Raw genomic sequence first — 72089 nt, 5'->3', positions numbered from 1 at the left:
GACAGCATCTAAAAGTTGGAAAAGGAAATGGATTCTCTATAGAGCCTCCAGAAAGCAATACAGCCCCGACAACACCTTGACTTAAGCCCAGTAAGACCGTGGTCAGAGGTTTGCCCTACAGAACTATAGGGTCGTAAGTCTTTGATTTAAGCCACAAAGTTGTGGTAATTTGTTATGGCAGCAATAGAAAATTAATTTTAAGGATTTTATTATTTGGAATATAGGCAGACCAGGAAATCCCAATTATAATATAATTTGATTAAAACCTATGGAGATTTGGGCTAGGTATTTTAGGAAAGAATTGAGTATTAACAAGACTAACAGAAGAAACGTTCTAAAATTTACACACTAAGTACATCACATTTTTCTAATGATCACGTTGATAGAGCAACTTAGAATCCATGGTTTTAACAAACCAACAGGCTTATATACATATATATATAAATATTATATATATATATATAAAATATATAATATATGGAATAGCCCCATGGACATGGGCAGCCCTGGGTCAAAGGGCGGCACTGTACTAGCAGCCCACCTCACCTGCCTACCCTGAGCTGACTTGTCTGCTAAATGCTAAATAAACCTGTCAACCTGTCTGGTTTAACTTAGAAGGGCCAGGATTCAACAAGCCTGAGGACTGTGACTGGGGGAAGAGAGAGCACAGACGGAGCTCCTCCTCCTTCTGCCACTGCCCACCAACTGAAAACCACCAACTGAAGCTTGCTTAGATTCTCAGCCTACACCTTGTTCCCAACAAAACTCATGCAATACTTTGGCCCCCACTACAATCTCTGGAATAAAATATTCTACGGATCTGCTTTTTGAGCTGCAACTTATTTTACTAAATTCCAAGAAACTTATGTAAGAGAAAACCATCAGATAATACAAGATTTTCAATGTGATCATCATTGCTACATTTAACTAGAAATTATACAGTAAATGTATTGTGAACTGCTTTGTGACTATGGTGATTTATTTAGTCTTTCTGATCCTTGGATTGATTATCTCAAATATATGAGTATCACCAATTTTATAAAGTTGCTCTAAAAATTAAATGAAAGAAAAGTAATCCTCCTTCTCCATATATTGAACACTTACAAAATTATACACATTGTGTCCAGGTTTTTACGTACTTACCTGATAGAAGTCTCCTAACAACCCTCTCTTTTAAATTACAAGCACTTTGCCATGATTTTTACACATGTATGTTATAGAAGCCCCGTAACAATCACGTATTTTATAGATCAGCACACTGAGGCTCAGAGCAGTTAAAAACACATTCACCATCAAATCATAATGAGGGATGGAACTGGGATTCAAATCCGGTTCTCTCTGATGCAAAAATGGTGCAATTTAAAGAGGACCAAGTTACACCCAGAACATGGAGGGATCAAAACATGTGGATTCCCTTTTCTGCCCCCTCATGTGGGAATTTCAATAGCTTTCACTGCCTCAGAGCAATCCTAAACTCCCTCCCAGGTTGCCTTGCAATGAACCCCTTATTCATGGGGATGATTAGGAATCTACATTTTTGGACCACAAGCAACTATAAAGAGTTGTGTTGATCAAGAAATAAAATTTTCTAGGACGTAGGTTACTGTGAATTGTCTAGCTTCTCTGCAAAAAATAAAGGGGCTATTCCATGTAAAAAAAAATCACAGGATCCACTGAATCCGTGCAGAAAGACTTCGAACTATACTGCAGGAGCATCTTACTGACAGCTGCGCCTGAAGACCAGCCGAAACACACAAAGCAAGAGCACCTCCAATGACAAGGTGTGGTGGCTCTTGCCTTTCATCCCAGCAGTGTGGGAGGCCAAGGTAGGTGAATCACTTGAGGCCAGGGGTTTGAGACCAGCTTGGGCAACACAGTGAGACCTTGTCCCTACAAAAAAATCATTTTTTATTATTAGAATCAAGAAAAGTACCTCTAACCCCTTGCCGTTGCTTTAGGGTAGAGAGCTCTGGTCTATAACTCAAGATGTGAAATTGTGAGTCCCAGTGTAGCTACTTAAGTTTAAATACAAGAGCTGTCAGACATTTCCTCTACAGCAACGAAATCTGTAGCATCCATTTTGTACTTTGAAAACTTAGTTTTTGGCCAGCCTCTAGGAAGAAGAGGGTCCAGAACTGGGCATATGGGTAGGGAGGGGAAAAGAAACCGGCTGGATGCAACAGGGAAAGACGAAGGGATGGAGAAGCCAGGCAGAGCCAGTCCTCATGACTGGGGCCTGGGCCTAGGAAAGGAACTAGGTGAAGAAGGGAGGAGCCCCAGGCTGTGGATGTCTCTGGGGGAACCCTGGTTCAGCAACGGCCAGAGGAACTCCTGAGGCCAAGCCGTATCTGTCGCCTCCCTACCTTTGGGCGTCTTCTGGTCGCCAATGTGCTGCAGGTCCTGGCTCCGGAATCAAATTGGGCTCAAATTGTGCGAGCTCCAACGCAGTGGAGCCTGGCGCTACTCCCACCTACACCTCGTGGATTTCAGAGCTGCAGGATGGCTCTGCCCACTGCACCCTAAGCTGGCCCCGCTTGGGGCTGGCATTGGAGGACAGCATGTTCTGGTCGTCTCTGCTCCTCTCTGCTGGTGCCTGTGCCTTTGCTGGCCACACACTCATAGATGTCAGCCACAGGACGTCCCTGCAGAACCCCTGCGCTGGCCCTGCCGGGGGCTGGCTTTGGTGCACATGCTACCGGTCATAGTGGTCTCCATTGGGCACCTTTCCTCTTCTCGAGGCAGCCTGGGCCTTTGCTTGCCCCCACGTCCGCAGAGCTGAGCACCTGCCACCTCTCCCCAGGAAAGGCAACCAAATGTCACCAACTTAAGGCACCCACTGAAGGCTTCCAAGAGAAGGCGGGTTGCCCTGCCAATCAGATCGTGTCCTGCATAGAAAGAACCAATCAGGCCTTGAGTTCTCTCCACGCGCTGGCCTTCCATTTGTGACGTGGGAGTCCAGGCACTGGCTCACAAAGCCGCGCCCCCCGGCGACCCCGCCTCACCTTTCATTTATTGGTAGCTAGTAGCAACTTTCAGGTTTCCTCACTGTGAATTATGAATATGAATTATGATGAAATTACTGTATCCTAATGTAGCTCATGCACTATCTGACAGCCAAAGTCCCCTCTTCCCCCATGGCCTCTGAGTTTTTTGGAAACTAGAAAGAAGATACATTTCTGCAGGTGCTTTCACAAGAAAACATTGCCACGACGTAAGGTTACTCTGTGATGTCAAGTCATATTTCATATGTCATACAGATTCATATTTATATTCACAATTCAAAATGCACATATTCAATCAAATTAACAGGACTAAAAAGGAAATTTTCTAAAATTTATACACTAAGTACATTATATTTTTCTAATGATCACTTTGATAGAGCAAACTTAGAATCTATGGTTTCAACAAATGAAGAGGCTTATGCAAGAGAAAACCACCACCTAACACAAGATTTTCAATGTGATCATCATTGCTACTTTTCATTAGCAATTATCCAGTCAATAGATTGTGAACTGCTTTGTGACTATAGTGATTTGTTTAAACTTACTGATCCTTTGATTATCTCAATAATATGAATAATACCAATTTTATAAACTTGTTCTAAAAATTAAATGAGAGAAAAATAATCCTCCTTCTCTATATATTGAAAACCTACAAAATTAGTAACACTGTGTCCAGATTTTTACACACTTACCTTATTGAAGCCTCATCACAACCCCGTCTTTTAAATTACAGGGATTATTCCCAGATTTTTACACACTTACCTTATGCAAGTCTCATAACAATCCCACCTTTTATAGATGAGCAAACTGAGGCTCAGACAAATTAAAAACACATTCACCATCAAATCATAATGACTGATGGAACTGGGATACAAATCCAGTTCTCTCTGACAACAAAGGTGGTGCAATGTAATGAAGACCAAGTTATATCCAACGCATGGAGGGATCAAAACATGTGGATTCCCTTTCTCTATCCTCTCACATGTGAATCTCAATGGCTCTCACTGCCTCAGAACAATCCTAAACTCCCTCCCAGGTTGCCTTGCAGAGGTTCCCTTCTTTTTGGGGGTGATTAGGAATATGCAGTTTTGGACCACAGGCATCTATAAAGAGATGTGTTGATCAAGAAATAAAATTGTCTAGGCCATAAGTTACTGTGAATTGTCTAGCTTCTCTGCAAAAAATAAATGGGCTATTCTCTTTATTTTTTATTATTCCACTATTCACAATAGCCTAGAATCAACCTAAGTGTCCAAGAAGACTTGGTTTAACCCTGAGGATTACTAACGTTTTCACTGTTGTCATTGTGGTAGATTATATAACCATTCTCCCATTATCTGGTCTTCCTACTGCAGTGGCCCTTTCCTAGAAGATTATACGCTTCTGTTCTATTGAAGGAAGGGTCAGATTTAGACATGTGACCTTCTTGGCCAGTGAAATGCGGGTAGAAGTGGCATGTGTAACTTGTAAGCAGAAAATTTCCTTTCTCAAGGATCTGGGAGCCATCCTTTCAAATGTAATCCTCCAGAAAGATAATACCTTATTTCCCAGTCTCCATGAGAGAGTAAGAGCCTAATCTTGCTCCAAGTTGTAAAAACTACCTTATATCATAAAGATAAAAGGAAGTTTATTTTTCCTTTGAGAAAAGACAGATAGCAAAGACAGGTGGCCTATGATCGCCCCCTGACCCTCACTTTCAAAAACTCCACTGCCCTTTGTATCAGGGGAGCTGAGTTCAGACTAGGTCGGACCTCTCTCCCCTATTGCAATAGCTTGAATAATATCTTCCTTACTTATTTAACTTTTTCCAGTGCAATTTTTTCTTTGACTCTTTCCTCCCTCTCTAAAACTTACATTGAAATTTTAGCAGAATTCAAGGTAGCCAATCTCGACCCTTGAATATAAAAAAGAACGCTTTAGGATTAAAAAACCCATGTTCTCTTCCATAAGTTATTTCTTTGGACTATAGCCTTATTAAAAGTTTCTAGTTCTTATTTTTGCATTGAAAAGGAGAATGATGATTTTTAAATAAGTTCCTACTCACTTTTAATTTCTACTACCACAGTTTTATTGCTTTTCATGGCAATAGATTCCTCTCGTTCAACAAAAAGGCCAGAGCAAGGAAGTACAAAAACAACTCAATATATCTCAAAAAGTTATTTAACATGGACAGTGTCATTTAATATCTTTAACATCCCTATCAAATGGATGCTATTATTATCCCCCTTTTACAGGATATTAAAACTAACATACTGTAAATAACCAGCTGAAAGTCATATAGAATGGAAAATACAATAAGCATACAAAGAAGCAATGGTATTAGAAGTGGAGGAGGGTGAAGGATTAAAAGGCTAAACTTAGTTTGATTAAGAAAAAAGAAAACTAGGAGGTGGTAAACTCCTGTTGGAAAGGGGAAGGATTTGGGCAGAGCAAGGTAGTGGAGTAGATATCTCCAGTAATCATACCCCTACGGACACATCTATATGAACAACTATCCACATATGAAATTAAATTTACAAGAGCTAATGAACCCTGAATACATGAGTGAGTCTATGAAGCCCCTTTGGACTGCAAAGAGGAGTAAAACCATGCTTGGACAGTAAGGGAACCAGTACTCTGTGACTGTGATACTCCTCCCCCAGGCCATTATGGTATCATATGCAGAAAGTCCTCCTGAATTCACAGTTCTTACACTGAATAAAGTGAGCAGAAGTTGAATAATATTTTCCTCCATTCTGAGTGCCTTCACAGTAGACTTACTCCTGCATCAGCTCACAAGCAGCATCATGAGTGTCAACAGAGCTGAACCACCAGAGGCATGCTAGGGACATATAGAAGGGATTGGGTTAGCAATACTTACTATATGAAACTTAGCAGTGGCTAGCCATTCCTACCAGAGGAAACATTATACCAGACAGGTTGTTTATGGGCACCACGCTGTGGGAAACATGATACACAGACTGTACATATTTGATGGCCTGACTTGTTCTCCCCCCACAGAGAGCAGCCTTTCTGTGGATCACCCATGGGCCCATCCAGTTACATTGCATCAGTGGTGAAGCCCCATTGCAAGACTTATGTCTAACCTTTGCTTTGGGCACCTCCTAATGCTAAAATGGAATATAATGGAAATCCACACGGAATTTCTAAACAAGCCCACTGAGAAACAGTCAAAAACAAACCCAGACTGAGAAGACTGAAATATTTAATTCATCAATGTGTAGACAGAGATGTACACCTACAAAAAATAAGAATAGCCTAGAAAAAACTGCCTCCCCAATTGGAGAAAACAAGGTGTCAGCAACTGAACCTAAAGACATGCAAATGAATGATGTGGCAGACAAAAAAATTCAAATAGCTGCTTTTTTAAGAAAAAATCTGTGAGCTTCAACAAGGTACAGAGAAACAATATGGAAATTGATGAGAAATTCAACAAAGAATTTAAAATAATGGAAAAAAATCAAATGGAAATCCTGGAGGTGAAAAGTTCAGTAAACACACTGAAAAATGCAGTAGAGGGCATCAAGAGAATAACTGATCAAGTAGAAGAGAAAAAAACAGTGAGCTCAAAGACAGGCTCTTTGAAAATACACTGTCAGAGTAGAAAAGAGAAAAAAATGAGAAGAAACAAAGAAAACTTATGAGATCCTTGGGGCACCATCAAAAAAAAAACAAATCTACAGTGTTAAAGTGGAACTAAGAATGAAAAAGAGTTAGAAGCTTATTCAGAGAAATAACAGACAACTTTTTAAACTTAGAGAAGGATTAAGATGTTTAGGATTGCCAAAGCTCACTAATCTGATTTAATGTGAATAAGACAACCACAAGACGTATTATAATTAAACTTTCAAAGGTCAAAAACAAAGAGTAGGTCCTGAAAGCACTAAGAAAAGGGAAGCATATAACACATAGGAGAATTCCAATGTGCCTGGCAGCAGACTTCTCAGCAGAAACAATACGGGCCAGGAGAGAGTAGGATAATAGAATCAAGTGCTGAAGAACAAAACTGTCAACCATGAATACAGTATCCAGCACAGCTCTCATTTAGAAATGAAGGAGAGGTTACAACATTCTAAGACAAACAAAAGATGAAGGAATTCATTGTAACCATACCTGCCTTAAAAGAAATGTTAAAGAACAGTCTTCAAACTGAAAGAAAAGGGCACTAATATGTAATACAAAAAATTGGAAGGTATAAATCTGTAGGTAAAAATAAATATTCAGACAAATTCAGGATGCTCTAACACAGTAATAATTGAATGTAAACCACTTACATGTTTTTAGTAAGAAGGTTAAAATACAAAACAAAAATAATAACAACTACAATAATTTGTTAAGGGATAAGTGATATAAAAGATGTAAATTAAGACATCAAAAATGTAAAATGTGGGGGAGTGATTGAGTTAAATAGCAGAGTGATTGCTTTTCCCCATTTCTTATTATCAAAATTAAGTTTTTATCCATTCAAAATTACCTGTTGAAACTATAAAACATTCTTCGCATGCCTCATAGTAACCAAAAGGCAAACATTTTTATTAGATACACTAAAAATAAAAGAACAAGAAACAAAAGCACACAGAGAAAATCACTTAACTACAAAAGAAGAAAATAAAGGGACAAAACGGTACAAAAATTATAAAATACAACAAGAAAACAGTATATGGCAGTACAAGTCTTATCTATCAATAAGTACCTTGAATGTAAATAGATTAAATTATCCAGTAAGAAGACAGAGAATGGGTAAATGGATTAAAAACAAGGCCTAACTATATTCTTTCTACAAGAGACTCCCATCACCTGTAAATACAGACATAAATTGAAAGTGATCAGATGGAAAAACATATTTTATGACAATGGAAATCAAAACAATGCAGAAGTAAGTATATTTATATCAAATAAAATAGACTTCAAATAAAAAAGCTGTAAACACAGACAAACAAGGTCATTATGTAATAATAAAGGGGTCAGTACAACAAGAGAATACAATAATTGTAAATATATAATGCATTCAACATTGGGGAACCTAAGCATATAAAGCAAACATTAATAGATCTAAAAGGAGAGACAAAAAACTGTACAATAATAGTAAGAATCCTCGACATCCCATTTTCAGCAATGAACAGATCATTGAGAGAGAATCTCAACAAAGAAACATTTAAACTGCACTCTAGATCAGAAGAATTTAACAGTTATTTACATAACATCTCATCCAACAATTGCATAGTTCACTGTATTTTCACCTGCATATGGAATATTGTCCATGATAGATATGTTAGACCACAAAACAAGTCTTAGCTAATCAAAAAATCAAATCATATCACGTGTTTTTTTGACCATATGGAATAAAGCTAGAAATAAACAACAGGAGGAACTTCAGAAATTGTGCAAATACATACAAATTAAACAACATATCCCTAAACAACCAATGGGTCAATGAAAAAAAATTAATTTTAAAACTGTCTTAAGACAAATAAAAATGAAATCAGAACATATGAAAACTAATGAAATACAGCAAAACGGTTCTTAGAGGGAAGCTTATAGCAATACATTTCTACATCAATAAACAAGAAAGATAATGAATAAACCATCTAACAATGTATTTAAAGGAACTATAAATTCAAGAACAAACTAAGACCCAAATTAGCAAAAGAATATAAAGATCAGAGCACAAATACACAAAATGAAGACAAAAAATACAAACGACTAATTAAATGAAGGAATCTTTTTTGAAAAGGTAAAATTGACAAATGTTTTGTCAGACTAAGAAAAAAAGAGAAAATTCACATAAAATCAGAGATGAAAAAGGATATACTATGATAGACTCTAGATAAATATAAGGAATCATGAGTAAGTACTACAAACAATTATACGCCAATAAATTGAAAAACTTAGAAGAAACACGTATGCTCTGGACACATATAACCCATCAAAATTGAAGAAAGAAGAAATAGAAAATATGAACACACCAATGACAAATAATGAGATTGAAGGAATGATTTAGGCACTCAGTCAAGGAAAATCCAAAAGACTTCACATAGTAGCTCACACTTGTAATCTCACAGTTTAGGAGCCCAAGGCAGGAGAATCACTAGAGACCAGGAGTTCAAGATTAGCCTGGGCAACACAACGAGACTCCATCTCTAAAAATAAAAATAAAAATTCCACAGTTATAGTGGTGTGTACTTGTACTCAGGAGGCTGAGGCAGGAGGATCACTTAAGACCAGGAGTTTGAGACTGCAGTCAGCTATGACTGCACCACTGTATGCCAGCCTCAGTGATAGAGTGAGACCCTGTCTCTAAAATAATAGAGGAAGAAAGAAAAGTTCACGACTTGGTGGTTTTCGCTGACAAATTCTACAAAACATTTAAAAAACTTATACAAATTATTTACAAACTATTTCAAAAAAATGAAAAGGAGGGAACTCTTCCAAACTCATTCTATGAAGACAGCATTTCCTGATTCCAAAATGAAACAAGAACAGCAAATAAAAGAAAACTCAAGGCAAATATCATTGATAAACATAGATGCATACATTCAAAACCAGCAGTTCTAGCAATGATAATTAAAAAGCACATTAAAAAGATTATTCACCATAATCAAGTGGTATTTACCCGGGGAGGTAAGGATAGTCTAATACATGTAAATCAATAAAATGTGATACATCACATTAAACAATGAAGGATAAAAAACATATACTCATTTCAATAGATGCAGAAGAAGCATTTGACAAAATTAGACATCCTTTTATGATCAAACCTTTTAACAAATTAGTTATAAAAGAACCTAATAAAATAAAGACCATATGTGATAACCCACAGGCGACATTATACTGAATGGTGAAAACTGGAAAACTTTGCCTCTAGGATCTGGAACAAGACAAGGATGTTCACTTTAATCACTTTTTTCAACATAGTACTGGAAGTCCTAATCAGAAAAATTAGGTAAGAGAAAGAAATAAAAGGCATACAAATTGCAAAAAAAAAGGCAAATTATCCCTCTTTGCAGATGACATGATGATACATGGGAAAAACCCTAAATACACCACTGAAAATCAGAAATGTAAATGAATACAATAAGGTTTCTGGATACAAAAGCAACATAAAAAATCAGTAACATCTCTATACACGAATAGCAGACTATCTGAAAAAGGATTCAAGAAAGTAATCCCGTTTAAAATAGTGATGAAAAAAACAAAATACCTACAAGTAAATTAAGCCATGGAAAGATGAAAATTATTAAAGATTGATAAAAGCAATTAAAAATTAAAATAAATAGAAAGATATCCCTTGTTCAGGGACTAGAAGAAGTAATATTGTTGAAATGACCATACTACCAAAATCAATCTATAAATCCAATATAATCTCTATCAAATTTCCAATTTTATTCTTCACAGATATTAAAAAAGATCTTAAAATCCATGTGAAACTACAAAACACCCCAAATAGCCAAATAAGTCTTAAGCAAAAAGAGCAATGCTAGAGGTATTACACTATCTAATTTCAAAATATATTACAAAGCTATCCTAACTAAAACAGCACGATATTGGCATAAAAACAGGCATGTAGACCAGTGGAACAAAAATAGAGAACCCAGGCATAAATCCACACATTTACATGCAACTTATTTTTGACAAAGGTGCAAACATTCAATGGGGAAAAGACAATCTTTTCAACAAATGGTGCTGGGAAAAGTGCATATCCACATACAAAAGAATGAAAGTAGACCCCTGTCTCTCATCATATACAAAAGTCAACTCAAAATAAATTAAATATTTAAATGTAAGATCCCAAACTATGAAACTAGTAGAAGAAAGCATAGGTGAAATATTATATGTCATTGGTCTGGGCAAGGACTTTTTAGAAAAGACATCAAAAGACATGCACAACAAAAGCAAAAATAAACAAATGGGATTACACCAAATAAAAGCTTCTGCACTGCATAGGAAACAATCACAAGAGTGAAGAGACAACCTACAAAATGGAGGAAAATATCTGCAAACTATTCACTTGATAAGGGGTAAATATCCCCAATTTATAGAAATCTCAAACAACTCAATTGCAAAAATATACATAATTGGATTAGAAAATAGTCAAGAGAGTGGAATAGACATTTCTTCAAATAAGACAAAAAAATCACCAACAGTTATATGAAAAAATGTTCACCATCACTAATAATCAGAGAAATGCAAGTCAAACCCACAGTGAGATATCATCTCACCCTGTTTAGAATGCTTTTTATGAAAAAGTCAAAAAATAACAAATGCTGGCAAGGATGTGAAGAAAGGGGAATGTTCAAACACTGTTGGTGGAAATGTAAATTGGAGCAATTGTTATGGAAAACAATATAACTTCCAAAAACATTAAAAATAGACTTACCACATAATCCAGCAATCCCACTACTGGGTATATATTCAAAGAATATTAAATCAGTATGTCAAAGACATTTCTGGACTCTCATGTTTATTACAGCAGTATTCACAATAGCCTAGAATAAACCAAAGTGTCCATCAATGAATGAATGAAGAAAATGTGGCATATATGTCGTATTTGGCCATTCTTGCATTGCTATAAAGAAATACCTGAGATTGGATAAATTATAAGAAAGGAGACTTAATTCATTCCATGGGCTGTACAGGGAGCATAGTGCCAACATCTGCTTGACTAGTCAGGAAGCTTGAGAACTCATTCACTATCATGAGGATAGCACCAAGCCATGAGGGATCCACCTCCATGACCCAAACACCCCCTACCAGGCCCCATCTCTAACAGCGGGGATTACAATATAACATGAGATATGGGTCAGGACAAATATCTAAACTATATCATATGCACATTTGGCCATAAAAAAGGGTAAAATCGTGTCACTTGTGACAACATGAATGAGCATAGAGGACATTGTGGTAAGTGAAATAAGCTAACAACGGAAAGACAAATACCACATGATCTCATTCATATGTGAAATCTAAAAACACTGATCTAATAGAGTAGAAGAGTGGTTACCAGATTGGGAAAGATAGGGAGGAGAGGTTTTTAACGATGTGTCATGTATCAAAATACCACACTGTACCCCATCAACATGTGAAGTTATCATGTATCCTCTTAATAAAAGAAAAGAAAAAAGAAAATGGAAGAGTCAAAATACTGGGGCACTGGAAGAGACAGAAAAGAAGGTGAGTTGGCAGTAAGGAAGAGAGAGTCTGAAAGAGCAGGTCATAGAGTGGAGCATTAAAGTTTATAACATTAGAAATCAATTTTTAAGTTATTGAAGAGTTAAGTTTATAGCCATGAAAGTGAGTAGCTCAATTAAAGTGAAAGTAAAAGTCAATGAAAGATTAAATTAGAAAATATATTGCTTGGCATTTAGTAGTTACTTCAGAAATATTAATAAATCTTAAGAAAATTAAGAACACCAAAGCACTCATAGTGGGCCATTATCATAGTACGAATTTATGTGGTAATATTTTACTCTTTCCAGTAAAGGGAGTAATTCAACAGCCTTTATTATAGGTTAGAAAATGATTTCTCCAGTTGTGACCCACTGACCACATTCATTGTATTTGAATTGCTTAAGCAATTGGTTTCAGGAGAACATGGAAAGATTTTAAGATGGACCAACAAAATTACCACTGAGTGTCTTTAATGGAAATCTCAGCCTTGTCTAGAATAACTGGGTTATCTGTTTCTATGGGGCCTCTGTGCCTTTTGTTTTCCTTGTTATTTGCAATTCTGTTAGTTGTAGATTACTGATAGTAATGCAAATATTCTTGTCTATAGATAGGCAAATGATTCATTTTGATGGAAGTATAATTAATTTTCCTTTTTCCACCTTCCATCAAGAAGTCAGTTTTGAACCTATCAAGCGAATTTATTTCAGTGTTCCTTGGTGCCTAGATATGTGCGGCTCCTTTAAATCTCCATAAAACTCAGTATAACATCTTACTGGCTCCCTCATTAAATAAAGGAGTTAAACAAAAATCTTAGACAAGTGTTCATTTTATATTTGTAAGTCATAATTTACCCTACTTTAAACAATTTTCCTTTATCATTCCTAAAAATACAGATTCCTATGCCCCATGCTAGACCTGTTGAATCAAAATCTCAGGCCTAAGGCACAAGAATTTACATTGTTAGTAAGCTTTTCAAGTGATTTTTAGGCATACTAAATTGTATTAACCATTACCATTCTAATTCTTTAAACATGAATTATTGTATTTATAATTCCATCTTCATCAAAGTAAACTTTTGGTTAGCAAAAACGGTAGAAACCCCCTTATTCAATCAGATTGGGACCAGTAATAAACAGATTAATCACAAATTTAAGTTAGATGGAGGAATCATAAGAAGTATTAGATGTAAGTCCTTAAAACGTAACTTTAATTTAAAAGACATCTGTCAATAAATTTGCCAGAATTTTGATGACAAGGTCAAAGCCTTGCACGGATTCAGAGAGGAGTTTCTTGTGGAAACTATGCCAATGATATGTTGTCATTGATTTCTTGTTCACTTTCTGTGAAGACAACTGGGGTAAAGCAATCTGAAATTCTAGATTACATAATTTTTCCCATTTGTTTCTAGTTGTCTTGCCAACAGTTAAGCTGACAGAAACTGTTTGAGTTTCTCATTTTTACAACACATTTAGTTTATTTCTCAGAGAAACAACAATACTACTCTTGTTGTACTAATTTTCTCAGTTTACATAATATATTTATTTATTTATTTATTTATTTATTTATTTATTTACTTTGAGACGGAGTCTCGCTCTGTCACCCAGGCTGGAATGCAGTGGTGCGATCTCTGCTCACTGCAAGCTCCTCCTCCCAGGTTCATGTCATTCTCCTGCCTCAGCCTCCCCAGTAGCTGGGAGTACAGGCGCCCGCCACCACACACAGCTAATTTTTTTGTATTTTCAGTAGACACAGGGTTTCACCATGTTAGCCAGGATGGTCTCGATCTCCTGACCTAGTGATCTGCCCGTCTCAGCCTCTCAACATAATATTTAATTAAATTGCATAACTACAAGAGCAAGAAAAAATGGTGTAAACATATTTAGGAATGAACACAGCTTCTTCTTAGAAACTATACAATTTCTGTGATGGAAGGAGAAATGTACAGGCATTAAAAGTAGCTCAAAGACTTTCAATTTGCAGTGGGCAACAGTCAATAAGTTGTACAGGGGTGCCAGAAAGTGCTGATTGCAAATCAGTTAAGTGGAGGTCAGTTAAGGCAGCATCCACTGTATCTTAATTTGTAAAGTGAATGTTCTAAAACTGGGCTCACTTTTTCTCTAAAGGACCAGATAATAAATATTTTAGGCTTTGCAAACCATATGGTGTCTATAGCAACCATTCAACTCTACCATTGTAGCAGGAAAGCACCATAGATCCATGGATATGCTCCAATAAAATTTTATTAAAACAGGCAGCTGGTCTCAGGACCATGTATATATCTTGCTGTTTTCTTACAATTTTCTAAGTTAGTAGTTCCCTGCCTTTTTAACAATCAAGGATTACTTTTAATCCTCTCCTCTGATTTTACGTTTCAAAAGCCTTAAGAGAAACCCACAAAATATGCTTTACTTTGTAATTTTGTGGGGGTTCTTATTTTACTAATAAGTAATCAATGATATATAAAGGCTACCCATTAGGTCAGTATGAAATAATCAACATTATTAACCCTAATGACTCAGTTCTGGAGAGAAATAAAAAGTATTCAACCATATATATATATATAACTTAAAATCTGTATAGCTTTTTCTGGTGTAAATATATAACTTTTCGAGATTTTTCAAGTATTAGATACAACTTTTGGGAATCCTCACACCTGGCTCCCTATGATGACATTCAAGAATTCCTTAGGATTCTGGGAATCTTAGAATGAAAGTCACTGCTCTGTAGGAATGAATGAATGAATGAATAAGAAAGGGAAGGAAGAGGAAAGAGCGTGTCTACTAAATGTAAATTAATCATCAAGGAACGTTTATTTTATTAATAAATTTGTCAACTTTAGGTTGCCAAATCTAACAAGATACCAACATGGCATTCATGGTGATCACACCTCTAGTCAAATTTTATTTTAGTTCATTGACTATACTATTAATATCCTGAAATACTCAAAACTTCTGTCTTAATTCTGTGAATAATTCACTTATTAATCACCCTATACACTACTGAATGAATGGAATAGTGCTTGGAATAAAGATAATTACAGGGCTAAAAGGGTTTTCTCTAGAGGCAGGTTATAGTATTTTTTTGTCTGACTGGAATAAAACAAAATTAATCAATATTTTCTGCGACCAGTGGCTTTTGACTTAGTCTGTTAATATCTATCAATCACTATAACCTCAGTCCTATTTCCTCCGTTCTTCTTTTTCCTATGATAAAAACTTGTCCATTTTTTTCCTGTTAGATCTATATGTTTCTCCTGTTTTCTTTTCATCCAAACAACTGGACATCAACTTAGTACAGATAGTGCAATTGATCCGAACCCTACAGAACTCACTGTTTCCCTTTACATAACTTATATAACTGTCAAGCTGAAATCACTCTCAAATTTTTTTATTTCATTATTTTAATTTAATTTAATCAGATTCATTAATTAATTTATTTTGAAAATAATTTTAACTTGTATTTTACATTCAGGGGTTCATGTGCCAGTTTGTTACATGGGTATATCTCATAATGCTGAGTTTTGGGGTATGAATGATCCCATCATCCAGATGCTGATTTGGTATGGTTTGACTCTGTGTCCCCACCCAAATCTCATGTTGAATTGTAATTCCCAATGTAGGGGGAATGACCTGGTGGGAGGTGATTAGCTCATGAGGGCAGATTTCCCCTTGCTGTTCTTAGATGGTAAGATCTGATGGTTTAAACATATGGCACACTCACCCTGGCTCACTTGCTCTCCTGCCGCCATGGTAGAACGTGCCTTGCTTCCCCCTTCACCTTCTGCCATGACTATAAGTTTCCTGAAGCCTCCCAGCCATGCTTCCTGTACAGCCTGTGGAACTGTGAGTCAGTTAAACCTCTTTTCTTTATAAATTACCCAGTCTCGCGTAGTTCTATGTAGCAGTGTGAGAACAGATTAATACATGAGCATAGTACCCAATAGTTAGTTTGTCAAACCTTGCCTTCCTCCTTCTCCCCTCTAGTAGTCCCGGTGTTTATTCTTTCCATCTTTATGTCCATGAGTACCCAGTGTTTAGCTCCCACTTATACATGAGATCATGTGGTATTTCATTTTGTATTCCTGCATTAATTCATTTAGGATAATGGCCTTCAGCTACATCCATGTTGCTTCAAAGGAGATGATTTTATTATTTTTATGATGGCATAGTATTCCATGGTGTGTGAAATGGTTTGGAAGGTGGCCTCTATAAATCTCATAGTGAAATGTGATCCTCAGTGTTGGAGGTGGGGCCTGGTAGGAGGTGCTTGGGTCATGGGGGAGGATCTCTCATGGCCTGACGCCGTCGTTGTGATAGTGAATTCTTTCAAGATCTGGTTGTGTAAGGGTGTGTGGTATTTACCCCCAATCCCATTCTCCCTTGCTCCTGCTCTGGCCATGTGATGTGCCTACTCCCTCTTCGCCTTCCATCATGAGTAAAACCTCCCTGGAGACTCCACAGGCACCATGCAGATGCCATCACCATGCTTCCTGTACAGCCTGCAGAGCTATGAGCCAATTAAATCTCTTTTCCTTATAAATTACCCAGCCTCAGGTATTTCCTCATAGCAATGCAAGAACGGCCTAATAATACAGTGTAAATGTACCACATTTCATTGATGCAATCCACTGTTGATGGGCACCTAGGCTGACTCCATGTCTTTGCTATTGTGAATAGTGCTGCTATGAACATGCAAGTGCATGTGTCTTTTTGGTAGAATAACTGATTTTCTTTGGGTCATATAACAGTAATGCAATTGTTGGCTTGAATGGTAATTCTATTTTAAATTCTTTGAGAAATTTCCAAACTGCTTTCAACAGTGGCTGAACTAATTTACATTCACACCAATTATGTGTAAATGTTCCCTTTTCCCCACAGCCTCCAAAGATCTGTTGTTTTTCTATTTTTTAATAGTAGCTATTCTGACTGGCGTAGGATGGTATCTCGTTTTCGTTTTGATTTGCATTTCTCTGATGATTAGTGATGTTAAGCCTAATCTTTGCCACCAGAAAACTGGGAAAATACAGTGTTGCTTGTCAAAACAAATTGTTTTACTTTGTTTTAAAAATAATCAATTGAGTAGTATATTTCTTCCAGCAAAATTAAGAAGTAAACATTTAGCAATGTACAATACCTTGCTGTTAAGTCTTCGCACATGTATACCAATCGAACATAAAGGCCACCTTAAACTTTCGTTTGAAATGAAAGAGAATTTTTAAGAGGTTAAGGGCTAGTAATTTGTTAAAGTCCTGAAGTTAAATTAGCTCAAGTAAATGCAAAGACTTTCTTTTAATTAAAGACTTTTAAATGAACACTTTAAAGCATAGTTGGTTTCTACCTCAAATCTTGTCCAAAGCCACTGTTTTCAACTCAGTATATCAAAGAAACTTTCAGACATGATTATGAAGCTCCCTCAACTAACAATATGCTATTTGCAACCTTAGATGGCTATTATTCTGGCTTTTCTACCTTTTGGCAACAATAAGAACACCCTTCCCATTTCTCGCCCACCCTGACTTACCCCTCTTTGCATTTAATATATAATTTTTCTCAGAGTGTTCTTACACATCTTTAACTGTAAATATGACAAAAGTACACAGTATAGTACATGTGCCACATGTATAAATATTGTATCTAGTCATACAATTTTCCTTTTAAAAAAGAAATATTTTATTTTCAAAAAGCAAAGACTCTAGGAATCTTTTCTAGCTGCCAGTCATAAAAACATAAATTCCTGGTTAGATTCCAAAATTTGCGTGATCATAAGAACCACTTGTGATACTTGTCAAACACATGTATTCTGAGTCCCATCCGTGATCTCCTGAATCAGAATCAGCAGGTGAGAGGCCTGGGAATACACATTTTAAACATATGTCCACAGTGACTATGATTAGTCAAGCTGGAAAAAAATTTCACTAGGATCTTTATGACTGAATAACCTCACAAACATAGGAAAGTTACTGGAGAAAAATATGAGCAGAATTTCAGAATTCTGCCTTTGCTGAAAGTGTTTGTTCCCTCCTCCTCTACTCATCAAGACCTGACTGCTTATGTAACTCCCCCAAACCACCAACACCTGGGAGGAGTTGAAAATAATTTTAATGAAGAAGAAAAGCTGATGTTTAATTTCAAAACTGACGGTGACAATAGAAGGGAGAGGCATGAATTTATCTTGATTCTAACACAAAACATTGTATTTGAGTCTAAAAAGGAAATTGGTTTCATTTTTATTTTTTGTAAGTTTTGGCCAAACTCTTTGCATATATAGAGGCTGGGCAAGAAAAAAAGAAATCCAGAAATATGGCATATGCCATCCCTTATTTATTTCCCCATGCGACCAGCCAACAGCTTCTTCACCTAGTCCCTGTTTCAAGCTGACTTTCTGTCTACTTCTCTATTGGAAATGGAGCTTCCCTAAAGACTGCCTCGATGTCAGTTTCCCAGAGGCCTTTTTTCCATCTTGTGCTCCTAAATTTCTATGATATTAAATGATATTACCATTTCTGGAAATTCTCCTTAGCTTTGATTTTATAATTTTACTCTAACTCTGTTTCATTTCTTCTTTTATAGCCCTTCTTTTCTCTATCCCTTTACTGCAGACATGTTGTACGGCTTTGTTCTTGACCTTCTGATCTCTCCACATTCATTCCCTCAGAGCATGTATCCATTTTCTTGGTGTCGGCCTTGTTGACTATCTGATTATTACCATCATATAACGATGTTGGTGATGAGCATAGCTAACACATCCTAGTCATTTTCCATGTAGGTTATAATAAGCATCCTATATAATCTGTACCATTTAATTCTTCAAACCTAAATGATACTATTACTAACCACATTGTATGAGATGAGGAAACAGATTTTCATCAAAACCATGGAAAGCAAACGTGAGGAGCCCCTGTGTGTCTCCTTTGTTAATGCCTCTGGGCATCACGGCATGTGGATTGCCGTGGAATGGGGATTAGGAAGCGCAGCACTGTGAAAACACCAGAAAATACGTTATGATAGCGGGTAAGGCTGTTCATCTCTGCACATTGAGATGGTTTTGTTTCTGAGTCAGGTTTGAGATGAGCCAATCCTGACTCCAAGGTGCCACCAGGGATCACGAATTTAATAAGATCTTCGTGGATGCTTGGAACCCAACTGGTCTCTGTTTTCTACTTTAGGGAAAGAGCCACAGTTTGAGTGGGGTGGTTTTGGTGTCACATAGGCTATCAATAATACCCACGGTTTTGGTGTCACATACGCGATGAATAATAACCACCTCTGCAGAGGAATCACTGTGGACTACTCCTCGTTTCATCCCATGCTCTTGCGATGGATCCCTCTCACCTGTTTACTGATTTCATTCAAATTCTTCAGCGACCACAGGACCCCGACTTGCCTTCTCTATCCTGGTCCCCATTACTCTGCTTTACAGGCCTGGCCTGCTCGCGGCTCCTCACACCAGCGCTGCATGGCTCTCTCCATGCCTACGCCCTGTTTCCTCCATCAGACAGAACTAACTTCCTCCATCTCTAGCGGGCAAAAGCCTGCCCAGCGTTCAAGACCCTCCTCAGATGCCGACTCCATGATTAGGCTTCTTCCTGACCCCTGAGCCTGTAACACGCGCCACCATAACTCTCCACCTCAGCGCACATTCCCACAGCACTCGCGACTTCCGCCGCCCTCAACATGGCGCTTCATTCTATTTTAGGGTATTTCCTGCTTGTTTCCTGCACACACAGTCGCGCGAGGCACAGCCCCGAGTGACCCGCGCACCAGTGGCCCGCGCTTCCAGCCGCGCCGCCGCAGGCCGGCGAGGGCAGCCTAAGCCGCTTCCCGCCCCCACGGGGACCGTCGCCAGCCCGCAGCTCTAGCGGGAGGCGGTTCCACAGCGCACCCGGCAGCCCCACCACAGCCAGCACTGGCGCCTCAGGCGGGCTTTCCTCCCCTCGGGGAGGCGCGAATCCTCAGGGGCTCCTCGAGAGGGAGCCAGGGAGCAGCTGCGTGCAGACATCTTTCGGCCCTCTGCGGCCGCCGTAGCTCCCCGGCAGAAACGCGGAAGTGTAAATCTCAGCCATTCAGCGTTTGGATCAAGACGAAGGTGGGTTCTGGACAGACCTAAGCTGTCAGGGAGTGTTTACTTCACCTCCCCTTCTGTTCCTCCCCGCCCTGGTGCTGCTGCGGGTCACATACTCGTCCTGAGTCGGCTTCAGCCTCTCCGTGCAGGAGTCTCCCGGAGCCATGGCCGAGTACTCTTATGTGAAGTCTACCAAGCTTGTGCTCAAGGGAACCAAGGTGAAGAAGTGGGTCCTGCAGCTCCAGCAGGAGCCTCCTCAGTTCTTTTCGGACGCACTCCACCCCCGCGAATCCGGTAGAAGTCGTGGCCTGGAGAGCCGGTTTTGTGGCCTCCCAGGCTTCGCCCTGGCCCCTCTCCAGGCTGGACAGAGGCCGGACCGCAGTTCCTGGCGCCTGTGCAGAGAGGAGCAGCCACCCGCGCGGACGACCCTGGAAACAGGATAGACGGGCGGGTGACCCGTGGCCCCGTACCCACGAGTTTGGGTCCCCTGAGGCATCTCTCCAGGCCTCTGCCTGGTGGTCTGCGTTAGTCTGATCTCGTAGTTCATGATAATAACTTCCTTTGTTAGGGATGATTATTTTCTCCATTGTCTCTTCCTGGAAAAATTATTGATTAATTTTTTCTAAGCTAATATGTAGAGTGAAACCAGGATGAATCACACAGTGGTTGAAGTGTATATGGGCTTTGATAGGGATGTGGGCTCGAACCTGCACTCTGTCATTTACTGATTTTGTAATTTGTGGCAAATTGATTAATATGTCTGAACCTCCATTTACTCATTAAGAGATCAAATATCTGAACCTCCGTTTACACATTTATACTTTCAGACCATTTTTTATACCTTTAGAAGACGGTGAGGATTAAATGAGAGAACATATATGCAGTAAATAAATTGAGCCAAATGTGAGGAGGAGGTCGTAGTGGTAATTTATTAGCTCTTTAGGAAAAAATACCTGTGCACTCATATCCCCGCTTCTTTTTTAACTGGAAGATTTGCTAGAGGTTGACTGTACATACAGATGTTGAGCATTTCCTCCTGGTCTCCGTGATAAACAGAGGTTTTTGTATTTTTAGGCGAGATGGAAAGAAAGTATCAAGGAGTGAGTTGAAGCCGCTGGCCTTGAGAACCCTATCTAGGAGCCTGGCCTCATGAAGATGCCAGAATAAATGACAGGTTTATCCTGAATAAATGTGAGATTTTTACTCTGTGAATTTCCTGTGAGGAGAGGAGAGTTATCTTCTGAAAACTTTATGATGAAAATGCAGACAAGAGTGTCTTAAGATTATCGTAATAATCATAGTTAATGCTTATATAGCACTTTCAATGTGCCAAGAAATTGTAGGCGCTTTGCACGTTAACTTTTTTCAAATCGCTCTTGGTTTTTTCTTTTTTTATTGAGATGTAATTCATAATTATAAAATTCACCCTTTTGTACAGTCAGTGGTTTTTAGTATACATTCAAGAGGTTCACCATTGTCTAGGTGCTCAGCATTTTCATCATCTCAGAAGGAAACGTCCCCCTACCCATTAAAGCAGTCACATCCCATCCTCCCCGTCTGCTAGTCCTTGGCAACCACTAATCCGCTGTCTATGTGAAATCGCCTATTCTGAATATTTCCTAAGAAAGAAATCATGCAACATGTGGCCTTTTGTATCTGGCTTCTTTCACTTATAACATTCTTGAGGTTCATCATTGTTGTAGCACTTGTTCCTTTTATGGCTGCGTAGTATTCCATTGTATGGATGTAACATTTTGTTCATCCATTCATCATTTGGGTTGTTTCCCCTTTTTGGCTATTGTGACTAATGCTAGTGTGAATATTCTTACGTAATATTTTTGTGGGTGTATATTCTCATTTCCCTTGGGTATACATACTTAGGAGTAAAATTGCTGGATCATGAGGTAACTCTTTAACTTTTTGAGGAAACCCAAACTGTTTCCTGTAGATGCTACACCATTTTACATTTCCACCAGCAATGTATGAAGGTACATATTACCTCTTAAACCTCACAATAGCCTTAAGAGTTAGGTTAAATTATTATCCTAATTTTTTAGGTGGGTAAACTGACTCACAGAGGGATTCAGTAACTTTTCCAAAAATCACAGAGCTAAGAAGTGAAGGAATCAGGATTTAAAATCTGGCAGTGGGCTCTACAATCTGCTTTGAACTCTAAGATAATATGTACAAAGCCTGAAGCAACTTCTCAGTACTGTATTTAAGAGGGCATAACAATGTAAGTCTTCCTAAATCAATAATTTATAAATGAAAAGCTTAAAAGACTTCCAAGTTTCAATCTTACGATATTTATCATACAAGTCAATATACCTAAACTCATCTATGTAAATTATGTCCTGTGGTAAGAAGAAAAAGAGCAAAGATAAGAAGAGAAAAAGAGAAGAAGATGAAGAAACCCAGCTTGATATTGTTGGTGAGTCAGTTTTCAGTGCCCTATTCTGAAAAAAGTTAATGTTTCTTGAGATCTCATTGAAAATATTTTCCTAGTTAGAAATTTTTGATGTATTCGTATTTGTCTTAAAGTGCTTAAATATTACCTACAGTTATAAATTCCATTTATTCTTTAGCACAGTAGATGCTACTGATGCTTTTACTTCATTATCAGGAGAGAAAAATTATAACTCTCTTGGTAGGCACCATTAGACTGCTTAATAGCCGGAGATTCTGATACATAATTTTAAAGGCCTAAAGTAAATGTTTTTCAACCAAATATATTTTACAAGTTATTTTCTTTGCACATGTATGCATTTTAATTGTAGAAGTCTGTTGTCTCTTAAACGAAGTATCTTCACAGGAAAAATCATTATTTTGTGAACTCTGAAATGAATGAAAATCTTAAATACAACATCAGGGTAGCCTGTAAATGATACTAGAAATAAACTGACCTAAACACACTTAACCAGCCTATTTTCCGTTTAGTTCTTTCCATACATTTTTTTTCTCTTTTAAAACTTGGCAAGTTGCATTTGAATCTTCATAAATTATGGTAACTTAAAAAATATATAAAATATGGAATGGTATAAAGCTAATGTTCTGGAAGAATCATTGCTTTCAAAATGGCAAATCAACAATTCTAAAATTAAGGTAGATATCTAGGATAGATATGTAGATGTGAAATTGCTGTGTCAAAGGATAGGTGAATGTTTAACCATATAAGAAACTGCCAAAAATTTTCTAAAGTGGTTGTGCCATTTTACCCTCCCACCAAGAATGAATTAGTGCTCCTGTTACATCCTTGCCAAGAGTTGATGGTGTTATCAGTCTTTTCTCCCAGTCTGAGTTTTACCTTTTCAGTTTCTTAATGGTGGTTTTTGGATGGGCAGCTTTTTTTTTATTTTTTTATTTTTATTTTTTTGAGACAGAGTCTTACTCTGTCTCCCAGGCTGGAGTGCAGTGGCGCGATCTCGGTTCACTGCAAGCTCCACCTCCCGGGTTCACGCCATTCTCCTGCCTCAGCCTCTCGAGTAGCTGGGAATGCAGGTGCCCGCCACCACGCCCGGCTAATTTTTTGTGTTTTTAGTAGCAATGGGGTTTCACCATGTTAGCCAGGATGGTCAGAAGCTTTTAATTTTTATAAAGCTCAGTTTATTTTTTTTTCTTTTATGGTTACTGCCTTATCTCTTTGATCTAAGAGATCTTTGCTTACCCCAAAGTCAGGAAAATATTCTACATTGTCTTTTAGAGGCATCATAGTTTTACTTTTTACATTAAATTTGTCATTCATCTCAAATTAAATTTTGGCATGATGTTGTGAGTTCAGTTTCAAGATTTACTTTTTTTTTTCTTTAACATCTTGATAGCCAATTGTGCCAGCACCACTGGTGTTTCCTTTTTCCATTGATCCACTTTGGTATCTTCATAAAAAATCAATTAACTTTCTATGTATTGGTCTATTTCTGGACTCTGTTCTATCGATATGTTTGTTTTTCTGTTGGTATATTTCTCTTGATTGCTATAGTTTCATGAAGTCTTGAGATCAGGTAGTCTGAGTCCTCCAACTTTGTACTTATTACCTATTAATTTATTAATTTCTACAGTGAAGCTTGTTGGATTTTCTCGAGAAGTGTGTTGAGTCCAGATCATTTAGGGGAGAATCAGCATCTTAATATTGGACCTCAATATCTCATAATTTTCAATGTAGCAGTCTTGCATGCCTGTTTAAACATTTATTCTTATGTATTTTATAATTTTACACTACTGTCAACAGAACCTTTGAATTTGATTTTCCAGTTGTTTGTTGTCAGTATGTAGATATACAATTGATTTTTGTATAGTGACTTTGTAGTCTGATAAGTCTGTTTCACTTATTACTTCTAGTGGTTTGCTTATATAGAAAACTAAGAAATTTGCAATTATGTTTCCTGTGACTATCATTTTACTTCTTTCTTTCTAATCCTTATGTCTTGTCTTTCTTTTTATTGGTTATTATACTGTCCAGGACTTCCATAGTGTTGAACAGAAGTCATGAGAATGGGCATAATTGCATTGTTCCCAAGCTTAGGCAGAAAGCTTTCAGTAGTCCACCATATGGTATGATGTCTGTAGGATCTGCAGAGAAAACCTTTATCAAAATGAGGACATTCCTTTTAAACTTTGTTTCTTGGGAGTTTTTATTTTAGTGGTGTTTAATGCTGTCAGATGCCTCTTTCTGTATCTGTTGAGATGATTATACAGCTTTCTTCATTCTGCCAATGGATTACATTGGTTTCATTTTCAACTTTTAAAGTAACTTTATATCCCTGAGATAAACCCCTCTTGGTTGTGGTGCATTGTCCTTTGGGATATTGCTAGATTTGATTTCTAGGTGTTTTTTTTTTTTTTTTTTTAAGATTTCTATATTGGTGTTGATGGGAGATACTGGACTTTTGTATCCTTTTCTTGAAATGTCTTTTTTTGATTTTGGTGTCAAGGTGATACTGGGTGTCATAAAATTAGATGGAAAGTGCTGTCTCCTTTCCTATTTTTGGAAATAGCTGTGTGAGATGGGTATGATTTGTTCTTTACATGTTTGATAGAATTCACCAGTGAAGTCAACTGAACCTAGAGGGTTTTGTTTGGTTTGGTTTTAGTTTTTTGTGGGAAAATTAAAATTTTTTAAGAGATATTTTCAGATTTTTTTGTTGTGTCAGTTTTGGTAATTTGTGTCTTTTAAGAAAATTTCATTTCATCTAAGTTGTTGGATTTATTGGCATAAAATTGTTCAGAATATTCCTTTCTTTAATATGCTTTTAATGTCCATAGAATCTAATCTGTATTGCAGTCTCTTCATATTGGTAATTTGTGTTTTTGCTATTTTTTCCTGGATCAGTCAGTCTAGCTGGAGGTTTATCGATTCTTTATAAGATCGTTTGTTTTAGATCGTTAATGATCTTTTAGTACAGGGGTATTCAATCTTTTAGCTTCCCTGGACCACAATGGAAGAAGAGCTGTCTTAGGCCACACATAGAATACACTAACGATAGGCTGATAAGCCAAAAAAAAAGAAAAAGCAAAAAAAATCTCATAATGTTTCAAGAAAGTTTATGAATTTGTGTTGGGCTGCATTCAAAGCTGGCCTGGGTCACATGCAGCCCTCAGGTTGGACAAGCCTGTTTCAGTAGTACTTATTTTCTCTTTTTTTCATTTTCTATTTAATTTATTTTCAGTCTTTTCTTTTTCCCCCCTTTAACTTATTTTCAGTTTACTTAGTTCTTGTTTTATAGCTTCTTAAGAAGGGAGTTAGATCTCTTCATTCCACTTTAGTTTCAGTTATAGTCAACACGCTTTGTTTTCATTTTCATTCCATTCAAAACATTATCTAGTTTTCCTTGTGATTTTTCTTTTCGTGGACACAAGTTATTTAAAAGTATATTGTTTTTAATTTGTACTACATAGAGATGTTATAGGTATGTTATTGTTGCTGATTTCTAATTCATTTATAGTATAGTTGGAGAACATACTTTCTTAGTGAATTTCCATGTACACTTGAAAAGAATGTGTATTCTGCAGATGTTAGTTCAGGGTTTATTTTTTGTTTTTTTTTTTGGAGATGGAGTCTCCCTGTCGCCCAACAGGCTGGAGTGCAGTGGCGCGATCTCAGCTCACTGCAACCTCCGCCTCACAGGTTCAAGTGAATCTCCTGCCTCAGTCTCTGGAGTAACTGGAATTACAGGCACCTGCCCCCACACCTGGCTAATTTTTTAAATATTTTTAATAGAGACAGGGTTTCACCATGTTGGCCAAGCTGGTCTCAAACTCCTGACCTCAGGTAATCTGCCTGCCTCAGCCTCCCAAAGTAGTGGGATTCCAGGCATGAGCCGTGTTTCTGAGCCAGTTCAGTGTTCTTTAGATGTCTGTTCGATCAACTGGTAGAGCTTGTGACTGTGCATATCTTCTGTGTCCTTACTGATTTTTTACTAATCCTACAGTGTATTGAGAGTTATGTTAAAATCTCCAGCTGTAATTCTAGATCTGTCTACATGAGCAATTTTTGCTTAAAGTATTTTGAAGCTGTCATATGATGTGTACACATTTAGGATTGTTAAGTCTTCCGTGTAAATTCAGTCTTTCATTTTCATAACATTTTAACCTTATTTCTGTTAAACGTCTTGATGCCTAGTTAAATTATTTGACTACCCTTTTGCTCCTATCAAGCCTGGGCCTTTGTTAGTTTGTGCTTATTTATTAGAGTTGCCCATAGACTTAGACAGTGACTCTTACTCTAGGAAAGGTTCATCCTCATGGGCCTCAGCCACATGTTTTAGGCATACTTGGTGAGTTCTCTCCACTCTGCTGTGTCCCAAATTTGTGTGATCTCTGGCATCTCCAGTCAGCCCTCAGCAGTGCCAGCCACTCTGCAGAGGCCTTGTGGAGCCTGCCTACTGCATGCACTCCCCCCAGCCCTTGGCCACAGACCTGCAGAGAACTTTTGCATACTCTTTTGAGGCCTCACCTGTGTGTAGTTCCCTCTTCTCCAGTACCTTATTCTATAAACTCCGAACATATTAGCACTGCAAGACTCTCAGCTTAGTGACATTGCCTCATTTCTGGAGGTCTCTACGTCTCTCCGTGTGGTCAGGAAACTGCCATTGGGCAGAAAACAGTACATGTGAGATTTGCCTCCTGTATTTTCCTGTTCTCAAATATCACAGTCCTATTCTGCCTGTGTTCCAATCCCCGAAAACAGTTTTCTCAAATATTCTATCCAGTTTCAATTTTCTCAGTGGTCATGGTGTGAGGGCAAGTCCATCTTGGCTGAAAGACGAAGTCCTTCTGCGTCTTTTCCTCTTTGTCCTTCCACCTTCTTTTGCATTGTGGATTTTCTAAACTTGCCATATAAGTAAGCATGTGCCTATTTGTGAAGGGAAAGAAGAAAAACCTTTTAATTTTTTAAAGCTGTTCTGTTGGTTGCTCACAAGGATCTGAAGGGATTGGTAAATAGGATGAAAGAAAGTCTGTAAATAGGATGAAAGAAAGTCTGTCTTTCACATGGAGAAAACCAAGTGTGACATTAATAAAACGAGCATGTCTGTAAGCAAAGAGTTTCACTGAGCTCTGCTAGATTCAGAAGCAGTTGGACTTATAACATCATAGTTTGCAAAACACATATATTTTATTTACCCAGGAACTAAAGCTAAGTAAGCTATGGGTTAATAGAAGTCTGTGAAGGGTACTTAGACTACAGTAAGATTGGGGAAGAAAATTCCATTTCCAAATCTAAGATATATCATTCCTTTGTGCCAAGCACATAATGAAGGTAGAGATTTAAGGGGGCCCTTAGCACGGAAACACTGGGTTAGTCAGAAGGTGAGGTGAGCTGTCACACAACCTTGATGCCAGAATGAGGGTGCCCTGGTAGTATCTTATCAGCCATGACACTGGTGCATCGGGCCATTTTTTTTTTTTTTTTTTTGAGACAGGCTCTTTCTTTGTTGCTCAGGCTGGAGTGCAGTGACATGATCATGGCTCAGTGCACTGTCGACCTCGTAGGCTCAAGCAATCCTCTCACCTCGGACTCCCGAGTAGCTGGGACCACAGGCTCCTACCACCATACCCAGCTAATTTCTTAATTTTTTTGTAGAGATGGGGGTCTCCTTTTGTTGCCTAGGCTGATTTTGAACTCCTGGGCTTAAGTGATTCTCCTGCTTCCCCCTCTCAAAGTGCTGGGATTACAGGCATGCCAGACATATGTAAAGATTCTAAACTATGTGAAAATACGTGAAAAGCTTTGTTATGCATTGTGAGGCAACACAGCAGGAATATTTCACCATCTGCCTAAGGTTTAAAAGGAAATAACTTTAAGCATGTGTCTAAATAGCAAGTAATGTTTTAGAGCGGATTCTCTTAAATTCAGCTTGGGCGTCTGCAGCATATACACAGCTTGAGCTGTAACCTGACATAGAGACAGGCAACTTCATTGCCCACTGTTCTTAGGATCCACTGCTTTTTCACAGCTAAAACCCCCGAGTGGCACTGTTAGGTATTATGTTATGTCACTTTAGTCGTTAAACATATAAGCATACCTCCAAAGGTTGAATGTAGGCCACTTGCAGAAAGTAGGCAGAATGCTCACATTTAATTCTTGATGATACTGTGTTTAGCTTTCTTATTCTTTGAAATCTCATTGAGAAAAAAATACTGGCATCTGCTCAAAGTAATTTCTTTTTCAGTTGACAATATTATAAGTAATGTTATTGTGTCATTTCCCTACTTGGACAGAGTGTGACAATTTTGAGGAGCTTGTTTGCTGGAAATTTCTTCTTCATTTGCAAAACTTTAATGAGATATTATATTTAAATGATTTTATTTAATATTAAGTGTACTTAGTGAATGTGGCATAGAACATACAAAATAAAACTAATTTAAAATCATTAACTATTACATTCATAAGAAAGACTTGCTAATCATAACACTGTTGATAATGATTCTGAATAAAGCATTATTTCTTTTCCTGAAAACAATTGTAGCTATAACTCAATCATCTAAATTGCTTATTAGTTTTATTGCTTTTTAATTGTCTTTAGCTGAAATTTTAATTTTGATTAATTTTCTTTTTCTCCATTGGTTTTGTGTGTGTGTGGAGGTAAAATATACAGAATATAGAATTTGCCAGTTTTTCTATTTTTAAGTGTACACTTCAGTGGCATTTAAATGCATGCACCATTTTACCTTCCCACCAGCATTGCACAGGGTTTCAGTTTCTCCACATCCTGCCCAACACTTGTTTTTCTGGTTTTCTTGGTTTCTGTTTTCTGTTTGTTTGTTTGTTTTGATAATAGCATTCTAATAGGTGTTAAGTGGTATTGCATTATGGTTTTGATTTATATTTCCCTAGTGACTAGTGGTGTTGAGCGTCTTTTCAAGTGCTTATTGGCCATTTGTATATCATCTTTGGAGCAATGTTCGTATACGTCCTTTGCCCAGTTTTGAATTGTGGTATTTGTCTTTTTGGAGTTCTCTATATAGTCTGGATATTAATTCCTTATAATGTATGTAGTTTACAAATATTTTCTCCATTCTCTGGGTTGCCTTTTACTCTGCTGATGTCGGTTCTTGATGCACAAAAGTTTTTAATTCTGATGAAGTCCGGTTTGTCTGTTTTCTTTTGTTGCCTGTGCCTTTGATGTTCTATACAAGAAACCATTGCCAAATTCATTGTCATGAAGCTTTTCCTATTTTCTTCTGAAAGTTTTCTAACTTTAGCTCTTACATTTAGGTCTTTGGTCTGTTTTAAGTTACTTTTTGTATTTGGTGTTAGATAAAGGTCCAACTTCATTTTAGCTAAAATTTTATGTATTTTAAAATTTATTATGGAAAGCATGAAATGTTTAGTTGAATAGAAAATTTTGTGCAGTGGAATTAACTGAATCTTTAAAACCTTTTTGTTATGGAAATATCCAAACTATTCCATTCATAGAAGAATATAATGAGTCCCCCATGTGCTCAGGCCCCAGCATTAATTATCAATATTTTGCCAATCTCGTTTGATTTACACACACACCCACATACACATTTTTTCCTAGAAAATTTTAAGTAAAATCACAGATATTATGTCATTTTACCCATCAGTAGATAAATGTACATTTCTTAACGTGGTATGTCTTTCTCTCATCACCTGTTTTGTTCTTTATTTTTATATGTTATACTATGTCATTATCAGACCTTGTAAAATTAACAAGAATTCCTTAATATGTCATATCCAGTTAATGATTGACTCATTTCTACTCTAGCTAAAGTACAATTTAGGAGGAGGTTTGAGGATATTTTTTAACATTAAGATATAAACTTTTATAACAACTGCTTAAATAATTTTTCCTAGAGTCTAACATTTCTATTGGCAAATTGGAAATTAGTATGCATAGAGATAGATTCTGCTCATTTTACTTGCAGTCTAAAATCATAGTTAAGATTACTGGCCAGGCACGGTGGCTCACACCTGTAATCCCAGCACTTTGGGAGGCAGAGGTGGGTGGATCACGAGGTCAGGAGTTTGAGACCAGCCTGGCCAATGTGGTGAAACCCCGTCTCTACTAAAAATCATTCAGGCATGGTGATAGGCGCCTGTAACCCCAGCTACTCGGGAAGCTGAGGCAGAGAATTGTTTGAACCCAGGAGGCAGAGGTCGCAGTGAGCCAAGATAGCATCACAGCACTCCAGCCTGGGTGACAGAGCGAGTCTCTGTCTCAAAAAAAAAAAAAAAAGGATTGCTATGCTAGAAAGTCTTCATGTAGAGGCATTTTTAAGAAACATTATGATAGGCATTGCCTCTGGAAAGCAGGCATGAGTAGATGGCTGGGGTCTATCATGAGAGAGACCGTTCTCTATATGTCAATTTGTACCTTCACATGTTGCCTTTTGTTTTGTTTTGGTCTTTTTTTGAGACATGACCTTGCTCTGTCACTCAGGCTAGAGTGCAGTGGCAGGACCATAGGTCACTATTACCTTGAACTCTGGGCTCAAGTGATCCTCTTTCCCCAGCTCCCCGAGTAGCTGGGATTACAGGCATACACCCCCATGCCTGGCTGTATGTTGCTATTTTATGTTTTAAAAACCTAATCCTGACTGTGCTGGTAGTCGCATGAATCTGTGCACATACATGCAAACAAGTACATGTAAAACTGGTGAAATCTGAATAAGCTTCATGGATTATATCAATGTCAGTTTCCTGATTCTGACAGTGTATGATACTTATGCAAGATGTCATCGAGACAAAGCAAGTAAAGGATATGTGAGATCTTTGTATTATTTCTTACAACTGCAAAATAAAAAGTTTTTAAAACTAAGTTATGATAACAAAATAAGAACTCTGTGTCAAAACTAACATATAAAGTTGAAATATTGATTTTATTTTTTAAGAATCTGGTGGACAGTAACAAACTTTGGTGAAATTTCAGGAACCATAGCCATTGAAATGGATAAGGGAACCTATATACATGCACTCGACAATGGACCTTTTACCCTGGGAGCTCCACACAAAGAAGGTTTGTGTCTGGAAGGGAAGATCCTGCCACAAGTGTAGATTTTAGGACATTCATTCACTTAGGCCAAACTCTAACTAGTCTCAAACATTTTCCAAAGGAATGGAACCATTGCATTTGACTCTTCCATTTTTTTTTTTTAATTCCTTAATATTTACCAGCCATTGGCAAGTCCCTCTTTCTCATATAAGCATTTGAAAACATTCCGTATAGTTCCAGAAGAGTATGTTTGGAAATCAAAACAACATGAATAATTAAAATAGTAAGTGGAAAGAAAAAAGAAAACCTATTTGAGTCAAAATGTTTGAATTTCTTTTTTATTCAGACCTATTGCCAAAACTAACCTGTGCGTTTAACAATTTGAAGTTTCCTCATTTCCTTTAGTGCATTAGAGGAAGCACTAATGAGATACGAAGTAATTACAAGATAAAAAGCAGTATCATTTGGTTAGCAAGGCCATCCCTTGAATAAATGAAAGCATTTAGCTTTTTAAATAAGTGTTTAAATATGACTGTATTTTAAAACATAAAGAGAAGCTATCTCAAAAGTTACTAAATAAGCATTATATCACCCTGTCTTACTCAGTGTATAAAATTAACATTGTAGTTAAAAGAAGGTAAAATAGATCTTGATTCCAAAGATACAGTATTACAGTGACATCAGTATATCTGAATATTCTTACATTTAATTGCAGAAGAAAATAGCCACATTTTTTAAAGCAAAATAATGTCTTTATATTTATAGCAAATGTCAAATTTATTTTCAAATGTTTTTTCTCCAATAATTGATGAGGGCCCTAGTCCTCCAGAGCAGTTTATGGCTGTCAAATTATCTGATTCCAGGTGAACTTATGTTGCAATATAATTAGTAACCAGTTATTTTAAAAATTTAATTGTATTCATTAAAAATGTTAGTATCTGTCTTAAGCCCATGGTAATTTTGATATAAAAAACAAAATAGCTTTTTTGAAAAGTAGATTTTGTGATCTACTTTTAGTGGATTTCCTGTCAGTATATAATGCTAGGCTGGAAAAAAGATGTGTAAGTTAAAAAATGCAGATTAATAATTTCACACAGCAAATAACATAGATTAAAAAATAAATCAAATAGTACAAAACCTGGTTCACTGTTGCTATGATATTTAAACTCACTGTTTGGAAGTCCAAAGGCAAACAGGAAGACTAAAAAAAGGAATATTGTTGAAACCAGCAGAGAATGTTACAGAATCATAACGACCAAAAGAATATTTTTACTCACTATTTTTACAGTCATTTTATAAAGTAACCTTTTTTATTCTCACCTTGTGCAAAAGTATAGAATGATTCTTTGGGTAGAAGATACTGAAAGTGAATTTACATATTTTAGTAATTGGTTACATCAACATGATAATGATTTCTGTTATATAATCATTAACATATAAAGGAGTAAAAGTCAATTCTGGCATCCCAGGAGATTCTCGGTAAGGTAAAAGATTAGAAATCATAATTTTAAAAAATCACATTAACATTATTTCTGTACTTTCTTTGAAAGTCTGATAAGTATGGTGAAAGACAAAGAATAAAAGCAGAGGAAGAAAAAATTCAATAGTTTTAAACTGCTTTACAATTATAAACAAAAAAGGATTATAAAGAAAATTAACTGACAAATGAGGAAAATATTTGCAACAATCTTAACAGGCAGTGAGTTCTTACTCTTCATATGTATCTTGTATAGAATTCATAGCACTGATGACCCCAGTAAAAAAACTGCAAACAATCAGATCTCAATAGAAAAATGGACCAGGGACATTACCAGATAATCTAAAATCTAAAAAGGAAAGGAAAAGAAAAACAGTTGTTATTCTAGTTAACTACTAAAATGCAAATTTATAGGATACTGTTTTTTCCATATCAGGTTTTCAAGTATTTTTTTAAAGTCATAATGTTTAAAAAAAAATCTGTGATACAAAACATACTCTGTTAATTTGAGGTAAGAATGTAAATGGAAGCAGCATTTTCTGGAAAACAGTTTGATGACATAAGAACTTTATGCCCTTCGATCCAATTATTTCTAGGAATTTTCTCTAAGGATAAAGCAGTTTTATGTATAGAATAGATGTACATAGAACTATTTATAATAAGAGAAAAAGTAAGTTTTAGTAATTTATTATTGAACTTTATAACTAAAGAGGTATAATTGAAGAATGATGAATTTCTAAAATATTTGTTATGTAATATATAAGGTACAATGTTTATATTAAAAAACACAATATAAAACTAAATTTAAAACTGCACTGTCCAACATGGCAGCAACTAGTCACATGTACCTTTTTATTTTTTTTAAAAGGCACAGAGTCTCACTCTGTCACCCAGGCTGGAGTGCAGTGGTGTGACCGTATCTCACTATAACCTCAAATTTCTGAGCTCAAGCAATCCTCCTGCATCAGCCTCCCAAGTAGCTGGTATTACATGTGCACGCCACCATGCCCAGCTGACTTTTTAAATATTTTGTAGAGATGGGGTCTCACTGTGTTGTCCAGGCTGATCTTGAACTTCTTGCCTCAAGCAATTCTCCCACTGGCTTCCCAAAGCACAGAGATTACAGGAGTGGGTCACCACTCAGCCACATGCAGCTTTTGAACACTTGGAATATGTCCAGTCTGAAATTTTAGATATGTACACACGCACACACATACACATGTCCTGTTTTGATGTTCTATAATTAATTTTCTCTCAGTTTTTAACTTTTATCTATCTTATTAATGTACAGAATTGCCCTGAAATCTGGCTATGGAAAATATGTTGGTATACATTCAGATGGACTTGTTGGGCGTTCAGATGCAATTGGACCAAGAGAACAATGGGAACCAGTCTTTCAAAATGTAAGTGCTGTTATTGTTTACAAAAACTTCCTGTCAGTTTAACAGAAAGTCTGTAACAGTCAATCATAATATATTTAAAAAGAAAAAGTAGGATGCAATAGTATAATACATTAAATTGGAATAAATCAGTAAGAACATAGAGCCTTGAAGAGATCTCAAAATATAGTGCAACTAAAATAGCATTAGTACTTTTGCCCACAATTATTTCGGTATACCCTTAGTGCCTAGATATGGATCTCATTTCCATTAAAGAACCAGTCAATTTTAGGTCTCAGAGTAGGAAAACAGAATAGTTCCTAAGCATCTTCTTTGTAGCAGAAATCATGGATGCTTTCAGAAACATTAGAGACTGTAAGCGAACAGTAGAGCTTGCTAAGACCAAGTTGTGACAATTTATGCATAAAATAAATAATAGTTCATTGAAGTAAATTATCTCTAAAAGACTTTCTGTTCATAAGCTTAAAATAGTGTATGAAAAGATAGTTTTAATATAAGAAGAAAAAAGATAATATACTAATTCTTAATTTTAGTAAGTAGACAGTTGTTGTATATGGATGTTTTGTTAAATCTTTGTTGATACAGAATACATAATTTCCTTTTTCTGTTTGTGTGAGAATATTGAACAAAAATATATGAGTGCTAAACAGTCTTTAAAAAGTAGATAACTATATCAAAAACAGTAAGGACCAGTGGGCACCACACCGAACAAGCAAATAGAAGATAAGCTCAGCCTTAGAGTAGCAGCTTTGGTAGTATACACTAATGAATTGAAAATAGGAACTCAGCAGTGTTTTCTAAGATGACAGATTAAACAAACATCCCCCCAGAAAGAGGTAATCACTTAGACTAATTTCCTCATCCCCTAGGATAAAATCTTAACTCAGTGACTTGAAAACTATTTTGACCCAACCCTTTGAGAAATGCATTTTTACATTGCAGCCCAGCACACACATATGTATAACTGAAGCAAGAGTTGTACTTAACAATACTTACTTATCTGTGTGTTATGCACCCTGATATTTCTTATTCTCTGTTACCCCTTCCTCTGTGTGTCTGTGTGTATTCCTTCCCCCGCCCCCACCATACCATTCAGGAAACAACACTACATTGATTTCATTACCCGCGAATGTGTTGCAACCCCTTTGAGATGATCCTACTAGTTATGATGAGACACTTCTAATGAAAGTTACACCGGTAGAAAAGGCCAATATATCATAAGGCCTTAGATGATGACTTAGATAGTACTAATAATACAACACTTTAGGAAAGTTCATTTCATTTTATTTTTAGGAAGGACACTAAGTTTCAAAAATTTAAATTTAAATGAAAGAGGGTCTTAAAACTCTATTGCAAAAAGGACTCAGCTGAATAATCTGTGGCACAGGTTTAAATCATCTTGGACCACCCTGCCATGTTCCAGGGCTCACCAGGATCCATCCAGATGAGAGACCACCCAGCCCTTGTGACCTTGACTAAGAAATTAAATCCATGTTATCAGAACTTTTTTAACTGGATGTGATATAAGGTTAACATATTTTGTAATCATTATATTTATAAATATTTTGTCTAAATGTTATGGTATTCCAAGTTTTCCAAAAGAATCAACCAAATACAAGTTATAAGTAAACATTATATTTGTTAAGGGGGTTAAGCTAACCAAATTTATAACCCAGATTTAGATACACAAGAAAATCAGTCTTTAAAGTTTTGTTTAATAGAAAGCAGTGTAATATAGCAAACATTAAACAACTAAAAAAGTATATGATTATTTATTTTCACACACAAAAGTCCCTCAGACATTCTTAAATTCAAAACACCAAAGGCGTTGTATATACCTTTTCATGTTTTCTAATTGTGAAGAAAATAGATTTTACTTAAAATGCTAATATTTTAATAAAGTATGCTTTCATAATTATGTTCTTGTCTTTAAAGTTAATTTTTCAAACTGAACTAAATCAGTTATATCTTCAGTAGATCTTTTAGAAAGGAAGCAATCCTACCTCATCTACTTAGAATTTAGTCCTACTAGGAAGATACACTACAAATGTTTATTGTGGTAATCTTTGAATAGTAAAATGATAGGTGATTTTGGTTTCCTTTTCTATATGTTCTTGTATTATATTTTTCAGGTTTTTCTCTAAGTTCTTTTCTGTGATTTTTAAATCAGGGAGGAAAAATTAATTCAGTCTAAACACTTAATGTTTCTTCTACAAGAAGTATCCTCATGGCTATTTTGTTATTTCACTTAGGGGAAAATGGCTTTATTGGCCTCAAATAGCTGCTTTATTAGATGCAATGAAGCAGGAGACATAGAAGCAAAAAGTAAAACAGCAGGAGAAGAAGAAATGATAAAGGTAATGATGACATTTTATACAGATAACTACATTCACACATGCGATGTGACTGTATCTCTTTAAAATGTTAAATGGTCATTTGCTGTCACTTTAAAGATTTAGTTAATAGATTTTTGTAATGTGGTGGTTCAAATAGACTCATTTTTAATTATAAATCCCATAGTTGACGGCTTGTTTCTACAATGTGGTAGAGAAATGAGTGCATCTAGGAGCTACCTTGCCATTATCTCCATGGATTAGTATCTTTTTCTGGTAGTTCCACATGCTCTTTTTAGGCTTTCATGTTCTTGTTTTCTTGCTTGTATTTTAAAATCTAATTTTTAAAATAGATAACATGTACACGTGATCCCAACATTTTCAAATAAAAGCATGTGAAGATGTATACCTGCCATGCGTCTTACTCACCTGTGTCCCAGCTCCTGTTCCTCTTTCCCTTTTTTTTTTTATAGTCTCCTAAAATTTCTTTATAAACATATGAATATATTTATAATTTTCAACTGTTTTACGCTAAAGGTAGCCTCCTCTATAGTCTAGACTTTGATTTTTTTTTTCCTTAAAATTGTATCTTGGAGAGATTTCTACTATGAGTTTGAATGTAGAAAGTTTTCTCTTTTTCTTACTTTTCCTCTCTTTCTCTTTTTTAGCAGCCACATAATATTCCATTTTAGGGATGTACCTTAATTTATTTCATCTCTTATAGATGGAAATTTAGGCTGTTGCCAGTCTTTTGCTCTTATAAACAGTGCTGCAGTACATAACATTGAATATGCATCAATTTGTAGATGCATATTCAATTTCCAGAAGGAGAATTACTAGGTCAGGGGTATCTGCATTTGTATTTATGTAATGCTTGAGCTTCTGTGACGATAATCACTTTATGAAACATAAAAAATCATAGCAGAACTTCTGGGGCCTTAGCCCTCACATTTTAAAAATATTTTTATTAACAGTACCAGTCTTCTTTGCATTAGGAGAAACATGAATCACATAAAACATGATTTTTATTTTATTTTTAAAATTTGTGTGCGTCACTAAGCTGGAAATAAAAGTTCCTTATTCCAGGCTAAATTCTCTCATCCGTAGTCAGATGCGTTATCCATTGCACCACTGGCCTGTGCCCTCCCTAATCCTACTCTTTGTTTTACATTATTGTAAAAGTTACACAGACATCTTCATATCAAGGTGAAATTCTAAATAATACTGTTAATATAACCTAGATAAATCAGATAGTTAACTGGAATTTGATGAAAACATTTAAGGCTTAATTTTTTAAACTCACAAAAGCCACTGATCTTTAATGATAAACATATACTAGGATGTGTCTAAAGAATAACTCCCACCTTCTTGACACATGGTTTTTCTGTGTCTTGGCATTCCAACGCAGTACTGAGCATCCTGAACCTTGCTTTGTTTGTCTCTGTTGGGAATCACAGGTTGCATCCAGTCTGACCCAGATTTGCTCTGTAAGGCATTGTGGGGGCCGGAGTGGAAGGCTCTAAGAGGGGGGCAAATGCCTTTTCTAAGATGCCCTTCGTTCTTATAATTAGAGCATAAAAATTTATGTTACATTTTTCTCTACTACCAGTGAAATTTAAAAGTATCTATCAAATCTCTGTATGTACTTCATGTTAGATTTCCGATCATAAGTTTGATTTTCTTTTTAGAATAGTCTTGATTTCAAATAATTTCAAATCTAAAGCTCAAACAATTTCAATCAAAAATGTAGGTATTTTCTTAGAGAAGGGAAATGTTATATTTTTTCGTTGCATGCATCCGGCACATGCGTTGTAGTCTTGAATTTCCATAATGCTCCTGTGAGGTGGATGTGAGCTCAGCGTTATATACAAGAAGACAGCCTCTGACCCTCTTTACATCCTCATGGTTTTTGTCAGTCAGTTCATGGAAATCACAGTGATTTCAAGGTGTGGTAAGACAGGATGGGTACCCAGGCTCAGCTGACTCCAGAGGCCACTCTCAGTATTTCATAGCACGTTGCTTCTCAGGAAGCAGGTCATTGAGGAAATGCAGATGGGTTTGTGACTTACATTTACTTTTATTTATTTATATTTTATTGTATCATGTTTAAATTATTTTGCATCTGGATATCATCACAAAAGAGTTATTGAAGGCAACAATTGCAAATATATGTGCAGTGCTTTGCACTTACACAAAGATACAAAGATACTTGCACAAAGATTGCGTTTTTCACTATGTAAAGCAATTTTCAGACGAAATACAAAGTTTTCTGGATCGCTTTGGCTAGTCAAGTACCTGGAAGCTCTGAACAGTGATTATTTAGGACTCTTTTCATACCATTTAATTGCAGGCTCTCAATCTCTGTCAGCCCTTCACCTTTATGACCTTGCCTTATCTACCAGAACACAGATCCCTCTTACTAAAGGTAGCATTGTATTACCTCTGTCAGCCCTTCAGCTTTATGACCAGATCACAGATCCCTCTTACTAAAGGTAGCATTGTGTTACAGGCCCTAGCAGGGAATGTTTTCATGTCTGGGACCCCTCTAATCAGAACCGTCACAAAGATGTCATTGGCACAAACAAGTTATTTGTCATCACTTTCTAAGCAGCCCTGGAACTGGACTCTGGCCACAGAGATCCCCTAGGAGACATGAGTCCTTACCATTGCCAATTGCCTGTTCTGTGGGTGATCCTAATTGTTGAATGCAGATTAATTAACTTATGACACGTGGTAGTAAACATCCATCCAAACTTAGGATATAAGAAGCTAGTAAAAGAGGTGGGTTCCAATTAATTAAAAACAAGTTGTGTAATGTTAAAAGTTTTATTAGTTTGGTAATAGTCTGTGCAACATAAAATAGCTATTTGGTCCTAGTGTATTCACTTGGAGGACAAAATTAAATTAGTTAATGATCGCTTTATTGTCTAGCAGGATCTGATGTGTAAAATGTTTCTGAAATAATTTTGTCTGTAGTGTTTCTGACACAAAGGCTGCGGAGGAAGCATGTGATAGCACTTACTCATATAGATTATATATATGAAGTAAAAACACATAGCCAGAACCTTTTTCTGAATATAGTTGCTCAGTTAATTTTTTCTTCTGCATAAGAAATCATCTCGAATGTTCTTATGTGATACGTAAAGTGAGGAAGGTGGAAGATAAACATATAATCCATTGAATTCTCTTTTCCAATATCTAGATTAGATCCTGTGCTGAAAGAGAAACCAAGAAAAAAGATGACATTCCAGAAGAAGACAAAGGAAATGTAAAACAATGTGAAATCAATTATGTGTATGTATTCTTTTCCTTTTAGACCTACAGATTTGACAGTGAAGTGCTTCTTGAAGTGATTCTCAAAGTGCTTTCAAAATAAATTACCAAATTAACTGGGGATGGTGGTACATGCCTATAGGCCCAGCTACTCGGGAGGCTGAGACAGGAGGATTATTTGAGCCCAGGTGTTCAAGGCTGCAGTGAGTTCTGATCACCACTGCCTTCCAGCTTGGGTGGCAGAGCAAGACCCTGTCTGAAAAAACAAAACTGATGGACAAGAAGAGACAACACAATGTAGCCTCTAGGAGAGCACTGAGCTAAATGCTTTTCTTTTCTTGAGGCTTGTTTTCCTGATCATCCTACCAGCTCCCAAAGCTAGTCACTCAGGTTAGTCAATCTCTCTATTCATTCATACAATGGGTGTGATGCCAGTCAAAGGCTGTGCTGTGGCCAGGACACAGGGGACTCCAGCCAGCATGCCCTAATAGAAATGGGGCCTTGTGCTACCCAGTCAATGAGTGGCCCTCCTCTTGAGAGGTCACGAAGGTCATCTTTGTTGAAAAGTTCCAGCTTATTAAAAAAAATACAATTAGAGCTTTTTTCTCCCCCAAGATGGAGTCTTGCTCTGTCCCCCAGACTGGAGTGCAGTGGCATGATCTTGGCTCATCTCAACCTTCACCTCCCAGGTTCATATGATTCTCCTGCCTCAGCCTCCCAAGTAGCTGGGACTACAGGCACGCCACTATGCTCGGCCAATTTTTGTATTTTTGGTAGAGACGGGGTTTCACCATGTTGGCCAGGCTGTTCTCGAACTCCTGACCTTGAGTGATGCGCCTGCCTTGGCCTCCCAAAGTGCTGGGATTGCAGGCATAAGCCACTGTGCCTGGCCTACAATTAGACGTTTTTAATAAGTGAAAAAGAAATTAACAGTATTTATAAATTTAATAGTAAATATGTATAATCAATTTGAGGTATTTTTCAATGAAGACATTTTCTTTGCAGAAAGAAATTTCAGAGCTTCCAAGACCACAAACTTAAAATGAGTAAAGAAGACAGTAAAATTCTTAAAAAGGCTTGGAAAGATGGATTTTTGCATGAGACGCTTCTGGACAGGTAGCTATTTATTTACTTATTTCCACTATTTTCAGTAGTCAATAGAAATGGCATGTAGAAAATCTACATTCTCTTAAATTAGTGTAGTTTTTCACATTTTTGTCTTTATTTCTAATTTATGAGTGTGGCAATATTACCTAGAGAGGACATCATAAGTTTGGGAAAAGACTGTCAAGAAAGAATATCTAAAAATTATAACCGATTCTAAATATATACTTTAAGAAATTCAGGTTTGACTGTATCTACTTCATAAATTTATCTTTTTATAACTATTAGAACCAGAGTTAGAAAGAAGCAGTTTGACTAATATAAAAATTATGTGGATTCTGTTAGAGTAGTTCAGGTTCCTTAAAATAAGAATAGATCAACTAAAAAACTAAGTATAAAAGCTAAACAATTGAAATTGAAGCAGTTTTATTCTAAGATTTGGAAGAGTGCAGGATGTTTATCATAGCAAATTATTAATATTTATTACTCTTCCTAGGTAGATAAGTAATATCCTAGATTTATGACATAGAAAAACAGACGTTTAGCTGTGAGTGTACAAGTATAAATCAATTAAGTGCCAGATTTTGATAATCACCAGCCGCTCATTCAAGTCCTATGTTGCAAACTTACTCTCACCCTTTTTTTACATTACTTGATAAAGGCAATGTTTAATTACGTATTTCCTGTTAACTAGCTGGTAGAGTTCATACCTAAAGTCAGTCAGTAAATAATCTTAAGAATTTTTTCCAGCTGAGCAAATGAATATGTATCTAGTTGTAAGAAATTAAGAAGAGGATATAAAATATAATCAGGATGTGGACTCTAAAACAGAATAAGCTGTATGTCCTGTAACTTTTATCACTTGTAATAATACAGCATTCTCACCCTGTTAAATGGAAATTCAGAGCACCCTTAAATTCCGGAATAATTAAAATTGCTATTTGGATTGAAAAAGCCCTTAGGCAACATTTATTGAATATTAGGAAATAACTTTTATAAGATTAGAATCCATTTTTTATAGAAACCAAATTTAAAAGTATACATATTTTAATATAAGTGTTGTGGTAATAACCAAAATTGAACACACAGTTTTAAAGCTTTTTATATTTAGTAGCAGTTGAATATATATGGCATGTTTTACATAGATTAATTTTATTACTTTTCTTTGTTTAAACAGGAGAGCCAAATTGAAAGCCGACAGCTACTGCAAGTGACTGGGATTTTTGTTTCTGCCTCATCTTTTTGTGTTTTTTTCTGAATAAAATATTCAGAAGAAATGCTTTTCAGAGTTCTTGATTTGTTGTGAAATTATTGTTTACCTAGTAGCTAGTTTAACCAGGATTAAACAAGTTTAATCAGGATTCTTCATGGATGTACTTTTTAGCTAACTACAGTTTTTCACATGGAAATGAAACTTACAGTACACATTTAACGTACCACAGAATTTTTTTCTGGATTTCCTGTCCTGAAGCATGAATTGTACTAGAAACCAATTCTTCCTGTGCTACTTGTGGAATCTGCCTTATTGGATCATAATCTTACTTTACTTTATATAATAGATGCTTAATCAGTGCCTTTAATAAAAGTTAGTTAGAAACTCCCAATCCAATCAATCAACAAGGCTTTGGTTCTACCTCCAAAGTACTACCCAGATCACAGACAATCCAAATATCAGAACTAGGGGGCTGGGCAGAGAGGACAAATCATCTATTAGGGAGTGGGACAGAAAGTGGAAACATTACAAAGAAGCAAGTAGGCTCAGAACAGAGGGGAGAGTAGTACTGGGGAAACTCCCTGCTGAGTACAGGTTAGCCACAGTGGATATGTATGTGACACCTTTGTCCTTGTGGGCTGGAATGGGAGCTGATAAGGGAATAGGAACAGCTCCAGTCTACAGCTCCCAGCGTGAGCGACGCAGAAGATGGGTGATTTCTGCATTTCCAACTGAGGTACCGGGTTCATCTCACTGGGGAGTGTCAGACAGTGGGTGCAGGACAGTGGGTACAGCGCACCGAGCATAAGCCGAAGCAGGGTGAGGCATCGCCTCACCCAGGAAGAACAAGGGGTCAGGGAATTCCCTTTCCTAGTCAAAGGGGTGACGGATGGCACCTGGAAAATTGGGTCACTCCCACCCTAATACTGCACTTTTCCAACAGTCTTAGCAAACGGCTAAGGTATGTCTCCTAACACTATCCCTCCCCACTCCCCTGACCCCAAAACAGGAGATTATATCCCACGCCTGGCTAGGAGGGTCCTACACCCAAGGAGCCTCACTCATTGCTAGCACAGCAGTCTGAGATCAAACTGCAAGGTGGCAGCGAGGCTGAGAGAGGGGCGCCCGCCATTGCCGAGGCTTGAGTAGGTAAACAAAGTGACCAGGAAGCTCCAACTGGGTGGAGCACACCGCAGCTCAAGGAGGCTTGCCTGCCTCTGTAGACTCCACCTCTGGGGGCAGGGCGTAGCCAAACAAAAGGCAGCAGAAAACTCTACAGACTTAAATGTCCCTGTCTGACAGCTTTGAAGAGAGTAGTGGTTCTCCCAGCACGCAGCTGGAGATGTAAGAATGGACAGACTGCCTCCTCAAGTGGGTCCCTGACCCCTGAGTAGCCTAACTGGGAGGCACCCCCCAGTAGGGGAAGACACACCTCACATGGCCAGGTACTCCTCTGAGACAAAACTTCCAGAGGAATGATCAGGCAGCAGCATTTGCTGTTCACCAATATCTGTTGTTCTGCAGCCTCCACTGCTGATACCTGGGCAAACGGTCTGGAGAGGACCTCCAGTAAACTCCAAAAGACCTGCAGCTGAGAGTCCTGACTGTTAGAAGGAAAACCAACAGGACATTCACACCAAAACTCCATCTCTACATCACCATCATCAAAGAACAAAGGTAGATAAAACCACAAAGATGGGGAAAAAACAGAGCAGAAAAACTGGAAACTCTAAAAATCAGATCGCCTCTCCTCCTCCAAAGGAACACAGCTCCTCACCAGCAATGGAACAAAGCTGGACGCAGAATGACTGACGAGAGAAAGGGGCTTCAGACGATCAAGCTACTGAGCTACAGGAGGAAATTCAAACCAATGTCAAAGAAGTTAAAAGCTTTGAAAAAAAATTAGATGAATGGATAACTAGAATAACCAATGCAGAGAAGTCCTTAAAGGACCTGATGGAGCTGAAAACCACAGCATGAGAAATACGTGATGAATGCACAAGCCTTAGTAGCCGATTTGATCAACTGGAAGAAAGGGTATCAGTCATGGAAGATCAAATGAATGAAATGAAGCGAGAAGTTTAGAGAAAAAAGAATAAAAAGAAATGAACAAAGCCTCCAAGAAATATGGGACTATGTGAAAAGACAAAATCTACGTCTGATTGGTGTACCTGAAAGTGACGGAGAGAAAGGAATCAAGTTGGAAAACACTGTGCAGGATATTATCCAGGAGAACTTCCCCAATCTAGAAAGGCAGACCAATATTTAAATTCAGGAAATACAGAGAATGCCACAAAGATAGTACTTGAAAAGAGCAACTCCAAGACACATAATTGTCAGATTCACCAAAGTTGAAATGAAGGAAAAAATGTTAAGGGAAGCCAGAGAAAAAGGTTGGGTTACCCACAAAGGGAAGCCCATCAGACTAACAGCGGATCTCTTGGCAGAAACTCTACAAGCCAGAAAAGAGTGGGGGCCAATATTTAACATTCTTAAAGAAAAGAATTTTCAACCCAGAATTTCATATCCAGTCAAACTAAGCTTAATCAGTAAAGGAGAAATAAAATCTACAGACAAGCAAATGCTGAGAGATTTTGTCACCAACAGGCCTGCCCTAACAGAGGCTCCTGAAGGAAGCACTAAATATGGAAAGGAACAACGGGTACAAGCCAATGCAAAAACGTGCCAAATTGTAAAGACCATCAAGGCTAGAAAGAAACTGCATCAACTAATGAGCAAAATAACCAGCTAACATCATAATGACAGGATCAAATTCACACATAACAATATTAACCTTAAATGTAAATGGGCTAAATGCTCCAATTAAAAGATAGAGACTGGCAAATTGGATAAAGAGTCAAGACCCATCAGTGTGCTGTACTCAGGAAACCCATCTCACATGCAGAGACACACATAGGCTCAAAATAAAGGGATGAAGGAAGATCTACCAAGCAAATGGGAAAAAAAAAGGCAGGGATTGCAATCCTAGTCTCTGATAAAACAGACTTTAAACCAATAAAGATCAAAAGAGACAAAGAAGGCCATTACATAATGGTAAAGGGATCAATTCAACAAGAACTAACTATCCTAAATATATATGCACCCAATACAGGAGCACCCAGATTCATAAAGCAAGTCCTTAGAGACCTACAAAGAGACTTAGACTCCCACACAATAATAATGGGAGACTTTAACACCCCACTGTCAACATTAGATCAACTCAACACGACAGAAATTTCACAAGGATATCCAGGAATTTAACTCAGCTCTGCACCAAGCAGACGTAGTAGACATCTACAGAACTCTCCACCCCAAATCAACAGAATATACATTCTTTTCAGCACCAAACCACACCTATTCCAAAATTGACCACATAGTTGGAAGTAAAGCACTCCTCAGCAAATGGAAAAGAACAGAAGTTATAACAAACTGTCTCTCAGAGCACAATGCAATCAAACTAGAACTCAAGATTAAGAAACTCACTCAAAACTGCTCCACTACATGGAAATTGAACAACCTGCTCCTGAATGACTACTGGGTACATAACGAAATGAAGACAGAAATAAAGATGTTCTTTGAAACCAATGAGAACAAAGACACAACATACCAGAATCTCTGGAACACATTCAAAGCAGTGTGTAGAGGGAAATTTATAGCACTAAATGCCCACAAGAGAAAGCAGGAAAGATCTAAAATTGACACCCTAACATCACAATTAAAAGAACTAGAGAAGCAAGAGCAAACAGATACAAAAGATAGCAGAAGGAAGAAATAACTCAGATCAGAGCAGAACTGAAGGAAATACACACAAAAAACCCTTCAAAAAAATCAATGAATCCAGGAGCTGGTATTTTGAAAGATCAACAAAATTGATAGACCGCTACCAAGACTAATGAAGAAAAGAGAGAAGAATCAAATAGACACAATAAAAAAAGATAAAGGGGATATCACCCCTGATCCCACAGAAATACAAACTACCATCAGAGAATACTATAAACACCTCTACGCAAATAAACTAGAAAATCTAGAAGAAACGGATAAATTATTCGACACATAAACCCTCCCAAGACTAAACCACCAAGAAGTTGACTCTCTGAATAGACCAATAACAGGCTCTGAAATTGAGGTAATAGTTAATAGCTTACCAACCAAAAAAAGTCCAGGACCAGATGGATTCACAGCCTAATTCTACCAGAGGTACAAGGAGGAGCTGGTACCATTCCTTCTGAAACTATTCCAATCAATAGAAAAAGAGGGAATCCTCCTTAACTTATTTTATGAGGCCAGCATTATCCTGACACCAAAGCCTGGCAGAGACACAACAAAAAAAGAGAAATTTAGACCAATATCCCTGATAAACATCGATGCAAAAATCCTCAATAAAATACTGGCAAACCAAATCCAGCAGCACATCAAAAAGCTTATCCACCATGATCAAGTGGGCTTCATCTCTGGGATGCAAGACTGGCTCAACATATGCAAATCAAAAAACATAATCCAGCATATAAACAGAACCAAAGACAAAAACCACATGATTATCTCAATAGATGCAGAAAACGCCTTTGACAAAATTCAACAACCCTTCATGCTAAAAACTCTCAATAAATTCGGTATTGATGGGACATATCTCAAAATAGTAAGAGCTATCTATGACAAACCCACAGCCAATATCATACTGAATGGGCAATAACTGGAAGCATTCCCTTTGAAAACTGGCCCAAGACAGGCATGCCCTCTCTCACCACTCCTATTCCACATAGTGTTGGAAGTTCTGGCCAGGGCAATCAGGCAGGAGAAGGAAATAAAGGGTATTCAATTAGGAAAAGAGGAAGTCAAATTGTCCCTGTTTGCAGATGACATGATTGTATATCTAGAAAACCCCATCGTCTCAGCCCAAAATCTCCTTAAGCTGATAAGCAACTTCAGCAAAGTCTCAAGATACAAAATCAATGTGCAAAAATCAAGCGTTCTTATACACCAATAACAGACCAACAGAGAGCCAAATGATGAGTGAACTCCCATTCACAATTGCTTCAAAGAGAATAAAATACCTAGGACTCCAATTTACAAGGGACATGAAGGACCTCTTCAAGTAGAACTACAAACCACTGCTCAATGAAATAAAAGAGGATACAAACGAATGGAAGAACTTTCCATGCTCATGGGTAGGAAGAATCAATATTGTGAAAATGGCCATACTGCCCAAGGTAACTTATAGATTCAATGCCGTCCCCATCAAGCTACCAATGACTTTCTTCACAGAATTGGAAAAAACTACTTTAAATTTCATATGGAACCAAAAAAGAGCCCGCATCACCAAGTCAATCCTAAGCCAAAAGAACAAAGCTGGAGGCATCATGCTACCTGACTTCGAACTATACTGCAAGGCTACAGTAACCAAAACAGCATGGTACTGGTACCAAAACAGAGATATAGACCAATGGAACAGAACAGAACCCTCAGAAATAATGCCACATGTCTACAACCATCTGATCTTTGACAAACCTGACAAAAACAAGCAATGGGGAAAGGATTCCTTACTTAACAAATGGTGTTGGGAAAACTGGCTAGCCATACATAGAAAGCTGAAACTGGGTCCCTTCCTTACACTTTATACAAAAATTAATTCAAGATGGATTAAAGACTTAAATGTTAGACGTAAAGCCATAAAAACCCTAGAAGAAAACCTAGGCATTACCATTCAGGACATAGGCACAGGAAAGGACTTCATGTCTAAAACACCAAAAGCAATGGCAACAAAAACCAAAATTGACAAATGGGATCTAATTAAACTAAAGAGCTTCTGCACAGCAAAAGAAACTACCATCAGAGTGAACAGGCAACCTACATAATGGGAGAAAATTTTTGCAATCTACTCATCTGGCAAAGGGCTAATATCCAGAATCTACAATGAACTCAAACAAATTTACAAGAAAAAAAAACAACCCCATCAAAAAGTGGGCGAAGGATATGAACAGACACTTCTCAAAAGCAGGCATTTATGCAGCCAACAGACACATGAAAAGATGCTCATCATCACTGGCCATCAGAGAAATGCAAATCAAAACCACAGTTAGATACCATCTCACACCAGTTAGAATGGCAGTCATTAGAAAGTCAGGAAACAACAGGTGCTGGAGAGGTTGTGGAGAAATAGGAACACTTTTACACTGTTTGTGGGACCGTAAACTAGTTCAACCATTGTGGAAGTCTGTGTGGCAGTTCCTCAGGGATCTAGAACTAGAAATAGCATTTGACTCAGCCATCCCATTACTGGGTATATACCCAAAGGATTATAAAACATGCTGCTATAAAGACACATGCACACGTATGTTTATTGTGGCACTATTCACAATAGCAAAGACTTGGAGCCAACCCAAATGTCCAAAAATGACTGACTGGATTAAGAAAATGTGGCACATATACACCATGGAATACTATGCAGCCATAAAAAATGATGAGTTCATGTCGTTTGTAGGGACATGGATGAAGCTGGAAACCATCATTCTCAGCCAACTATCACAAGGACAAAAAACCAAACACAGCATGTTCTCACTCATAGGTTGGAATTGAACAATGAGAATACATGGGCACAAGAAGGGGAACATCACATACCAGGGCCTGTTTTGGGGTCAGGGGAGTGGGGAGGGATAGTGTTAGGAGATATACCTAATGTTAAATGAAGAGTTAATGAGTGTAGCACACCAACATGGCATAAGCATACATAAGTAACAAACCTGCACGTTGTGCCCATGTACCCTAAAACTTAAAGTACAATTAAAAAAAAATATATCCCATAGTGGCAATATAGAACAGTTTGTTTAACCATTCAGTCGTTGAAGGATATCTGGGTTGTTTCTAGTTCTAGGCTATTACAAATAAAGGTGCTATGAACATTTCTGTTAAAAAAAAAAAGTTAAGATGCTACGTTTTGCATACGTCTGCTTTGTTGAAGCCTGTCTCTTTCAGACTTCCTAAACACAATATTCCCATGGCATCTAATCCCAGTGAGTGTTTCAAATCCAGGCTGTGTATCAGATGCCATGGGAAATTCTGCCTCAGGACTGAGGTCGGTTCAAGCATCTGGATGATGTCAAAAGTCCACGTTGTGTGCTGGCCTAACCTGAGAGACTCTAATTGTAGCCTTTAAATTCCTTCTGTCACCAAATCTAGAGTTACATGGCATCTGTACAAGCTAGGTAGCTGAGGCACGGTATCAGCCCTATAAAGGAGCTTTTGGTGCTTTTGTTGTAGGTCTAGCTCCAACTTGGCACTCCAGTTCCAATAGCTAGACTTTCTCTCATCGTGTGTTCTGATCCTTGGATTAGGAACAGTGTTAACTACTCTGATACAAAGCAGTGGTTTTGGTTCCCAACTGGTGACTATTTTGCCTCCCAGGGGACATTTTTGGTTTTCACAACTGGGATACGGTATTAGAGGGTAGAGGCTAGGGATGGTGTGAAGCATGTGGCAGAATCCTCTTCTGCCCAGAATGCTAACAGTGCCAAGGTTGTGGAGCCTTCCCACCCAAGGGCTTAGTCTATTCCTTGCTTTTGCCAGCTCCCTAACCCTTAAACACAACAGTTCAAATTTATATGCATAAGCATCTCCTAGGGACCTGCATGTTTCCAATATCAACTACTGAGACCCATCCGTAGAGATGCAGGCTTAGGAGGTCTAGCATTGGGCTGAAAATTTGCATTTTAACAAGTACTCCAGGTCATTCTGAAGCAAGTGGTACAAACCACACATTGAGGAGCACCGCCTTCAAGAGACTGAATCTTGCTTCCCAACACTAGCTTGGTATCTGAGACCATCTGACTGCTGACTGGCTTTCCTGGCACAAACATTCTGCATGTAGGCACAGTGTGTTCCTGGACTCCATGTCACCTCGTTCACCCTCATGTTCCCTCGGTTCCTGTCCCCAGTCCAGCGAGCAGAACTGATTACAGATCTTGACAACAGAAGATACAGATTTAAAATAACTTGCCTGTTCCCGTGGACTTTATCCACTAGTGAAGGAGGACAAGTGGACAAGGGGAGAGGGTAGGTGGGGGCTCCTTCCCTGTTCCTCCCATTCCACTTTATACAAACCCCAGCTAGGCCACTGGGAGAGCAACGGAGATTAAGAATGACTGCATCTAAATATTGTCATCTGGTCCATTCTTCTATCTTGAACACAAGGTTATCATGAGTTTTGTTTAAAGCACTACTGAAACCAAGATAAACTCTGGCTTAGCAAGCCCCTGACAGATCAGTCTAGTAATCTTATCAAAACCAAGATTACCTAAAAGCACTAACCAAAGGAAAAGCTCCCTCACCCCAACCTATGACTGCTCACATTTTTCAGATTGAATCATTTCAATTGTATTTTAAGGTTCATTGACTCTTTACCACCTCCAAGCTGCTCCTGAACACGACTGATTATTAATTTTGAAAACTTTTTCACTTCTAGAATTTCCACTTGGGCCTTTGTTATTACTGTAGTTTCTTCTTCTCTGCTGTGATTTCCTATCCATTTATTATAAGAGTTTTTGGGGTTTTGATTTTAGTAAGATTTATAATAACTACTTTAAAAATCCACACTAATTCCAACATCTGGGTCATCTCGAGGTCAGTCTCGATTGATTGCCTTTTTCTTTGAATATGTTTCTTTTTATGTTTGATATAACGGGATTGAATCCTGAAGATTGTAAAAAGTGGATATTTTTTGTTCCTCTGAAAATTTTGATAATTTTTTTTAATTTTTTTTCTATTGTATACTTTACATTTTCCTCCAAGGGTTTTAACATTTCTATTTCTCAAAACATTTATGTTTATGTTAAAAATTATACAAAGTAGCTTGGTACAGTGGCTCCTATCTGCAATCCCAGCACTTTTAGAGGCCAAGGCAGGAGGGTCACTCAAGCCCAGGAGTTGGAAACCAGCCTAGACAACAGGGCAAGACCCTGTCTCCACAAAAAATTAGGATGGTGCAAAAAGTAATTGCGGGTTTTGCCATTACTTTCAATGGCAAAACCCACAATTACTCTTGCACCAACATGATAAAAAATAAGCTGGTTATGGTGGTGGTGTGTGTCTGTGGTCTCAGCTATTTGGGAGGTGAAGGCAGAGGTGGGAGGATTGCTTGAGCCCAGGAGTTCCAGACCAGCCTGAGACACTGTCTCTATGAGAAAAAAAAAATTAGCCAGGCCCACATACCTGTGGTACTAGCTACTTGGGAGGCAAAGGCAGAGGTGCCAGAATCACTTGAGCCCAGAAGCTCAAGGCTGCAGGGCACTGATTGTGCCACTGCACTCCAGCCTGGGTGATGGAGCACAACCCTGACTCCAAATAATAATAATTACAAAAAGGAAAGACCTAGAACACCAGGTTAAGTATTCTAAAATTTAGCTGACTTACTCTGTTCTCCATAAAACAGGGTTGCCACAGAAAATATAGCATGCCCAGTTAATTTTAAATTTCAGATAAACAAATACTTTTTTCAGTGTAAATATATCCCATGCAATATTTGGGATATACTTATACTAAAACATTATTCCTTGTTTATCTGAAATTGAAATTTAACTGGGTATTACATAATTATAGTAGCCTGACCATAAAAGATATGTAGGCTGAGCAAAATTCTGCTTCAAGCTTTATAATAAATGCATTATTAATCAACAACTATTATTTACTGAGACCTGTGTAGATCCCCTTATTTATCTTTTTAAATGTGGAACTAGGAAAGCTACATAAAAAAACATTTATAGAAATGACTGTTCTATAAAGCTGAAAGGAAAACTCTAGCTTTTATTTTTCTCCCCAAACTTAAGCTTTATTCTACATTTGTATAAACAATAAAATTACCCCTCAACTTTGGAAGCACAGATAATAATATAAAAATAAAGCAAAGATCCAAGAAACATTTAACAGGCAGCAAATCTTTGATGTCATCTAACTACAGCAACTAAACATATAATAATTTAGAATGATCCATTAATTATAAGAATAAATTATTTTACAAAGCATAACTATTAATATTATTGACCATCATAAGAACAAACATTTTAACTAAAACACCATGAATACTTTACAGAAAGGGGTGAGTTGCAGACACAGTCATTCTTGGATTTCTTTCAACACCAGGCTTTCTTCCCTTTTGACCTGAGCTGGGAGTTGAATATTTCCTCTCTTTGCCCTCTGACCCTCTAGTCTCTGAAGCATCTTTTGTACTAGAGGTGTGTGCAGAGACTTCATGGAAATTTGGATTTCCTAATTTGTTGTATCTTCTAAGCACTGCAGTTGTATCTTCTGTTGTATCTTCTAAGCACTGCAGTGATCTGGATATAGAGCTGTTGCTCTTGCGTGTATAAGTGTAATATTCTGATTCAAAAAAGGAAGTGAAAGGAAGGGAGTTGATTACATTTGGCTACAGAAAAAAAGATGACATTAATAATAAAAATAAATAATAATTGTACTTGTAATATAGACATCTGAAGGTTTTAGTTCTAAGAATGGCAGTCTACATAAGAAAATTAGGTAAAAATAATTAATGTGTATTATAATTACTTTAACCAAAGAAAAAGTATAATTTAAAGATAGCTGTTTAAGCATCAAATTGTAGCAATTGGTAAAAGTATATATTAGTCATATTTATTAAGTGACACACAGTGATACTGAAGGCAATTATTTCTCAGCAACATCATTTTTTCCCAACAAGAACATACTACATCCTAGACATGAAATGAAAATAAGCTTTAATTTTCACCACAGGAGGGCGACAATTAGAGACCTGAAGTGGTACAGATCCATTAGAGGACCATATCCATAAGCCTATAAGCCTCTACTGTAAGAGCAAGAATTTTTAAGGAATCTCGGTGAAGGCTCATTTTCAAAAAAAAAATACAAATATTAAAGCCTTTGAAACGTAAATTATTTTTTGCAGTTATTACATTGAGGACAAAGTAATAGTTGCAAAGTTAAGATTTTTATAACTATCCCTAAAATTGATTCTCAGTTACTCCATTGATCTACATATGTTAAGGAAAAAGGCAAGACAAAGATATGTTTAAATAGTTTCCAATTTTTAGTAATCAGCTTTAATATAAGGTATACCCAAATAATGGTGAATTAAATGACCGTGAAAGCACGTTATAGCAGATGCCCGCTCATCAACATGCCTTGAAATTCAAGGTTTATAAGGTGCATAAGGGCAAAGGTTTTGATGTTGCCATTACATTCACAAAAGTATCTGAGGCACGTACAGCATGAAGTTCACTAAGTGCTTGCAACATGACCAGCACTAAATTTTGTTGAATGAATACGTGAATACTTTTGTATAGCATCTGTTCAAAGTCTCTGATGTAAAAATGAAAATAATCTGAAAATATGCAAAACTGAAATTTCCCACATAGGGCTGCCAATTCATACAAACCCCAAGATGAATTTTAAAATGAGAACATGACAATAAAATCAAGTTTCAAAATGGCTGGCCTTTTTAAGTAAAACCCATGTTCAAAAAAAGGAATAAGACATCAACTGTTTTGAGAACCAAAATTTTACTGCTGCTTTTCTAACACCCTGTTGCTAACCTAAGCCCCCATCCTCTTACTGTCAATAACAGATTTTCATCATCAAATACAAGAAACAGGCTGGGTGCCTGTCAATAACAGATTTTCATCATCAAATACAAGAAACAGGCTGGACACAGTGGCTCACACCTGTAATCCCAGCACTTTGGGAGGCTGAGGTGGGTGGATCACTTGAGGTCAGGAGTTTGAGACAAGCCTGGCCAACATGGTGAAACCTCATCTCTACTAAAAATACAAAAATTAGCTGGGTGTGGTGGCGGGCGCCTGTGATCCCATCTACTCGGGAGGCTGAGGCAGGAGAATCACTTGAACCTGGGAGGTGGAGGTTGCAGTGAACTGAGATTGAGCCACTGTACTCCAGCCTGGGCGACAGAGCAAGACTCTGCCTTAAAAAAATAAAAACAAAAATACAAGAAACATCTCAAAAACAATATAATCACTATTCTAACAAACCACAATCCACAAACAAGAATAGAAGTTTCAAAAATAAGTTTAAAAGAAAAAGAAATTCATTTTACCAACCACTCACTTTTAAGCTGATAAAACTCCATGGCTTCCTTAAGAAACAAGAATCCTTTCGATGCTGAGCAGGTCAGTTTGGAAACTACCCCACCTCATTTTTCAGTACTTTTTTCCAAATACTTGAGTTGATCCTGAGGTTCTCTATTTCTCTCACATTTGATCCTTGCATGAGTTACTGAAGTTGAAAAGTATTTAAGAAAACACAGTGGTATTCTTCACTCGTGTAATTTGTTCATGTATCAAATAAAGGATGGAGAGAAAACTGGATGAAATACCAGAAGTTAAGAGATACATCAAAAACAGTACCATAAGGGGAAAATTTATAGCTATAAATTATAAAACATAAGATACTGAAACAACTTTACTCCTAAGGAACTAAAAACAGAGGGAAAAAGAGGGACTACTAAAAGAGGGACAACTAAAAGCTAGCAAAATTTAAAAAATGATAAAGATAGCAGTGGAAATAAGTGAAATAGAGAACAGAAAAACAATATCAAAAATCAACAATACCAAGTTTGTTCTCTGAAAAAGATCAAAACTGACAAAATTTTAACTAGATTGACTAAAAAAAGGGAATACTCAAATTACTAAACTCAAACATAAAATGGGTACATTACTAACAAATTTTTGGAGTAAAAAGGGGATGTAGGAGAGTACCATAAGGAATTATACACTAAAAACTTGAATAACCTAAATAAAATGAACAAATTCGTAGAAACAAAAAACCTAAGACTGAATCAGAAAAGTTGAATAAACCTATTCAGCAAGGAGATTCAGCAGGAAGATTGCATCAGTAATCAAAAACCCAGCAACAAAGAAAAGCCTGGACCAGATGGCTTCACTGTTGAATTCTACCCAACGTTTAAAGCAGAATTAACACCAGTTTTTCTCAACCTTTTTCAAAACGTTGAAGAGGATGTAATGTTTTCTAACTTATTCTACGAGGACAGTATTACCCCGACAGCAAGCCAGACAAAGGCACCATAAGAAAACTACAAACAAACATCCCTTACAAATGCTGATGCAAAAATCCTAAAATACCAGCGACTCAAACTTAGCAGTACACTAAAAGATTATACACTATGAATGAGTATAATTGACTCCTGAAATAAAATTATGTTCCAACACATGAAAATCAGCACAATATCACATTAACATAAAGGAAAAAACCGTCATGTGATCACATTTTAATCAAAGAAAAAGCATTTGTGAAAATTTAACCCACATTCATGATAAAATGTACTTAATAAACTATAAAAAGAAAACATCTTAACATAATATCATATAAAAAAAAAAAACAAAAACAAAACACAGCTAACATGGTGAAAGACTGAAAACTTTTACCCTAAGAGCAAAAACAAGGATGCCTGCTTTTACTACTTCTATTTAATATAGTACTGAGAGTTCTAGTTAGTTAAAACATGAGTAAAAGAATAAAAGATATTCCAGTTTTTTAAAAAGTAAAATTATCTGTTTGCAGATGACATAACCTTATATATTAAAAATCTTTTAGTTTCTGTGAAATAAACTGTCAGACGCAATAAATAAAATTCAGCAAAGCTGCAGGATACAAAATCAATACACAAAAATCAGTTGTATTTCTACGATAACAATAAACTATCTGAAGAAATCAAAACAACAGTATCATGTATGATAGTATCAAAAGAATAAAATACTTAGAAACCCACTTAACCAAGGAAATGAAAAACCTGTACAGCAAAAACTATAAACGTGGCAGAAAAGTATTAAAGATAACACAAATAAATGAAAAGACATCATGTGTTTATGGACTGGAAGACAAAACCTTGTCAAGATGCCATTGTTATCTATAGTCACCTACAGATTCAATAAAATCACTATAAAAATTCCAATATTTGCAAAAATAGAAAAACCTATTCTAAAATTCAAATGAAATCTCAAAAAATCCCAAGTAGCCAAATCAATCTTAAAAACTAAGAAAGTTAGAGGACTAACACCTCCTGGTTTCAAACTTATTCAATGCTTCAGTACCCAGAACAATGCTGTACCAGCATAGAGGCAGACATAAAGACCAATGCAATAGAAATAAAGAACCAAAAAATATGGTCATGATTTTTAACAAGGGAGTCAACACTATTCAATGGGGAAAGGATGGTATTTTTTAAATGGTGTTTAAAATGGATATTTACATATATCCATATGTATGTATATATCCCAAATTAGCTTTATCTGTCATGTATGTTGCAGATCTCCCCAGTCTGTTGACTTTTGACTTGGAGGCATTTTTCTCTCATACAGAGTTTCAATTTTTATGGAGTCAAATACATCAGTCTTCTAGTCAGTAACTTCTTCATGGGTATGGTGTTTCATTTTAGGATGATAAAGTTGTAGATATGGATAAATTTGATTAATTAGATGGTTGGATAACACTGAATATACTGGATGCCACAGAACTGTACATTTAAACATGGTTAAAATGGTAAGTTTTATGTTATATATATTTTACCACCAAAAAAGGGCCAGGCTTACATGTTTGTATGTTAGGGGTTTGGAGTAACTCTAACATTTATTCCCCTCCAGGGGAATAATTTATAAACACCCACACAAGAAAAGTAGATACTGACTTCACAAATCTCCTTACAAGTCCCACAGCAGGCGCTGTCTGGGAAAGCTGAGGTGGAAAAAGTCATATAAACTTGAGGTCAATGTGAGACCTCTCATCCCTACTCTGGAATCAGATGAAGGAAGGCATGCATGCAGGCTGAGCTGGAGAGATGAGCTGGGGTCGGCAGAACAGTCCTCCCATGAGCCTAGACCTTAAGCTCTCCCACATACTCTCAGGCATGTATCAAACCAAGAAAGCAGCTAGGAGGGCAACACGGCTACCTGTATACAGGGAGCTATGAAATATCTGATCTGCGCAAGTGATGCACAAGGAGACAGAAGCAGTCTGACCTTTACACAGTGACTTGGCTCAAATAATTTCAGGCTGTCATTAACCAGGTGAGCTCCTCTTTCTCTCTGAGGTAGGTAAACCTGAGGGGGCAAAGCGGGAATTGGGGATAATGGAAAAGAAAGCCTGGTAGTATTTCTTCTAACTCTGTTATAAATAAAAAGTAAAACAGATGCCGTTTCTCAGGGCCCAAATGTTAGATGAAAAAATGTCATCTCAGTCATGTGATGTGGACTTCAGCAGAGCAGGACACACATGGTCATTTATCCTTTCCCTCTGCATGTTGTGTACTTTTTCAGTTTATAATGTACCTGATCCACTTGTATCATACTAGCTGCAAACAAGGCCACTGAATGTCACACCAGGTGGCCAGCATGTCTGTGAAGGGCAGAAACTGGGGCAGCCAAACAGCTGGCAGTGGCTAGCTAGGAAGTACCTGATGCCTACTCCATAGAGGACTCCACACTTAAAAGATCTGCCTCACTAGTTACCCCCCCAAATAAAAAAATAAAACCCCTCCAGGGAACATGTGTGTGTACACGCAAAAGTACATGCACAGCTACATGCAAAGGGGAAAGGCTAGGAAAGAACCAAATCCACCTCTGAACACCAGTTACTTGTGAGGAAGGGGCAGATGAAGCCCACTATCAGCATTACGCACCTTTTCAACTGTGAGCTTGCATCAATTTTGGCAATTTCTCATAAAAAGACAATTTTCACTCCTTGGGTCATCACCCAGGTCCTGCAAAACTGAGCCACCAACAACCACCTGCACCATTTCCCATGAGGCCAAATAATGGCTTCCCTCAAAGCTCAGCCCTCCCACCCACCTTCCCAAGTCCTCTCCCATGCAGGGGGCTGCTGGCCTCCTGGGGTACAGGGGTCCAGGCCAAACCCAACCCACAGATGGTTGGTGAAACCAGCACGTATCCAAGGGCCTTTCCCCTACCTGGGCCATGTGCCCACTGCATAGATAGGCCTGTGCTTGCTCCCCAAGGACAGAGACTCCCTTTTCTTCCGTTGGAATGAGGGGTGGGGAGATTTGATGGTATCCTGTACAGGCTGGATGTTAATCTGATAAGGTGCTCTTGGAAAAGCTTGCCTGAGTTCGGCGTTTTCTCAGCACATGGTGTTTGCTGCCCCTTCAAGCTGCAGAAATCTCAGAAGGTAAGTGCTACTGCAACCCCCATTTACTGGTGAGCAGAGGTCAGATGATCTGCAGCCAGCCAAGCAGCTGCTAAGTGGCCAACAGGCTCGATCTGCATCTCACTTCCAGAGGCCCTGCCTGGCTGCTGGGACTGCCCCGAGACTCCCTCCTCCTCCTCTTCTCTCCACAGCTCTCCCGGTTTCTATCCACCGCTGTGCTCCAGGTGGGGAACACCTATGGATGCACCAGGGTGCAACTACTCAGACTCCAGTGTGCAGAAGGGTCCCGGCTCCATGCTGTTTCCATATCCCAGTCCAAGCTCATCTAGAGCTTCAGCAAATCCAAGCCTCTCTGAATTCCCTGCAAGACCAAACTGAGCCCTACAACCCCCACTCCACTGGTTAGCTGCCAGTCCCAGCCCCTGCTCCCTCCTGGGCCCCTGTCTGTACAGTTCTGGAGTCCTACAAGAATGTTGAGATTCTAAGCCGACTCTCACCCAAAGAAGTAAACAACCAGGGATCTCCAGGGGTAGAGAACATACCCAGACAGGTTCTGCTGCCTGTAGGCCTGATGTCCTTCCCCCACAACACGCCATGCTTGCCAGGCTGGAAGAGGGACTCCAGAAACTTGGGAAACCTGGGCCTGTAGCTGGCATGTGGAAAAGAGGCCTGGAAAAGCACCACTCCTGTCCCTGAAGCCCCACATGGAACCAGGTAATTGGGAAATACATGGGCACCAAGCCTGACCCCCCACTCAGACCCAGGTGGGAACTGCAGCAGTGACTTGCCCCCTCTGCCACTGGCTGTACCATTATGGGAGGGAGGAACGTCTAGCCCCACACGTGAGTGGAGACACTAGGTGTGGGCAGGTTCCAATGGTTGCTGCAGCTGAACCTACCCAACCAGGTCCATGCAAGACCATCTCAGATGGGTGAGCACCTGGGTTGGGCAAGGACCTCCCTCAGAGAGTGAGAGCCACTGAGGGGGGTGTCACAGAGGCCACTTTTCCTGCTCCAAGAACAGGTTGGGGGAGCATGGGGGACCTCTCCCACCTCCCAGCTGCTTCCAGGAGCCACTTCTTTCAAGATGAGGCACTCTCCTGCCTGCCTGTTCCCCATTTGGCTGCAATAGACTATTGCCAACATTCAGAGAAAAAGGGGCCTCACCTGTTTTCCCGGACATGTCAAAGGCAGGTGGGTATGCCCAGGGGACCTGGGGTAGAACCTGTACATCTGCTCACCCGCAGGCTATGCTGGCTTCATCTTATCTGTGTGATGGAGGTGGGGGTGGGGGTGGGGGTGGGGGTGGGGCTTACCAAGGGGTCATCACACACAATGGACAAGTTCTACAAGAGCCAGGGAGAAGAGCCCTGTCCGTGCAGGCTGCCCAGCACCCAGCTCACACACACACCTCTTATTTGACAGCTTCTCCAAAGCAGGCTTTGCAGTCCAGGCTCCCTGAGAAGCCTGGGGAGGAGACTCTGCCAGGCTGATGGGCCTGTCCCCAAAGGTGCCACCCTCACCAGGCTCATCCTGACAATCTTGGGTTATCTTTGCCTGAAGCTTTGGAGTGGGGACAAGGAGACAGCAGACAGTACGCATCACCCACCTTTCCGGAGACCATCAGCCCTCCAGACTGGGGCAGGTCAGACCTCCACTCGGGCGTTTTTCTCACTGGTTGCCAGCTGGGGGAAGCAGCACTTGTGAGTACCTACCTGCCTGTCTCCCCAGGTCCTGCTCAGAAACCCCATCTGCACCTTTGGAGAGACTGCCCTGAGCACAGAGGCCCAGCAACCACCATCTACCGTCCCCGGGACCTAATCCCCTTCTACATGGGGTTCAGTGCATGTCACAGGCCCAGCAACCACATCTACGGCCCCCGGGACCTAATCCCCTTCTACATAGGGTTCAGTGCATGTGAGTCTACACTGGGCTTGATTCCTGGTCAGTGTATCCCTGCCAGATATCCCATGCCCACCTCGTTAAGAGCATGAGGCCACACAAACACACCCAGGCCGTCATGGTGATGGAGTGGCTGGGCTCCCACTTGCCCAGCCTTCATTGCTGGTTCAGAGCCAGCTGTGACCACATTCCTATCCCGAGATGGGACTTTGGAGACATTGTCCATCAGGGTCGCTGACCCCTTTCAAAGTTTCAGAAACAGAGGGCCCGCTGGTCCCCTAGAAGTTTGGCACACGGGATAAGCCAAGGCTTGCCTTCAGGAACAGGTTTTCCACCACATCGCTGCCCAAGGCCCAGGGCATCCCCAAGTCCGTGTGAAGCCTGCCTGCCATGTCCACAGCCCATGCCGACCCCTCCTGGAACCACTGGAATGCTTGTTCCTGGGCACGTGATAAGCCCAGACAGCTTCAGCCTTGCAGGACAACTATGCGCATCTGGCAGCAGTAGCCAGAGAACCCATGGAAAGTTGGCGGTGAAGCCAGATGCTGTGAAAATACATTAGGCAAAACTGCATACTACGAAAGTGATTTAAAATGCAGCAGCAGGAGAGGTGAAGACACAAACGAACAAGTGCGTAGTGACACATGGCTGTCAGAACACAGTAAAGAATCCACACTGCTTCCCCCCTTTACCTAGGAAAGGAGAGTTCTAGGCCACCTCCTCCTCGGCAGTGGCATCCTGATATTGCTGATATTCAGACACCAGGTCGTTCATGTTGCTCTCGGCCTCGGTGAATTCCATCTCATCCATGCCCTCGCCCGTGTACCAGTGGAGGAAGGCCTTGCGCCTGAACATTGCTGTAAACTGCTCTGAGACACGCCTGAAGAGTTCCTGGATGGCTGCGTTGTTCCCAATGAAGGTGGCCGACATTTTCAGCCCCCGGGGTGGGATGTCACAGGCGGCTGTTTTTACGTTGTTGGGGAGCCAGTCAGCAAAGTAGCTGCTGTTCTTATCTTGAATGTTGAACATCTGTTCATCCACCTCCCTCATGGGCTTTGACCCCTGAAAATGGGGCCGCCGTTAGGCAGCGGCCGTGACGGAGTTCGCAGGTCGCCATCATATTCTTAGCATCAAACATCTGCCGGGTGAGCTCAGCCACGGTCAAGGCCCGGTACTGCTGGCTGCCCCGGCTGGTCAGTGGGGCGAAGCCGGGCATGAAGAAATGCAGCCGGGGAAACGGGACCATGTTCACGGCCAGCTTCCGCAGGTCGGCATGCAGTTGGCCCGGGAAGCGCAGGCACGTGGTGACCCACTCATGGTCGCAGACACCAGGTGGTTGAGGTCACCATAGGTGCATGTGGGCAGCTTTAGGGTCCTGGAATATACGTCATACAGTGCTTCGTTATCTATGCAGAAGGTCTCATCCGCGTTTTCTATGAGCTGGTGGACTGAGAGGGTGGCGTTGTAGGGCTCCACCACGGTGTCCGACACCTTGGGCGAGGGCAGGATGCTGAATGTGTTTATGATCCTGTCTGGGTACTCCTCCCGGATCTTACTGAGCAGAAGGGTACCCATCCCAGACCCAGTCCCCCCACCCAGGGAGTGGGTCAGCTGGAAACCCTGCAGGCAGTCACAGCTCTCAGCCTCCTTTCTGACGACGTCCATCACTGACTCCATCAGCTCCGCGCCTTCTGTGTAGTGTCCCTTGGCCCAATTGTATCCAGCCCCCCTCTGACCTGTAAGACAGTACAGCCGGTCACTCGATGGCCAGGTTTGCGGTCATCAGTGGTCACCACCATAATGCAAAAAGGGCCAAGTGTCACGTGTGAGGTGAAAGCACCATTCGCCCTGCAGGTGGAGCAAAAGAAACCCCCTCCCCCGGAGTTACAGGACAGCAGCTTCCCCTGTTAGGAATTAAGTCAGGCGTCAAACCTGAGATGGGCTAACAGACCTCACTGCAGGTAGAGCAAATGAAACCCCCTCCCCCGGAGTTACAGGACAGCAGCTTCCCCTTTAGGAATTAAGTCAGGAGTCAAACCTGAGAGGGGCTAACAGACCTTGCTGCAGGTAGCTCCTGCCCATTTTCAGGGAAGGCAGCAGCCAAGGCCCCAACTCAGCTCCCTGCAGGGAGTTTACATCAGTAGCTCCTCACCTTGAGGAGCCACCCGGGCCTTCCTCCCAAAGCCCGTTTAGGAGAGATGGACTGAGCGACTCGACTGGGAGGACAGGAGGATGTTCAGGGGCCCTGGCTCCACAGTTCCCACAGGATGACCTTGGGCCACTCCTAGATTTTGAGCTGCCCTGGCCCCAGCCCTCTCCCGCAGCTCATCGAAGATGAAGTTGTCTGACCTGAAGACCTGACCGAAGGGCCCTGAGTGCAGAGAGTCCATGGTGCGGGGCTCCATATCCACGAGCACAGCGCGGGGCACGTACCTGCCACCTGCGTGGGGCGGGAGCGCATCAGGAGGGGAGGGCCGCGTTCCCAGGAGGTCATCTCACCGCTGGCCTCGTTGTAGTACACGTTGATGCTCTCCAGCTGCAGGTGGCTGTCCCCGTGGTAGGTGCCAGCGAAGTCCATGGCGTGTTCATCAGAGATCACCTTCCAGAACTGCCAGAGACGGGAGGGGCCAGACAGACCAGGGCTGAGTCATGAGGGCGCCCCAGCCCCTCTCCCACCCGCACCCCCATCCCTAGGCCGCCATGTCCCTGGGGTCCACCCCGGCCGTCTCGCCAGCACCTAGTTCCACCGCGTCCCCGGCAGGGATCCCAAGGGCCGCAATGCAGGGACTCCGCCCCCGCCACTGCCAACATCTTCCCTGGCTCCCCCGGCAGGCCCGGGCTGGGCCCTCAGAGCCCCCGCTGCCAACCTTGGCGCCGAGCTGGTTCCCGCACTGCCCGGTCTGCGTGAGCACGATTTCCCTCATGGCCAAGGCGGGATCAGGGCTGTAGGAGAAAGGCGAGAAGGAGGAGCAGACGCGCAGCGACCCAGCCTGCCCTCCGCCAAAGCTTAAATAGCCCTGCGCTCACCTCCCCCAGCCTCGGATTGGGCTCCCAGAATAAGCAACAGCTTTGCTTCCACACAGGTGCACCCTCCTGTTAATCCCTTGGCGTTGAACGTCTGTTGGAAAGCTCAGGTGTCCTTGCGTGGTCCTTTCCACGTTGGAGAAAGCTGCTCAGCTGGAGAACTTCCTCACGCTTCTTTAGTAAGACTAAATTCCTAGCTGAGCTGAAACTGAATTTTCCTCCCATGTGGGAGGGGAAGACTCTTGTTTCCATATTCACAGAGTGCCTTTGCAAGTGTCCTAGATTGATGACATATTTTTGTAATGGATGCGTCCTTTCATCTATTAGGAGATCTGTGGTTAGGAAAGGCCTTCCGTATGTTAACTCAACAGACTTAATTATACGTTTTACTTTGGAGCAGTTCAAACCCGCAGTAAGCTATGGGTGTTAGAGATAGTCAGGCCTCTGATTTAGCTAGAGTCTTCTTTAGAGTAGGATTAGCCCTTTCACCTTTCCAGAGGACTGCAGTCTCCAGCAGAGTGAAGGTAATATTGGATTCTTAAAGTTGAGGATAGGTGTTGGGATACGCCTGCTGTGAAAGATGGGCCATTGTCACTTTGCAGGCTTTTAGATTACCCAAACTGAGGAGTTATTTCTTCCGGTAAACATTTTTCAGATGGGGTGGGGAATGCCTCGATCTAAGCAGTGAAGGTATCAGTAAGCATTAGCAAATATTTGAATCTCCTGCAGAAAGGCATTGGGGCACATTAGAGTTGCCAGTTCTCACCTGGATAGGTTCCTCAACTTTGGACATGTTTAACTGGAGAAGGAGAAAATTGCTGGCCGTTTGGGTCATGTCAGGCACAGAGCTCACAGTGCTGAGTCACCTGTTTTAGTGTCTTGAAAAGATTTACCCCTATAAACAAATGAGACATTAACAGAAACAATCCCTTCTAGGGTGAAAAGAATCATGAAAGTGCTGAGTTATGTTCCTGTGATTGGTACTTGACATTAATAATTTATTACCATCATTCAGTCAGCCAGAGGGGCCCTGGAATGAAATGCAATCCCTGGCCCATTTTTGTTCTTCTTCAGGGTATTCCGGCCCAGTTCTATGTATGCTGACCAGCACGCCCATAAGCTTCACTGGCCCTTTCAGTGCAGGGGCCTTGGCTGCAGCATCTACAAGGGCATTTCCTTTTACATGGTCAGCCTCTCTTTTGATGTCCACTGCAATTAATTATTGTCACTTTCTGGCAGCAAAGCAGCATTCTAACAAACTCAAAATCTGAATGATGTTGTATGGGAAAGCCCTTGGGGGTCAGGAGTCCCTACCCATTCCAAATTGCAGCATAAGCATGAAGCACTAAAAAATCATACTTGGAATCAGTGTAAATGTTAACTTTTAAATCCTTTCCAACTGCAGGGGCCTAGTAAGTTCAATTAACTCAGCTTTTTGAGCTGAGGTCGAGGCCAGCAAGGCTTGTGCCTTGATTCTCTTGTGCTGACTAATAGTAGCATATCTAGCTCTCCTGTTTTCCTGATGCATAAAACAACTTGCATCTGTTAACCACTCTTCCTCAGGATGGTCAAGTCTGGCCTGCTAGAATACATTTGTTTCATAACCTGTGACATGCTTTAGCTGTGTCCCCAGTCAAGTCTTATCTTGAATTGTAGCTCCCATAATTCCCATATATCATGGGAGGGACCCAGTGGGAGGTAATTGAATCAGGGGATGGTTCTTTCCCATGCTGTTCTCGTGACAGAGAATAAGCCTCATGAGATCTGATGGTTTATTTATTTATTTATTTTTGAGACAGTCTTGCTCTGTTGCTCAGGTTGGAGTGCATTGTCATGATCTTGGCTCACTGCAACCTCTGACTCCTGGGTTCAAGTGATTCTCCTTTCTCAGCTTCCTGAGTAGCTGGGATTACAGGTGCCCACCACCATGCCTGTTTAATTTTTGTACTTTTAGTATAGACGGGGTTTCACCATGTTGGCCAGGCTGGCCTCCATCTCCTCACCTCAGGTCATCCACTGCCTTGGTCTCCCAAAGTGCTGGGATTACAGCTGATGGTTTTATAAAGGGGAGTTTCCCTACACAAGCTCTTTTGACTGCTGCCATGTAAGAGATGTGACTTTGTTCCTCACTTGCCTTCTGCCAAGAGTGTGAGGCCTCCCCGACCATGTAGAACTGTGAGTCAATTAAACCTCTTTTCTTTATAAGTTACCCAGCCTCAGATATGTCTTTATTAGCAGCATGAGAACAGACTAATACAATGTGTATGCCAGAAAGGCTAGGAGAACCTTCGGACTCTGGCAGATAAGTAGCTGGGTTTGTGGTTTGGCAGGCTTTAAGGGTTATGTCTGGAGTGTCTAGCAATAAGGCCTGACACTTTCATAAATGTTCTCCTATTAACCACTTGCACCCTTTAGTTTCTAAGACCTTCTTCCCTTGGTGTGGGGTCAAAAACCTGTAGGTGCTGTTCTAATGTTAGTTTATTAGCTTTGCCTACTAGAAAAGTGGTAGCAGCAATAGTTCTAAGACATCAAGGCCATCCTGAGGCCACCTGGCCTATCTGCTTAGAAAATTAGGCTACTGGCCTGGGAATGTCCCCAAGTTTTGGGACAAGATTACCCAAGACCTATGACTTGATTTTTGGTCACATAAAGAAAAAATGGTTCATCCAACCTGGGGACTTCCACGGCTGCAGCAGATCCCAATTTCTCCTTGAGAGTATTGAAGGTTTGCTTGCAGATCTACTTACATTCTAGGAGCCCTAAATCTTTCCCTTCAGTGTATCATATAACGGCTTGGCTACATATCCAAATCTGGGCACCCATAAGCAACAGTACCCAGCCGTCTCCTAAAAAAGCCCACAGTCATTTGTCAGACTAGGACTCCTTAGATGACTAAAATAACTTTTTTATCTTCTAGGGATGTTGATCAGTTCCAGAGGTTAAGATAGATTCCAAATATTTAAGTCTTTGATTCAAAATCTGAGCCCTGTATGGTGATACCATATATCTGCAAGTTCCCAGGAAATTTACCAACTTAACAGTATTATTATTTGAGTCTTCTTTAGTTGGGCTAGCAATGAGCAAGTCACCTACATACTGAATAATTGTGTCCCTTTCCAATTGTAGATTTCTTAAGTTCTTAGCTAGAGCATTTTCAAATAAGTGGGGGCTATCCCAGAACCCTTCAGGGATGACTGTCCAGGTTAGTTTTGAGGCTGAATCCATATCTGGATCAGTCCATTCAAAGGCAAACATATTATGAATCTGGATGCATTGAGAGGCAGAAAAATGCATCTTTCGGATTTAAGAATGTAAACCAGCTTGCATCCATTGTGACTTGGTAAGTTTTGGGGACAATGAGGTATATGGAGACAACTGCATTTCTTAATGCTCTAAGGGTTCTGACAAATTTGTACTTGCCATTTGGCTTTTTATCTGGTAATATGCGAGTATTGTAAAGAGACTCTCATGGCCTTCATAACTCATATGACAAGAATTTGGCAATAAGGGGTTGAATTTCCCCTCATGCTTCTTGCCTTAAAATGTATTGTCACTTCTGAGGGCAGGAGAACTAGGCTGAAGTTGGATTTGAATGGGGGAGGTGTTTAGTGCATTTCCCAGAGCCTGTGTGGCCCAAACCTCAAGATTTACTTGAGACAATAACTCAGGTGGTAAATGTGACAGCTCATTCTTAACTTCTTTTTTTCCCCCTGAGGGGTCAGGAACAAAAGTAACCCTTGCGATGCTTTATGATCAGTGAAGGTGACCATGACTTGGCCTCCTGAGTCAATAAACCTCTCCCCAGTAAGAGGTCAGGCATTCAGACAGTACTAAAAGGTAGGTGAGAAGCCCAGAGGCCCTGGAGGACAACTTAGAAGATACCAAAAGCAGTTATTTTGGGCTTGTCCATCGTGAGGAGACAGGAGCCCATTGTATTGAATCTGGACAGAGTCATCTGCTCCCATACCTAATAAGAAGTTAATACTCCTACCTGCCACTTCAAGAGTCACCTGAGTCTCCTCCATCTCTTGATAGCTAATAGTCCAATGGGAGTGGCAGGAAGTATCAGGCCCTCCCACTTGCGATTCTGCTGGGCTCTGAGGATGGCTCCCTTGGAAGCACGGTGCGTTTCCTTCGGCAGTGGCCGACCTTCTTACAGAAGGCACATTGATTTATATCCACGGCACAGTGGCCCAGAGGCACAGACTGTGACTTTCACCTTCTCACTTCCTCTGTGAGGGCCAGGGTTAAGGGGCTGCCTCTGAAGTGGTGGAGAGCACAAGGCTGCAGCTAGAAGCTGGGCCTCTTGGCAGATTTGGTTTATTTTATGTTTTCTCTGCCCTATTCCTGTGATGGAAAACTACAAAATCCAAATCTAAAATCTGATCCATGGGAGTCTGGAAGCCAAAGGCTGCTTTTGGCAGCTTCCTGCAGATATCAGAAGCAGGCTGGTCTATAAAGTAAACTACTAGCAATGCCTGTCCCTTCTTGGAGTAAGGGTCAGTGTTAGTGTATTTTCTCAAGGTCTAAATTATCCACCCTTGTAATAAGGCTAGGTTTTCATCTTTTCCGAGTAATTTTCCAGACTTTATAAAAATTAAAAAGCTTTATCACACTTTTTTTTATTCCTTCAAGGAGTCAAATGATCATAATTTTTTCTCTCTATATCCCACTTTCTTCCTAATTCATTTGTCTTTTCTAGATTCTAGTTCTCTTTTGGGTCTTAGTCAGGCACTGCTGTGCCTCCTACTTGATAGGTGTCATGTCCCTGGTTGCAGGCTGCCACCCTATTAGCATGTGCTCTACCACTCCCATAACACACTGCTTTTCTTTTTTTTTTTTTTATTATACTTTAATTTTTAGGGTATATGTGCACCACGTGCAGGTTTGTTACATATGTATACATGTGCCATGTTGGTGTGCTGCACCCATTAACTCGTCATTTAGCATTATGTATATCTCCTAATGCTATCCCTTCCCCCTCCCGCCGCCCCACAACAGGCCTTGGTGCATGATGTTCCACTTCCTGTGTCCATGTGTTCTCATTGTTCAATTCTCTCCTATGAGTGAGAACATGCTGTGTTTGGTTTTTTGTCTTTGTGATAGTTTGCTGAGAATGATGGCTTCCAGCTTCATTCATGTCCCTACAAATGACATGAACTCATCATTTTTTATGGCTGCATAGTATTCCATGGTGTATACGTGCCATATTTTCTTAATCCAGTCTATCATTGATAGGCACTTGGGTTGGTTCGAAGTCTTTGCTATTGTGAATAGTGCCGCAATAAACATACGTGTGCATGTGTCTTTGTAGCAGCGTGATTTATAATCCTTTGGGTATATACCCAGTAATGGGATGGCTGGGTCAAATGGTATTTCAAGTTCTAGATCCCTGAGGAATCTCCACACTGACTTCCGCAATGGTTGAACTAGTTTACAGTCCAACCAACAGTGTAAAAATGTTCCTATTTCTCCACATCCTCTCCAGCACTTCTTGTTTCCTGACTTTTTAATGATCACCATTCTAACTGGTGTGAGATGGCATCTCACTGTGGTTTTGATTTGCATTTCTCTGATGGCCAGTGATGATGAGCATTTTTTCATGTGTCTGTTGGCTGCATAAATGTTTTCTTTTGAGAAGTGTCTGTTCATATCCTTCCCCCACTTTTTGATGGGTTCGTTTGTTTTTTTCTGGCAAATTTGTTTCGGTTCATTGTAGATTCTGGATATTAGCCCTTTGTCAGATAAGTAGATTGCGAAAATTTTCTCCCATTCTGTAGGTTGCCTGTTCACTCTGATGGTAGTTTCTTTTGCTGTGCAGAAGCTCTTTAGTTTAATTAGATCTCATTTGTCAATTTTGGCTTTTGTTGCCATTGCTTTTCTTGTTTTAGACATGAAGTCCTTGCCCGTGCCTATGTCCTGAATGGTATTGCCTAGGTTTTCTTCTAGGGTTTTTATGGTTTTAGGTCTAACATTTAAGTCTTTAATCCATCTTGAATTAATTTTTGTATAAGGTGTAAGGAAGGGATCCAGTTTCAGCTTTCTACATATGTCTGGCCAGTTTTCCTAGCACCATTTATTAAATAGGGAATCTTTTCCCCATTTCTTGTTTTTTGTCAGGTTTGTCAAAGATCAGATAGTTGTAGATATGCAGCATTATTTCTGAGGGCTCTTTCTGTTCCATTGGTCGATACCTCTGCTTTGGTGTCAGTACCATGCTGTTTTGGTTACTGTAGCCTTGTAGTATAGTTTGAAGTCAGGTAGCGTTATGCCTCCAGCTTTGTTCTTTTGGCTTAGGATTGACTTGGCAATGTGGGCTCTTTTTTGTTTCCATATGAACTTTAAAGTAGTTTTTTCCAATTCTGTGGAGAAACCCATCAGTAGCTTGATGGAGATGGCATTGAATCTATAAATTACCTTGGGCAGTATGGCCATTTTCACAATATTGATTCTTCCTACCCATGAGCATGGAATGTTCTTCCATTTGGTTATATCCTCTTTTATTTCTTTGAGCAGTTGTTTGTAGTTCTCCTTGAAGAGATTCTTCACATCCCTTGTAAGTTGGATTCCTAGGTATTTTATCAACCAAAAAAAGTCCAGGACCAGATGGATTCACAGCTTAATTCTACCAGAGGTACAAGGGGGAGCTGGTACCATTCCTTCTGAAACTATTCCAATGAATAGAAAAAGAGGGAATCCTCCGTAACTCATTTTATGAAGCCAGCATCTTCCTGATACCAAAGCCGGGCAGAGACACAACAAAAAATGAGAATTTTAGACCACTATCCCTGATGAACATCGATGCAAAAATCCTCAATAAAATACTGGCAAACCAAATCCAGCAGCACATCAAAAAGCTTATCCACCATGATCTAGTGGGCTTCATCCCTGGGATGCAAGGCTGGCTCAACATATGCAAATCAATAAATGTAATCCAGCATGTAAACAGAACCAAAGACAAAACCCACATGATTATCTCAATAGATGCAGAAAAGGCCTTTGACAAAATTCAACAATGCTTAATGCTAAAAACTCTCAATAAATTAGGTAGTGTCGTATCTCAAAATAATAAGAGCTGTCTATGACAAACCCACAGCCAATATCATACTGAATGGGTAAAAAGTGGAAGCATTCCCTTTGAAAACTGGCACAAGACAGGGATGCCTTCTCTCACCACTCCTATTCAACATAGTGTTGGAAGTTCTGACCAGGGCAATCATGCAGGAGAAGGAAATAAATGGTATTCAATTAGGGAAAGGGGAAGTCAAATTGTCCCTGTTTGCAGATGACATGATTGTGTATCTAGAAAACCCCATCGTCTCAGCCCAGTATCTCCTTAAGCTGATAAGCAACTTAAGCAAAGTCTCAGGATACAAAATCAATGTGCAAATATCACAAGCATTCTTATACACCAATAACAGACAAACAGAGAACAAAATCATGAGTGAACTCCCATTCACAATTGCTTCAAAGAGAATAACACACTGCTTTTCTACCTTGCAGCAGGTAAACATAAATATATGTAAATCTTGTCTGGTCAGATCACACATCAAGATTAGCCTCTTAAATTTGTCTATGTATTTTCCAGGCACCTCTGAAAACTGTTTTAGTTTTTCCTTGCATATGGCTAATTCAGACATAGAAAAGGGTAGATATATCTATATAATGTCCCTATTATCATTTATCATTTCCCAGAGAGGGCAAACATTCAACTTTGCCAGCTGATAAGAGGCCCCACTGCATGTTGTTCTGGTGAAGCTCGGGTGTTCAAACAGTGGGGTATGTATGTAAGACAGGACTCGAAGGGCAGGGAGAAGATGATGACTGGACACTAGATAACCCTGGAAAACTAGAAGAAATTAATAACATGTTGCATACCTCACCAGAACTGGAAGGAGTCTGACTGTGTTCTTATGGAATTGTCGGACTGGCAGGGGGAGTTCAGCCCCAGCTAAGAAAAGCCTAATATTAAGAGGCACTTGCATTAAAAGGGTAATCAATTATGTGCCATCCCTATTTTGTCTTTTCCTCCATCAAACATATAGAAGCCCATTTTAATTTTTATCCTGACCAAGCGTCAGAGAAACCTACATGTAAAGTATTCCCTCCCACTTAGTTTATCTTCTATAAAACAAATTAAGCTGCAAAAAAAGGAGTTAGACTGAACAGGGGAAATGGGAAGGCTGTAACTTGTATATTGTAATGTATTAGTCCATTTTCACACTGCTATGACAAAACTGACAAAACTCTTCCAGGAAAAAAGTTGCATGCTGGGTTTAGAAAGTAGGGTCCAGCTGCCCTATACCAGCTCATCAAAGATGACCTTATGGTTAAGAAATGAGAGAAAACTGTTAAGAAAAAGTCTCATGTTCTCCATCTTGAGGCTAATTGTTTGCAGAGGGTTGTCATAAAAGAGGCTGTCACTAAACAGGCATATCTGATTCTATCATGTAGGGCTGTTAAATAGCACATTTCAATTTCTAGTCATAATGATGGAGAGGTTATTG

At 39.2% G+C, this 72089-nt stretch overlaps 1 protein-coding gene and 1 pseudogene across 2 annotated transcripts; one reads left to right on the top strand and one right to left on the bottom strand.

The window, feature by feature from the left end:
• Positions 1 to 22538: 22538 nt before the first annotated feature.
• On the top strand, positions 22539 to 42548 carry LOC134738419 (protein FRG1-like). 2 transcript variants are annotated; one of them, XM_063653323.1, is made up of 7 exons: positions 22596 to 22662; positions 31622 to 31708; positions 34453 to 34564; positions 36814 to 36918; positions 40097 to 40188; positions 41173 to 41283; positions 42449 to 42548. In XM_063653323.1, the coding sequence occupies exons 4-7, from the start codon at positions 36820 to 36822 to the stop codon at positions 42483 to 42485; spliced, it is 339 nt and encodes a 112-aa protein (XP_063509393.1). In that variant the 5' UTR covers positions 22596 to 22662; positions 31622 to 31708; positions 34453 to 34564; positions 36814 to 36819; the 3' UTR covers positions 42486 to 42548. The 2 variants fall into 2 exon arrangements, with proteins under 2 accessions (XP_063509394.1, XP_063509393.1); XM_063653324.1 differs by lacking the exon at positions 31622 to 31708 and having other exon boundaries at positions 22539 to 22662.
• An 18718-nt stretch (positions 42549 to 61266) lies between these two features.
• LOC129026110 (tubulin beta-8 chain-like) lies at positions 61267 to 63482 on the bottom strand (annotated as a pseudogene).
• Positions 63483 to 72089: the final 8607 nt, after the last annotated feature.

This window comes from Pongo pygmaeus, chromosome 17 (assembly GCF_028885625.2).
Source record: "Pongo pygmaeus isolate AG05252 chromosome 17, NHGRI_mPonPyg2-v2.0_pri, whole genome shotgun sequence".
Lineage (NCBI taxonomy): Eukaryota > Metazoa > Chordata > Mammalia > Primates > Hominidae > Pongo > Pongo pygmaeus.
The sequence above is the reverse complement of the archived record's forward strand: the minus strand, read 5'-3'. Positions and strand labels throughout refer to the sequence as shown.

Bases quoted from the DNA above. Each gene is read 5' to 3' on its own strand.
- LOC134738419 (XM_063653324.1), top strand. From the start codon at position 36,820: ATGGCTTTATTGGCCTCAAATAGCTGCTTTATTAGATGCAATGAAGCA. The intron at 36,919-40,096 runs GTAATGATGACA...TCCAATATCTAG, and splicing joins GAGAAGAAGAAATGATAAAG to ATTAGATCCTGTGCTGAAAG. The intron at 40,189-41,172 runs GTATGTATTCTT...TTTTCTTTGCAG, and splicing joins CAATGTGAAATCAATTATGT to AAAGAAATTTCAGAGCTTCC.